Source organism: Sciurus vulgaris, assembly GCF_902686455.1.
Source record: "Sciurus vulgaris genome assembly, chromosome: 5".
NCBI classification, from domain to species: Eukaryota; Metazoa; Chordata; class Mammalia; order Rodentia; family Sciuridae; genus Sciurus; species Sciurus vulgaris.
The window spans coordinates 107,926,198-107,998,286 of NC_136465.1; the positions used below are offsets into that span (position 1 = coordinate 107,926,198).

A 72,089-nucleotide genomic window follows, 5' to 3' on the forward strand; every position below is an offset into this window, starting at 1 on the left:
ACCCACCCACTCTTATCCTGGTATTCTCCACTAGCTCCCAACTTGAAAAAAGGAAAGTATCTCACTTCATTGCATAAACTCCTCCAAGTTTCAGTCTGTCTCTGCGCTTCCTTTCAGACAAAAACTGCTTCAAATTTTTTTTTTCAATATTCAGTTCTATCATCCTTCACACTTTTAATCTTTCTTCAACACATTACAGTCTGGTTTTACTCCCTACCATTCCAGGTAAGACTGTTTGATATGGCAAAGTCATTGCTTTCCTCTCCATTGTTAAATTCAGAGAACTCTTCTTTGCTTTTATCTTATACCTCAGCAGTATTTTGTTTTGGGGGGGGGGGGTATCCTTCTTTCATGAAATAATCTATTGACTATGTTGACACAATAACATTTCTGCTTTTCTTTTTACCTAACTACTCTGTTTTGTTTTGTTTTGTTTTGTTTTATGTTTTGCAAACCATTGGTATTACTCAGAGTCGCTCCAAGATCCTCTTCTCTTTTTTATCTACATTTTTCCGAGAAAGAGCTCATCCAATAGTTTTAAATATGACCTGTATTTTAATGAGTCCCAAATTGGTAGCTCCAGTAATGTCTCCTCTCAAGCCCAGATACTGCTAACCAACTTTGACCAATATCTTCTTGAATTTCTCATCATCTTGAGTCCAAAATCCAATTTCCAATCAAAACTTGTTCCCATACCTTCACCATCTTATGAAATGCTTTCATTGTTCATCTTATTGCCCAACCTGAAAAACCTCAGAATCTTCGTGGTTCTTTAATTTTCCTCATCCTTTATATTTAATCCATCAGAAATCCCTACTGACTCTAGCTTCGAGATCTACCTCAACTATGCCAATTTTTTTCCCTTTATAATGCCATCAGCTTTGCCTAGGACACTATCATTTCCCATCTTAGCATCCTTTTTCTCTCTTACACATCCCTTCCCACTCCATTCTATACAGCAGGAATTTTAAAATTCCATACAGTAATTTTAAAAACAAGTTTATCCTAACACTCATCAACGGTTTCCCATTTCAGTTAGAGTAAAATCCAGACCCCCTACCTTATACAGTTGAGTTGGGTTCAGGCCCTGGACAACACTGTTCACTACTCCCCTTTGCTGATCAATGCTTACTCCCATAGACCTTGCTAGAGTTCCTTAGACAGAGAATGCTCTTCTGCTTCAAAGCATTTGAACATGATTTTTCCTCCACTGGTACATTATTTCCACCACTCATTGTGTATCTAGTTTCTTCTCATTCTTCATGAGGGATTTGAAATATTATCACTCAAAGTTTACCCCATCCTCACTTTGTTTCTTTTACAGAGGTTATTCTAATTCAAAGAAACCAGTTAGAAGGACATTTTAGGTGAGAGAGGATGATCTGGAATGGAATATGGAGAAAAATGGATAAATATTGAAGATGTATAGCTAACTGTACTTTGTGGATAAACTATATGAGGGAAGAGACAGAAAAGGTATGAGGTCCTATGGGTGGGGCCATAACCTGATAGGACTAGTATCCTTATAAAAGAAGAAGAGACACCAGAGATTGTTTTTCTCTCTTTCCACATACCTGCAGAGGAAAGGCCATGTGAGAACACAGTGAGAGGACTTCTACCTGCAAATCAGGAAGAGAGTCCTCACCAGAAACCAATCTGAACTGGGAGCTATACCATCAACTCCCCTGATTCTTGGTGTTTAAACCTGGTTTGAATCACATCACTTTCTTTCCTGGTTCCCCAGTGTGCAAATAGCATATGACACTTCTGGGCCTTCATAATCATGTGAGCGAGTTCCCATAATAAATCTCCTGAGAAGGAGAGAGAGAGAGAGAGAGAGAGAGAGAGAGAGAGAGATCCTATTGTTTCTGCTTCTCTGGAGACCTGGACTAATATAATCAGATTTGTGTACTAGAAGGATTCAATACAGCCCAGAGAAAGAGTTGGAAGGCAGCTACAAAGAATGCAAAGAGACTTCTAAGAAACAAGAAGCACAGGCAAGAGAGGATGGTGAGTGGGAATATATTAGTGGCTATAGGAGCAGACTGAACAGATGAGAAACAGACTGAAGAGTTGTTTAGAGAAATGCATAGGCAAGACTCAGTGATTAATTTATATGAGGGGAAGAAGGGAGGACAGAATCAAGTTGTCTCTCATGTTGCTAAATTCAACAACTGGTCTTCTATTTTGTCATTTGCTGGAAGAAAAAAATGGTGAAGATTTGAGGTGAAAGAAGAGCTTATGTGAACTTAAGATGTCTGGGATGTTTATCTGAGTCAAAACGTACATTTTCAGATTTAAGAAGTAATATATGTTATAGTAAATTATTTGGAAAATAGAGAACATAGAAAAGAAAAGCACTCGTCCTTAATCCCACTACCCAAAGACAGCCTACAGTTAATATGATTGTGTATAATCTTTTATCTAAACCTTCACAAACATAAGCAGATGCGTGAGCGCACACACACGATGGTAGTGTCATTAACCTATTATTGTGTAATCAATCCATTTTTCCCCTTAACAACAAAGCATGCTCATTTTTATAGGTATCATTCTTATACAATATTATTTTTAATGGGTGCCCAGGATTTTATTATATTTGTTAAAATTGATTTAATTACTCTCTTTTGTGACAAAAAATACATTATGAGAGGATTTTTCTAGGGCAGTAAAGCTATTCTGTATGTCATTATATATTTGTCAAAACCCGTATAATGTACAATACTAGAGTGAACTCTAATGTAAATTATGAACCTTGGATGACAATGATCTATCAATATGGGTGTGTCAATTTTAACATATAAAATATTTCACTCTGGTTTCAGATGTTGATAGTGGGGAACACTGTACATAAAGTTAAGATTGTATGATAAATCTCTGTACCTTCCACTGAGTTTTGCTGTGAACCTAAAACTACTCAGAAAATAAAATCTGATATATTTGAGAGAGAAAAATCCTTATATACAAATTTGTTATGATAAATTCCAGTAAGTGATCAAAGGACATGCTTATTTGAGAAGTTTTTTATGTTACCAAATTTCCCTCTAGAAAGTTTTTATAACTTATATTCCTACTTAGTTGACCTGATTCAATTTTCATTTCCTGACTCAACATTGCTCCACACCTCCATTTATCCTTTCCTAAAAATTGTACTATGAAAACATTATTAGATATTTGTCAACATCCCCATTTTCTAAACCACAATATAGCACAAAGTTCATCCTGTCTTTTTGATTACTAGCTAGTTGCATCTCTGAGTTGCCTTACTAGTTGTATGCCATGCAAATTTGTCTGTATTTAAAATTTCAAAGGAATTCCCACATGGACCCCAGATGTTGACCATTTAATACAAGAAGGTGTTTCCTCATTACACAAATACAGTATGTGTCCAAAGTATTGGCATTGTTTAGTTTATGAATTACTTAAAATAACTACATCACAAAAAAACAATGGCTCATGGGTGAGTCACAAATTAAACAATGCCAATTTTTTGATGTGTACCACATTTGTGTAATATGAAAACACCTTCTTGGATTAAATGGTCAACATCTGGAATCCATGTGAGAACTTTAAAAAAATTAGTGTTGCATTTTCTTAAAATTTTCCTGTGTAGAAAGAAATGCTAAATGGAGTCCATTTAAAAATAAAAAATTCCCAGCTCCAAATATTCTCACAAGTAGTGAATCCCTTGGTTGGTACAAAAGCTTAAATCAAAGCAATAAAAGTCAAATTCTATTACAGGGAATGCCAAGGGAATCAGTGTTTTGCTTTTGTTTATTCTGGACTTTTACTCTGATACTGTAGAATACAACCAAGAGGATTGAATCATGTTCACCCATCAGATATTTCATTTCCTAACTCCTGAAAGCTGTGAATGTGGTCTTGAGAAAAAAAGCAAAACACACACACACACACATTGCAGATGCAGTCAAGTTTAAGGATCTTGAGACATGACCACTCCGAATTTGGCTCTAATCTAATGACAGGTGTCCTTAAAAGAAAAGGGCAGAGGGAAATTTGGGAGTCAGACACATGTGGAGAATATGTAAGGAGACTTTCCACAGATAGAGGCAGAGATCAAGCCATGGAGCCACCAGGGAAGAGGCATTTCCTAGATCCGTCAGAGGGAGCAAGGCCCTGCTGACACCTTGATTTTGAATTTCTGGCCTCCACAATGTGAGAGAATAAATTTCTGTTGTTTTATACCTCCCAGTTTGTAATATTTGTCATGGCATCCCTAGAAACCACAACAGTTATTCATTGTGTAGTTGAAATGGAATTCAGAGCAATTGGAATATATATACACCCACACAGATATAATGTAATATACATATATATAATGAAATAATGACATTACTCTCTTAGATTTGACACGCTTGGTTTTTTAGCTTTCAATTAAGATCAAGGACTTGATGGTTCTGCTTTAGGTTTAAATAACATTAATTTTTTTCCTATAATTCCAGATGTGGAACACTTATGAAAACTTAAATTGGGCAATGAACATACCACTTATGATAACTATGAAATATTTACTGCTATTAGAGGTCTATTCTTTTGAGAAAAGCAGGTGCATGACTAATTTAAATATATATTCATATATATGAACATATATAAAGCATATATAAGTCCTAGATTATTATTTTCAACTTATTTTAATACACCTGTGACAATTTTGTTGAAATATTTGCAGAATTGAAAAATTGGAACTTAATGTAAATGTTCCCTACTTCTCTTTTGACTTTGGAATATTCTGATTCCAAAAGACGCTCCCTCAAATTTTTATTATTTAAGTAACTTTGAGAAAATATCCATAAAGTTGTAAGAATTCTACACTAACTGGGCAAACCAGCCTTATCATTTCAGTCTTCAAAGTGGTGATAGATGACCAGTCCCCAAGAGTTTGACTACTGCTTTCTTTGTAGACAAAAATACAGACTCAAAAAAAAAATGCTGAATAATGTATTAATCAGACTGGAAAGTAAAATTAGATAGAATGTTACACTACATTATTACGTTTTCTGTGGACTATGCACTAAAATCTGAGCATTTATGTCCTTCTACTTGGAGTGATGGGGTTCATTTTGATAAGTTTCATGCTGGCTTTCTGAAGAGACCCTTCCATTGGCATGTTTAATATTCCTTGATATCCAACCCCAGAGAAAGTATAATCCCAAGCTCCCTCACAAGCTTCATTCTGTTTTCTTTGCTGAGGCTTTATTTAGTTCAAAACATAAATTATTATTCTTAAGTACAGGATCCCATGACCATTATTTCTATGCCCTGTTATCTCTTGGCCCCATCCCTTGGTCCACCTCAAAAAGTAAAGGAGCTACAATGGAATATTATGCAGTCACTGTAAATAGTTTCAAGTAACTTTTAATGACATGGGGAAATATTTCTGTGTACAAAGTTGAGTAAAAAATCAGGAAAAATTGAATATACACTGTGATCCAAACCTGTTGAGGCACATGTATTTTACATTACCATACATTTAAAAATCACTAATTTTTTTCATAGAAGAGCTAAGTTGGCTATCTCCAGAATGTGGAATTACATATGAATTTTATTTTGTTAGGTGTGTTTTTGAGTCTATTTCTTTATAACCAAAAATAATAATGCTAAGAACCATATTTGTGACATACATACTATACATCATTAAGGTAGTTGCTTAATTCAGAAGTGGTTTGAAAAAGATACAGATTAATCTTGCAACATTTTCCTTACATATTCAAGAACACTTATCATTCTGAACTTCCCTGCTTTGATTATCTGCTTTTCTTCTCTCTTCCCAACAAAACTGAGAAGGCAAAAAGAATAAAGGAGACAGAGTGCACTTTGAACAAAAGGGAACTGCTGAATTCCTTTCTGTACTCTTTCTAACTCCATCTGGATCACTATGGTCTGGAGAGGGAGAGCATAGAAAACCAACACTGTTGAGCAGCTTGTATTTTTTTGAACAGTAGAGCACTTAAGAATTCTCCTCCTGCAAATAGAGAGTCAGGGGTTTTGGAGGATATCAAAAGTTTGTTTATTTTTGCTCCAAATTCAACAGATCCTATCAACAGCAGCAGGGAATACTTCAAAAGTTGCTTGGCAAGAAGACTAACTTATAGACTATGTGAGGGTAAGGATTATGCTCTTTCTCATATTTGTTGGCACAGAGGCTAGGACATGTTTCCCAGAGTGCCCAGTATGTGTTGAATCCCAGAAACCAAAATTACTGGGGGTATTTCAGATAGCTGATGCAGAGCTTAACAAGCTTCTGAGTGGAATGACCTTCATGAACTTCATGAAAGATCAGAGATTGAGGGAACCATTAGCAACCGAGGGATGGATGGGTCATGGGACACATTGGGGCATATGTACCTTTTAAAGGAAGTGTGTAAAATGCATCAGAAAAGGGAGTGAAGGGGACCAAGAGGAACACATGTGGGTTGAACAAGTATATTAGTTTATGATTTTATATTTGAAAAGTGAAAAAGAATATGTGTACTGATTCTCAGGGGTGAAGTGGAAGGAATGGATGTTGAATGAGTATGTATGGCCATATCTGTGTGTATATCTAAAATTCATTGGAAGGTATGGCATGATCATGTGTGTGGATTTTTAAATTCTGAGAACAACTGAATTATATAATTGGGGTCCCACGCAAACCATCTTACTACTAAGAAATATCCTTTAAACATTAATGATCATGATCTTCATTGTCTCCAGAGCCAGTGATAATCTCTGTTAATATATTTCCAATCCAAAATACTTATAAAAAATGGAGATAATGCTCACCATTAATTTCTTCTCATCTGCTAAAGAGCCACTTGATAATTTCTTTCGAAATGCTTCAACCTCCTTCTATAGCCCTGGTGCCAATTAGAGCAGCATTTGTCTGGAAAGCAGACAGCAAATATGCTATTGCATGATCACTTGCAGAAAAGGAACTATACTGAGATAACAGGAAAATGGACACACAAGTCCAAGTGTTGGACAGTTAGGAACATAAGCTAAGAGAGAAGGGAAACCCTGGTTGATGGAATAACAGGGCTCAATACTGCCCTCCAGCACTTCTGGCAACAGAAAGCAAAATAAACCACAAAGGGCACATGTATTCATATCGTGTACACGTCTGTGTGTATTTCCTAGGCACCACTAAAATAGCCATCCACAGGGAACTTTGCCTACATCTAATTGCATGCCAAAATGGACAATAATTAAAAGACTGATTTGTATATTCAAACATCAGGCCAGTCATACAAAGTGAAGCCTCTGCTGGCCTCAGACCTTCCTGTTGGAAGATATGTAAGAACCAATGAGCCCATTTCTACACTAAGTAATAAGGTAGCCTTGACAGATTTCTCTCTTTCAAAATTCAAGTTATTCTTAAGAAACTTTGATCACAGAAAAGCACTTCATGATTTTGAGCAGTGAGTGATTTAAAAAGAACAAAAAAGCATTACCATTGCACCCTAAAACACTCCCATGGCACTTACTTTCTCTAAACTTCAAAATCTGACAGAAAAGAGAATACTCAAGAGAAAACCATTCCAAAAGTAAGAGATTGTAAGACAGAACATGCTTCTGAATTTCTTTAATAAATCTCACCACAATCACCAAAATGTATCTCTTAAAGCATCCCACACCATGTGAATACATCCCACAGTGGTATGGACCCCTTGAGTCTGGTAAAGACCTCAAGATTTGAAATTTGACTGCTGCGTCCAAATCCCATTCATTCACTTCATGACCTTGTGTAAGCATTCTAACCATATTCTGCCTCAGCTCCCTTGTCTGACAACAGGAACCTGATAGTAATACTGTCTACATCGTAGAGTTATTGCTGTGAGGATTAAGTGCTTAGCATAGTGTCTAAAACCTAGAGAGCACCCTAAAAATGCAAATGAGGTTAACATCATATAAAAAACTATTTTAAATCACTTTAAAACAGCTCTTCAAATTTAAACTGTTGTTAGCAGATCCCTGCCCCCACTCCCAGCCATGAGGCATTGAGATGAGCTTCCAAGATGACTCAAGTGACAGTAAAAGATCATGCAATAAAGACATATACCAACAAAAACATGCCATTCATAAAAAATAATTTGCTAACATTGATTAAAAACCATTATCTTCTGAAATAGTGCTTTTTCTAAACACCAATCCTTCAAAGGCTATAGCTGAGAAGGTAAGCAAATTAGAAGCCGCCATCATTACGTAGCTTGTTCACTAACAAAATGCCACATAATGAACTTCTAGGAATGTTTCTTATCCACAGATTAATGACAGCTTGGTTCAAAACCACATCATTTCCTTTTTCTGCTTCATTTCCTTCAAAGTGAAACATAATTTTTTCTTGGACATGAAATTAAAATTGCTGGATTAACTAAGCAAATCGTTACCAGAAATGTAATTTTATAAAAACACTATTTCAGGGTTGTCAAAAACATAAAACATCTGTGTGGTGTTTGTTAATACATAAAATAACCCAATATACATAGTATAGGCCAACTAAGTGGAAAATTGAGCCTGTAACTAGAAGTGCAAACAGAAATCATCATAGATTCCATCAGCATTGTGTTTTTAAGTCCATTTGGGAACATTTCAAGAACTATAACATTATAACTTTCTTTATTTTGGGCCAGAGGTCACAAACTACTTGACACAGATGTTTTGTTTGGCCAACACAGTGTTGGAAAATTATTGAACTCAACTATCTTTAGGTAGGCCATGACCTTTATTTATCTGCCAAGTCCTCAAACATCCATTTTGTTTTGCAAACCCTGATCTAGGCCTATTGCTACAGAGAAAGAATCAAAAGATAATTATTGGTTAAATGGGTACCTCTCTCAGTGATGTCCTGATAAGATGTAGAGACTTGAAAATGAAGCATATATGTCATTATGTAAGTTAAGTTATATTCAGGAATTCTAATTTTCTTGTTGGGTTCATTTTAATGTGTATCTTCGGTGTATGTATCTAACCGTGGCTCATTTGATTAGCATTGCTGAGTTGCTAAAATTCACTTATAGTTGGATACCAAAAGAGGTCATGAAATAATATAATTTTCCTTTTCCTATATTTTCCTTTTTTAGTCATCCCGGGGATTGACCTAGGGTCTTATGCATGATAAGAAGCAATCTACTACTGAATTACAGCCCTAGCCCCTGAGAAATTTTTAAAACATATTCTTGTGATATCAAAGTTTGGACTAAAGTTTAAATTTTACATTATTTCCAAAAAATTTATAACATTCTGTTGATGAGTTATTTTTCTTCATAAAAAAGGAAATGAACTTGCTTCATGCAGTGTTTAAAGAGAAATGAGTTTCTACCAATGTATTTTTAATGAATATTTACATATATATACATACACATACAGACATATGAATATATACACATACTCAGAGCAGGGACCGAGCCAATGCTTGCTCTTATTCTTTTTAGTTTCATCATATTTCCTGGAAGATTCTATTCCACTTACAAGTTAAGTCTGAGTATAGGGCTAGATAAGAGAACACTGGAGTGAATTTCCTAAAGCATTAGTTTCTGCATCATTCTGAAGGTGTTAGGTTTTAGGTAATAATGAGGCACAAGTTAACTGGCTTTAGAGTTCAAATGTTGTTGGTTAAGTGTTCTTTTAACACGGAGGAATGCTTCCTTTCACATGGGCTTAGTAAGTGCACCCTTGTCTCCAGTGTCTTCCTCAGAAGACAAATACAAGGCACCTTGCAGTGAATTTGCTTCTGGGGGTGGTGCCCCTGAACTCTCCTGGATTAGTTTTTCTGAAGGTTCTGGAGAATTCTCCCTCCATCTTGGACTTGAGGGCTGTTGGGAGACTTCCCATATTGAAGCACATGGAGAAGAGAAACCCAGAGCAGACTGTGAGAGAGGATCCTCTTGAAGGTTTATATCTTGGATGCACCTGTTGGAAAGCACTTCCTTTTCTTTGGAATTCCGCCATTTCATCCTTCTGTTCTGAAACCAAATTTTCACCTATTGATAAAATAATTGGAAAAAGTAACAATTTATTCCAAGCTATTTTGCTGCAGCATTTTATTATTTATTTATTATTTATTTGCAGTGCCAGGGATGGAACCCAGGGCCTCAACCATGCTAGACAAGCACTCTGCCTCTCAGTTATGCCTCCATCCTCTTATTTTAGCATTTTATATTGTACTTGCTTCTAATATTCATTCTACAGAACACTTTATTACAAGGCCCAAACTGGAAAGTCCCTGTGGCTTTTCACATTGGCTTCTTCAAGAATATCTAAGAATTTGCTTTAACATAGCATCCCCATATATATTTTAAAACAACATAACTGTGGTAAATTGGTTACATTCTGTAAGTCTCATGTCTTTCAAAATCAACTTAACTTTCTCAGGTATTTAAGCACATCATTTAGTCTATGCTAAATTTTTTATTCAAAGGAAATTTATGAACTCATAAGAGTATATGAGTATGTATTTTGTACCAAGCATCAGGCCATGCACTCTAGGTGGATTTTATAATTTGATCATCACCATGGCTATAGGAAGTCTTCATTTCACATGTTAGACAATTGAGGTTTGGGAGATTAAAGAGCTCAAGATTAAACAGCTAGTATAAAGGAAGTGCTTAGGGTAGAATCCACGACTATCCAACTTCAGTATCCAGGTTCTTGTAAAAATGCAACCTCATCAGGAGTTTTTTTGAGACTAAATTGAGAATATATTTTATAATGCTTTGTTAAATTATAGGCTTTATATAATTTTCAAGTTTTGATTATGCCTAGGACTTACCAAACCATCATAATTAGGTTTAATAAATAACAGTTGATTGTAATTAAGCCCAAAGTTCTTATGATGGTGGTCCCTGATTGAGACACACCTTCCCCAATGCACCCAGCATAATGCCATCTATATTATTATTATTTTACTTATTTATTTTTGTTGGTGCATTATAATTATATATATATATATACACACACATGTACACATATTAATAGTAGGGTTTCTTGTTGCATTCTCATACATGCACACAATGTAACAATATAATCTGGCTAATTCCATTTCCCAGGACCACCCCACCCCCAGACTCCATTCTTCTACTCTATTCCTAACTGTATTATTAGCCACCCTCTTCATCCACTGTGTACTCAATGGTCCTAGAGCAGAAAATTTCTTAATTGGCTTTCCTGATATTCTGAAAGTCAATCACATTTTTTCCCCAGTCCCCAGTCCCCATTCTTTCCTTACACTAACAACTTATATTTTCATTTTTAAAACACAAACTGGAAACTTTTTACCTAGGTAAAGTATATCAACCAAATATTTTTTGCAATGAAGGAAAAAAATTCTGAGACGGTCCTTCTGGATTGACAAAATAATTTCTTTATTCCTTCAGCTGGATTGGCAATGTTCAGAATGGCTGCAAAAGAAAACTTCCCCAGACAACTAAGTACAAAATACTGCCATCCCAGTTACAACTGTGTGATTAAGACTTTTCATAAGAAAATAGCCCTGAAGCATACATACCAGAGCATTTGGTTCTATTCATGAACTCATTTTTTATTTGAAGTGGGCATTTACTCCTAGGAAGCAGGCCAAATATATCTAATGGGTTTTCACTGAGTTATTTGTTCCCATTAGTGATGCTTGTCTTTCTCATCGTATTAATTATTTTCTTCTTCCCTTAGTCATTCTGTATGTCTAGAAGTATTTAAGTGCTATCATAATAAAGAAAAAAAAAACACAAAAAGAGTTTTCTCCAGTCCATGATCTTGAGACAAATATATAGATTTGTGAAAAGATAGAAAAGTTCTACCTCTCTCAACAAATACAAAAGCATATTGCATGTAGAAATAGCACAACTTGAAAACAAAACTACCAAAGTCCTAGAAGAATATATAACAGATTGTCATTATAATCTTGGAGAGATGAACTTTTAACATGTCATAAAATAATGAGACTACAAAGGACTTATCCTAGGTAGAACTGATTATATAAAAATAAGAAATTTATCTACGACTAAAGATATCAGAAACACATAAAAAATTCAAAAGCAAAAGAATTAAAAGCAGGGACTCAAAGAAATATCTGTATACCTATTGTCATAGCAGCATTATGAACAATTACCTAAACATGAAAAAAAAAAAAAAAAGCAAGTCTGCAATGACAGATGAATGGTTAAACAAAATGTGGTATGTCCATATAATGGAATATTATTCAGCCTTAAAAAGAATATTCTGACACATGCTACAACACAGATGAACCTTGAAGACATTATGTTAAGTGAAACAAGCTAATCACAAAAAGGCAAACACTATATGATTTCACTTATATGAGATTCTTAGAGTAGGCATTCATAGCAAAATAAGTATAATGGTTATTGCCAGGGGCTGAGGAGAGAGAGAAACAAGGAATTGGTTTTGGACACATTTCCAGTTTAATAAGAACAAAAAGTTCTAGAGACAGATGATGCCAATGGTTGCACGATAATGTGAATGTACCTAATGCCACTGAGTGGTAAATCTCATATTTATTTTACCACAATTTAAAAAACCCACAAACTTGGACATAATTTTTACAACATCTCTAACAGGAAAATGTAAGTAACTGTAACATTCTAAATATGTTTATTAATATCCAAAATAATTGCTACATATCGACAACACACAATATAATAGAAAAAAAAAATTCAGCCATGGAAAGGCCAATGATTAAAAGACCTAAAATTCTATAAGTTAAAAAAATTCAAATTTAAAAATAATAAATATCATTGCCCATAAGGTTGGTGATATGTAAAATGATAAACGGTGAAGGGTTTGCAAAAAAGCATTTTTTGTTAATTATATAACTCAGTGTCTAATTTGATATAATATTGTTTTGGAAAGAAATTTTTAATCTATCATACTTTTAAAATACACATACACCTTAACAAATAATCCCTAATGTACCATACTATTTTTAAAGTACATATATAGATGCAATAGTGAAAACTGGGAGTAACTTAAAAGTTGATGGTGGTTAATTGAATTATGCTATATCCACACAATTCTGTAATGCGACACACACACAAAGAATGAATTGGTGGTTATGTACAGCCATGGAAGGAGGCATCCAGAACATTCAAACGGGGGTGAGGGGAGTAAAAAAATACAATTCTCAGTAGTGTCACTCACAACAGTTAAAACTGGGAATACATATGCCCCCTTCAGTAGAATGAATTAATCGTATTATACCACGTAATGGTAATACTACAGCATAAGTAGAAAATCTACTGCTACATGTAACAACACTAAGAATCTCATCATCATATTATTACGTGAAAGAAGCCATATACAAAAGAATATGCACTGAGTGCTTCTGTTAAAATACAAGAACGGGCTAACCTGATCTATGTTGTAGAAATAAGACTAGTAGATGTCCTTGGAAGAAGCAGGTAGTGACTGCGAGGGGATTTTTGGGGTCTCCCAGTTTCTACTGCCTGATCTGTGCACTGAGTTATGCAGGTGATTTAAACCGTTCTTTAGGAAAAGCCAAAATATATGCACAGTATGATCTCATTTATTGTTTTAAATAAATGCAACACATACAACTCGGAGTCTCAGTTTCTTCATTTGTAAAATAAGGGTAATAAAGGTAATTACTTCATGAGATCTTTGCAAGGATTAAATGTTACCAAGTATAAGGGCACTAGGTAAGCATAATGCTAGCTTTTGCCTTATTGTATGTTGGTACGTACATAACTCACATACACATTTCTTTTTAAAATAACACAATGCTTCAATAAATTCAAACAAGATACATTTTTAAATGATGGTAGTAATCAAGGCATTACACTGGAGAGAAGTAAGATGAGCTTGCATTTTTAACTTTACTGAATTTTAACTTTACTGAATTTTAACTTTATTGAAAAAAATGTTTTTAAGTTCACCATAATAAATACCACATTAACTATGTAATTGATATATATGGAAACAAGAAATGCTAAATTCCTTTGGAGATATTCCACCAAAATCAGCAAGACAAAAAGCATGAATTCTGAGGCACCTGAATTTTAAACCCAATATAATTAAGGGAAATGATGTGCCTGTAGATAAGCAAAAGACAGCATACAAATAAGGAACAGGTTTCTGGGGTGAGAGAGAATTATGTTCATGCCGCCATATATTTTTTTAATATGGTGGTTGAATTTGCTTTTCAAGAGTCTGTTTACAGGAACAAAACACATACACTAATAGATTATCACACTTGCTTAGAGCACTGTAGATGGAACACTGCTACTTTTCATCTTTCAACATCTATGTCCCCTTTATTATTATATGGTCTTATGTTGTTATCTAACTTTTCATGAGTTTCTACCAGGTGTGTAAGTTCCTAGGTACAAAAAAGTGTATCTTTCTCATTACCTACCATATTTCCTCTTCCTGCCTACCTCACGCAGTGCCTTGCACACAAGAGACGGACTGTCAAGATACAGCTACTAATTTATCTGTTATATACCCAGAATTGCTCTGAGACCTAGAGAGAATTCCCTAATTGTTCTTGTTCTTTAAAGTGAGAAACCAAGGCACAGGGCAATCAGTTGAGGTTGTAGACTCATTAGTACCACAGTGCAAGGGCACAGACTGAGGGATCTAGGTCAATTATCCTGTACCATACCATGTACTGCATCCTACCACTCCAAAAATTTGGGCATGGGAAGCAGGCTGTGGAGACAGAGCATATCCCTAGAGAAAGAAAGCAAGGTTGAGGAGAGTTTCACACAATAATAACTGGTCTTAGTAAGGTCTAAAGTGTAGCCAGGTCATCTGTAGTGAGCAAGAGGATGGCAAGATTAAGAAAGAGCCTCCACTAGCCCTTTATGCTAACTGGCAAAATGCAGGTGGGTGTAGGTCTGACCAAGAAACCCATTCCAGCTGCCATCCTCCCCCAGCCAGATGCCTCTGAACAGTAACACCCTGCACAACTGTATATAGGGGCTCTAGTTTAAGGAAAACACAAACCCCAGAGTCAAGTTTCCTAGGATGTAAGCCAGCTCCCAAACAGCTTTGCTACATGACACCAAACCTATATTCAGTTCTGTACATTTATTCATCTAGAAAAAAGGCTTATTACAGTGCATTGTGATGAGGAGGATTAAATAGGAAAATGCTAGTGCATTATGTTTTAATTATTTGTAAGTGGGCAAAATTTTAGAGTTGTCTTCACTTTCAAAAAGCCAGAAAGTCTCATTCACAATTATATGAAATGTTAATGAGCAAGAAGGGGTGGGGGGTAAGTGCTGCAAATGTAAAGTAGACTATACATGACATAAACCCAAAGTGAAAAATAATGAAACCCATTAACGACTATTCATGAGTCACTCATTCATGCTTTGATTTTGGATTGAAAATGAAGAGAAAGTTAGAAAATTGGTGTCTGCTTTTGAAGGAAATCATTTAGCCTGCTTCTCTGAATATGAAGCAAAAAAAATATGATATAAATGCTACATTCTTAGCATTTCACTTCATTTTGGAAGAATTAATCAGTCCAATGGAAAAACTTAGACCTCTCAGCCAATGGATCTATTTCCAAATAGGGATCATCTATTTCTACCCATTAAAAAATTATGAAAAGCATTTTGAGAACACCTCAGGGTTCTGCACCATGCCTACCACAAGAGATATTTGCCAAATGAATTGATTTCATTGTATGCCTTTAGAAAGGAGGAGCAGGAGACATCTTCCTGCTCATTAGTACCTGTGATTCCTTTAGTCCCAAATTGATGGCAAGTTTCTTTCGATCTGTTTTGCTGATGTATTTCTGCTTCTGAAACATTTTCTCCAGAGCCTTTCTCTGGTCCTCGGAAAATACAGCTCTTCTTAAAATGCCCCTCCGAGCTTTGGAATTAGAGTCCTGTGTCAGCAAAGGCAGCACACTCTCTTCTCCTGCAGAAGGTGGAGGAGAGATACAAAAGCCTAGTTAGCAATGGAGAAAAGTCAATCTGCCTTCCCCAAGACAACATAGCATCCTCCTACTCTGCCTTGGCCAACGGATCTCATCTAAATTCCATGCACTCAGAGCAGTGCTTCCTAACCTCTTTTGGGGGGTAGACTCCTTTGGGGATCTGATAAATACTCTTCCAATAGGAAGGAAAAGGGGCACATGCGCTTGCCCAAGATTATGTGTACCTGTCAGGAAAGCCTGTGGTTTCAGATTTCAAAGCCCCAAAGCAGAACAAGTCATAGGTGGTTTAAACACTTCATTTTCATCTAATTCTTTACTTATTTATTTTTTCATTCATTTTTTCAACAATTATTTCAATACTTACCATATGCCAGGCCTTCTGCCCAATACCACATATTGAGAAATAAACCATATCCATTTTCTCTTTACCAGTAAAATCTCATAGATGGGCATTTGTTCAACTAGCAATAAACAAGTGATTAAGCATTTTTTTTGTGGTGCAGGGGATTGAACCCAGGGTCTTGTGCTTGCAAGGCAAGCACTCTACTGACTGAGCTATCTCCCCAGCCCCAAGCATGTATTCTTTAAAAAGCCATTTTGGGAGCACAAACCAAGGTGTCTAATCCAAATTTGTGATGTCAGACAAAGTTTTCAAGAGTCAGAGATGCTTAATCTAAGAACCAAAGGGAGAGGTGAAGGATTCTAAGTAACCTTCCTCACTGCTTAATTCCACTGACAATCAACTTCTTGAAGACAGAGACATTTTCTGCTTTGTCTGCCTTTCTGTGGCTAGCATAACACTGGTTGCCACCCTCTGAGTGTTCGCATGCATTCATCACCCATTCTCTCATTCTTCTTGCCAGGTATGTCAGGCAGAGTAATACACCCTTCACCCCTTGTGCTTGCAAAGATGTCTGTGTCCTAAACAGAATCTGGCAAAGGGGAATTAAGGTTGTAAATGGAATTAGGGTTGCTAACAGTCGATCCTGAGCTGAAGAGAGTATCCTGGATCATTCAGGTGGGCTCAATGTAATTATAGGGGTCCTTATAAGTGGAAGAGACAGGCAAAATAGGTCAGAGTCAGAGATTTGAAGATTCTACACAACTCACTTGGAAGATGGAGACATAACTGTGAGCCTCAAGGAGCTAAAAAAAAAAAAAAAAAAGTAAGGAAATTGATTTTCTCCAGACGCTCTAGAAGGAACACAATTAACGCCTTTGTTTTAGTACAATGAGACTATTTGAGACTTCTGGTCTCTAGAACTGCATGATGGTTAAACATGTGTTGTTTTAAGACACAAAGGTTGTGACAATTTGTTATAGCATTAATAGAACACTAATGCACTTGGTATCAGGTCCACTGAACTAACTGCTAAGGAAACCAGACAAACAGCACCTAATCCCTGTCCTACAGACTATCACTGTCTCGTGGGCGTACTGACACATGATCATTCACTCCATAATTTAGGCACCAGGAGAACAAGGACTCTGGTTTATGATTGTAGTTGGTCTGCGTTTTGGTGTCTAATAATTATTTATTGAATAAACAGTGAATAAATTTATTAAGTGCTAGAATAGAAAGGTCTGCAAAATGTTCTGATATCACAATGGAGGAAATGTTGACTTCAGAAAAAACAAGATTGAGCTTCATCTAAAAGAACAATAGAGAGAAAAAGAACCAAGGCTTGTCCAGACACAGTGACCAGCATGTCTGAAAGCAGCAGGCACAGAGGAATCAAATCTATCCAGGGAGAAAGAGCAGTCTGTAATTGTGGGGAAGGGCATGAAGCAGAAGCTGCGAACTGCTGCCAACCATAACCACCTGCAGATGGGCTTTGGTCTTAGAGTGTTGTTTAACAATTCTGGTTTCATTGTCCAGATTTAATAACTGGGAGGTTTCACATGAAGTCCAGGTTTCTGACACCTCTTCAAGGTGATAAACTCACTACACCTTCCAATTATACAAATAGCTATGAGAGTGAGTGGCACATGACTCCTTTAGATGGAGCATGTGGTCCTCAGCTTGCCATAGTTTGATTTTTACCTGCCAGGATCTTGAAGACCTTTAGACCTTTGGCAAAAAGATTATGGAGTGGAATGGAGCCAGATCATAGAGAACTGCAAGAGTTTGGGGCAAGAAGGTAATGGAGATCAACAGAAGATGTATAAGCAGAACATGAAATGATAATACACGTACACTGAACTGAACTGTTACATTTACTCTGTGTTAAGCCACGGAAGCACAATATTCCATTTAATTCTCACAATGAATTTACGCCATGAATACTACTATTATTCTCACCATCTTACAGAAATAAAATGAAGTTTAAGAAAATCAAGTGACTTTGTTCAAGGTCACATAGCTAGGGTTTCAAACCCAGGAAGACTGACACCAAAACAAAATCTCTTAACTCTCCATAATACTGATATAATTTGGTTTGTAGTTTAAAAAAGAAGACAATAAATCTTATTACTCCTACTTCTGCAATATGATCACTTCCTTTTCTGTTTGTCTAAAAAGATTATAAACATCTCCTGGCTATTCTCTCTGCCCTCAGGTATACCTCATTCTACTTTATCCTCACACTGCAAGAACCACACTGACCCTTTCCTGCCAACTCTGTAACTTTGCATCTCCAGAGAAATGCTGTACCTCTGGGATGCAATCAAGTCCAACTCTCCATCAACGTTCACTCCCAGTGATGTTCCTCTCCATTCATCCAAACAGGGGGTCTGGGCTGTTTCCTCTACGATGGCACTAATTCTTTTTGCCTGTCTTGTGCCAAGATCATACCTTGAAGTCAGGTTTTGACAACTGGACTTGCTATTCTTTATCAGAGATGTAAGAAGTTTGTTGTTATTGCTTTTAGAAGTTTCATGAAATACTGGTCAATAATAAAAATAGTGTGAATATCTCAACATGCTCATCTTTTCATAAATGCTTTCTTCTCTGAATATTCTTTGGTATGGAGATCCTAGAATAGCTCTTCTGTATTATTTGAGATTATAGCTTCACCAGCAGAGTCTTTAGGAAGACTCAGGATAAATAACTATGGTGTTCAGAAGAACTGGGTTTAAATCTTGGCATTTACTGTGTGGCCTGAAGCAAGTTAAAGTCTTTTCCAGCCAATCTTATAAAGCCGATCCAAGGATTCAATGAAATAGCATAAGAACAGTACAGAACCCAGACCACATTAAGAATCCCACAAATCTGCTGGGTTTGGTGGTGCATGCCTGTAATCCCAGCAGCCCTGGAGGGTGAGACAGGAGGATGGAGAGTTCAAAGCAGCCTCAGCAATTTAGTGAGGCCCAAGGCAACTCAGGAAGACCGTGTATCTAAATAAAATATAAAAAGGAGCTGGGAATGTGGCTCAGTGGCAAAGTGCTCCTGGGTTCAATCCCTGGTACCAAAAAAATAAAGAATCCCACAAATTTATTTCACTTCCCCTTGTTGGATTTCATTACAAGAATCATAAAATACATTTATCAGTACAGATGAAGAAGTGCTCAGAGTAATCAAGATTCAAAGTCACACAAAGGACACAGCTCAGTTGCACTAAGGCCTTCTGAACTCAATTCTTGACACTTTCCTTTGCATTCTGGCATTCTTAATTTGTAAATGTATCCAATCTATCATTAGTACAGTCACACATTTTAACAAGTAGGAGACAAACAGTAAATATCCAAAGACAAACAAATGTATACACTATCCAATTGATGACCTTTTAAGGAACCATTAAAGATGAGGACTATGAAAGCTAAGCAGCAGCAAAGAAATACTTACACTATAATTTTTAAAACATGATACAAAAGATATATACTATGTTTACAACTAAGTAAAAGTGAAAGGAAAAGACTGAAAAGGCAAGAATAAACATTAAGGTAGGCTATTGCAGAATTATGGACAAATAATCCATATCCACTGTCTACATTTTTAATTTGGTTCTATTTTCAAATGGAACAATATCAGCAATCTTTTGGGGAATAACTTGGTAGAGTTATTAAGTGGATGCTGAGTGACAAGTGAAGAAGCATCCAATCCATCTTTAAGATACAGGTGATCAATCCATCTTTAAGACACAGAAGAGGTCCATGAAGGATACAGACAACCAAATATAGAGAGATGAGGACTGTAGACACAGCAGAGAATGCATTCAAGAGTGCTGGATAAAAAGCTGCTAAGTCTGAAAGTCCTAAGATAACAATGCTCAAAGCAATTCCTTAGCTGGCAATCTTGGAAAAGGCAGGCAGAAGCATGAAGCCAGGTGAGGACCCGAGTGAAGCAGGGTGGGATGAGCATACAGCCTGGCATTGCAGGCTGCAGGGTCTGACTAGAAAGGACACAGGAGATAAACTGGGAGAGTAGATAAGGGCCAACGGTGAATGAAACAAATGTGAGTTATGATGTGACAAGGGCAGCTTCTCAAGAAGACACAACCAGAGTAGTAGTTAGAAAGGCAAATATTTTCTGAATTAATAAAATATTTTACGTTTCTACATAGATTCCAAAGTAAATTTATAGACCTATAAAGGTAACAAAAAGAATCTACATTGTTTTTTTTCTAGGTAGAGTTTTAAGAAAGGCTCATAACTCCACTCAATTTAATCCCTTCTTCAACAAGACCTACAGGTTAAAATAAAACAAAGGGGAACAAAGTTCATTTAAGTGCCCCTAAAACTTTTAATAGAAATTGTAGGTTTTCCTAAAGAGTTATTTTTAAATAAAGAGAATCAAGTTCCCATCAAGGGAATTTACAAATACATTATTCTCACATGTGGTGAATACTAACATTTTGGAGGCATTTTAGATTTAACCAGATCTCAATCTTTAAAAGAAAAACCTGGTACAACTGTGAAGATTAAAGTATTAATTCCAGAGTCTGATTCTCTGCTTTTAGTGCCCTAAAATGAACAAGAATACAACCAGTAAATAAGCAAGAAATGCTACAAAGATAAAGAATATTGCATTCTTCCTTGCTTTGCTATTGCCTAGTCTCTCCTACTGTGGTTCTCAATACATAAATAATCCTGTTCTGCTAAAGCGGTGCACCCTGAGTTCCCAGAAGAATTATATTACGATGCTGCCATTACTACCCTTGGTGCTCCTCCCCATGTCTCACCCACGATTCTTTCACAGGCTATGTCTGAATCTAACCATAAAACCACAAAGATGAACCCACAAAATTTTCATACCTTGTACCCCTGCAAAAATCACTTCAAGAACTTCTTGGTGACCCAGAAATCACTCAGAAGCTACTGAAAAGCTGATAGTAACAAATGCTTCCAACTATTTCTAAATTCATGACAAACGTCTGACTCCTATGAAGACTTTCAAGTGACAAAAATTAAATAATACAAAAATGAAATAAACAGATATGGGGCATAAGGAATTTAGGCACCTCTATTTGATGATATCATTAGTATTCATGTTATCATTAATGTTATTTTTTACTGTATCTTCCATGCATTTCTGGGACTCAATATATGCCTATGTATGTGCCAACTACATGCATCATGTCATGTAATATTTACAACAATCCCCAGGGGTACATATTACTATCCCCATTTTCCATAGGGGGAAAAAAAAAACAAGATCTAGAAAGAAATTTTGTATTTGAGAGCACATATCAAAGCAAAATGAAGCGAATCAATGTTCTTCAAAATTACATTGAAAATTTTTTAAATTATAAATGAACAAGGCAAGAGGTAGAAAGATGGGGAGTATCACTAAAATGGCAGAACAACCTAAGGTAGAAAACATATCAGAGGTATGACTCTCTGGATCCTGGATGCTTCCCAACTGCCATCTTCCAGACAAGCGCTGTGGGAAGGACCTGGTGAAGGGCACACCTACGGAGGTCTGCCATGTGGGCTGCTACTGTTGGGAGTAGAGGTGAGAGAGACAGGAAAACCAGCACTAGATGATCTAGTGGTAACCACTGCCTTTCACTCTGGCCTTGACCACTAGAAAAGATGACAACTCTGAAGACAGGGCAGTGCTATTCATAGCAAATGGACAGCCCTACAGAACAAAGATGTCATTTTCTAGAACATCAGCCTATGAGAAAGTAGCTGCAGCCCTTGTCCTACCCTTCTACCCCTGAAATCCAGCAGAATCCTATCCCAAGAACAGTAGTATACCAGCAATTTGTGAGGCATTTAGACTCACCTGGGTTCATCTGAATCTCTACTACCCTTTCACTTATTGCTTCAGGAAGTCTTATAAAGGCTTCTGGGTTGTGCATGTTGCCCTTTGTCCCATCATAGCCTCTAGTCCCTGCTGTGGTCTAGGCCCTCATCTCTGTTCCCTGTTCTGTTCCAGCCTCTGTGCCCAATCTGTGCTATGGTGGGGTCAGAGCAGGCCAAGGAGTGCTATCTCTAGCCACTCCTAATATGTTGCATTACTTCAGGTTTGCTTTCTAGTTTCCCATATTAAAAACTAATTTATATCACAGCGACTCTCTGACTTTGTAAGGAAAGTGATAACACTAGTCTACAAAGCACCACCGAATCCAGATCTCTCCAGACTTTTAGTAAAAAAATTCATGGTTATTTCAGGATAACTGAAGCTGGGGACTATCAACACCCTTTCGGAAAGAGAATTCTTTCATCCTTTTAATGGATTCAATAACTTCTTAGAGCTGGAATAGACAAGAGGTCATTTGTTTAATTGAGGCCTCTGCCACAGGCCAGCGGAAATGCCTCCATTCACGATTTCCTCAAATGTACATCATTTCAAACCTCAGGTTGGTGGTCCTCCCTTCTGGGATCAGTGTCCCTCAAATGTGAGAGAGCTCTCCTTGGTGGGTGCATCTTTTCCTACAGAAGCATTCTAACAGCTGCAACTTCCTGTCTCCTACTTTCAATGTTCTTATCTAGGATTTTCTCTCCTATGAAAAGCTTCCTCACCCTTCTTTTCTTCCATCTTCAAATGTGTGCACACACATGCCCTTGGGTATGTGTCATATGTAATTTTGGTAGATTTGAAGTTTGGAAGGAGAGGACATAGTATTTACCTAACCCGTCTATTTAAATTAAAAGCTTGCCTCCAACCTCCACACAGTCTAGTGTTTGGAATGCTATACTACTTATCACACATCTTGAATGTCCCTTATATCAAGACCCAATTTAACTTCCTCTGAACTCTACTCATTGGTCCTATTCTAGCTGCACATCATTCTGCAGGCACATACTGAGCTCACAGTACATTCCCTTCTACTTTTGCTCTACACAGCAGTTCTTTCCCTCCCTTATCCTGGACTTGCATACTTGTTCTGGGGAACCTCAAATCAGTATAAGCAGCACTATTAGATTTCACGTTATGCTAGGAAGGGCTACAGACAAGATCAGGGACAAGCACTCGTACCTTCAAGCAGTTACTCCTGTCATCACCCTCTGGACTGAACATTTGGAGAGAAAAGGAACTCCATTCTAGGAACATAACTGCAACACTTTCACTGCTCTCTTGAACTGCTGAATAGAGTCATCAACTTGGAAAACCCATTGTCTCTGAGCCTCTGACTCCTCTAAACATTCTTCTTGGTTGACAGAATGTCATTTATCTATGGAGTACCCCTCCCTTCACTTTTGAGAAGACAATACCTATATTCAACTTACTGCACAAACTCAATTACATTTTAGACAATATAATTGGCTTCTTGCTTTATTAGAAAAAATGCTGCATCCCTTTTAAGATCCTACAGTGCTAAAGTTTAGCATTCTATATATTTAAAAAAAAACTTTTTGTGTGTACGCAGCCTTATGTGGGTTTCCATAGATCCTGGTTGGCTTCCACAGTCCACTCACCACTCCAGCTGAGACAGTAAAAGACTAACACCCAGGGCAGATGACAAGATCACTAATCAGAACACAGCCCATCATTGACAGTTAAACTCATAGAACCAATCTACATTTGCAACAATAAATATAGTGTCCCTTTCCTGTCACCTTCAATAAAAGTCTAAAATCAAACTTGGAGAGCATATTACGTTCTTATGTTTTAACAAGGAAGGTAAAATGGTAAAGTGATCTCAAAACATAGCATCTGAATTCCTATTCTAAGAAAAAGGCAGAGTGGTTTGTGTCTGAAACATATTTTCCTTGTTCTGACTTGTATATTGCTCAAAATTGAGGCTTTGTCTTTTAAGGTATAAAATCCTTCTTTTTTTTTTTTTTTTTTTTTTTGCCTTACTGGGGATCGAACTCAGGGCCTTGTGCTTGTGAGGCAAGCACTCTATCAGCTAAGCTCTCTTCCCAGTGCTGGTATAAAATTCTTGAAAGGACAAATTCAAGTTGGGTACTTGAAGACAAAATGGAATAATTATCTGATTTAACTCAATTAGCTAAGCTACATAATTAAGATTCCTATTTTTCTCGGGTAGTTTTTTAAAAGTCACTCTACATCATATCTGAAACTCACCCTTTCATTTTAGCTGAGAAATGTGTTATTTTGAAAAGAACCTTATGGATGTAATATCAAAGATTTTCCATGCACTGTTTTGGGGGAGGGGAGAACTATTACGACTGCCTTTTAATTTCCCCCCCTATAAAGGCTGTGCTTAAATAGCCTGTTAAACTATTTACTGCATGTGAGAAGGGCACTGGATGAATGACTGTTTCCACATTACAACAAGGAATCAATCGTAAACCGAAGAAGTTAATAATTAAATCAATATTAAACAAATGAATCATGTTCATAGTCAAAAGGATATTCCACTTGCACAGTTACAACTGTGTTGATCTGATCCTGTCCTTTTGGAAAGAATGAAGTCAACTTGTGAAACAATGATGAAGGCCATCAATGTCATCAGTTATTAAAATTTTTAGTATAAACCTAATTTTGGCTGTCTAAGCAAAACTTAATACAAGTTTACTAAGACAGTTCATTTTCCTTCCTTTGCACAGTGGAAAATAATTTAAAATTTTAGGCATAAACATTGTTCTTATTATTAAAAGAAGTAGGGGAAAAAAAAGAAAAATCCAGTAAATGCCTTCAGTAAAATGGATTGTACAGATGTATACCCCATTAACTGTTCCTTCGTATCTTGGTTATTTATGTAAAAGTCTTTATTGACAACATAATTACACCATTTCATTATTAGTTGCTGCCAATATGAGTGAACATTATAAACAAAATAAATTCATTTTGGTGTATAACTAATAATAAGAGACATCACTCTTTATTGAAAACACTTGTAGCACCTGTAAACCATCTTAAATGCCAACTTTAGAAAGGCAGACAAACTAAGTGCAGCATTTCCTATCCTGTATCTGAGGTGCACTGACTTTCAACTGTATGTTTATTAAAAAAAAAAAAAAAAAATGAATCACAGGACTTTAAACCTGCAGGAATAAACACCATAATTTAAGACAATTATGCAAAGGACACAAGATAGAGAAATAGGTAGAGGAAAATCCATCTTAACCTCTCAATTAGTCTAGAAGAGGAAGTTATCTAGAAAATGTCTTTAGCATCACTTTCATGTGTTCTGTTTATTAAATGGGCCCAAACTTCCGTGGCTTGGAGACTCTTAAAATGCCACTATAAAATGAATACATGTACACACACTAACATATACATATGTAAATGTCCCCCTGTTACACAGTGATTTTTTGCCCATTTCTACTTACCTCAACTGTACCACCAGAGATTTTTCTAAAGCAAAAGACAGTAGCATATCAGGGTGAAATAAATGAAGCGAAGTGTGAGACCTCTTTTAATCTCCTCTCCCCAAATCTAACAGTAAAGATTTAATTTCCCAGAGATGCTACTGTGGGCATGGTATCAGATATTTGGGTTTTAAATCTCCACTCCAGAATCGTGGTCTGCTACTCTAATATACGGTGATAAATGTCTTCTTAATTTGCACAACAGCTTTCAATCGTCCTCATAGCAGACCACCTTGAAGGAGCGAGTAAAAGGTTTAGTCATGGTTTCTATTTTGCTGTTTGAATTCAATACATTCTAGTTAAATGGACAATTAATAGGTCACTTCCAAAATAGTAGTGTATCAGTCCTGGTTAATAAACAATCCCCACAGTTGATAATAGGCCCTATGTATTCAGCAAGTCCCTGTATACACTCAGCTCATCCACTAAATCCCTTTTCAGGTGGACAGGGTTATATGGGAAGATGAGCTAGAATGAGTCTATAAAAGTCAGTTTCATTCACTGCTTTATTTTTCAGTCAAGTGCTTTAAATGGTGTCCAGAAATTCACTTGGAATGTGAGACAGGAGAAAAGACTGACACACAGGGCCTTGCTTTATGACCATACAAAAGGGCAACTGACCCTTGCCCCAGCCTTTTCCATGTGAAATGGTTCCTAAAGTTCATCTGCAGAGTGAAAAATCGTGGTGAGGTCGCGTGTGGATGAGTCAAGTAAAAGTGACGATTGGTCACGGGTCTGTCACCCATTGTGCTGGGTCCCAGCCATGTAAAGTGCTCTGTGGGAAAGTATCAGCCCCCTAAAGAGATGCTCAGAAGCCTGAAGCTCATTAAACGGCCAGCATTTGCTGCCTCACTTGTCAGGAATCATTCTGTTGAGGAACTGCTCTCCTGAAACATTCATAAAACACATGCACGGAGGCAGCAGGGAGCTGAATTCAGCAGTGGTAGAGCTCTGTACTTCAGTCTGACTCAACTCTAATTTCGCTTTTCACCTGACAGAGCTGTTAACTGAATAAATGTTTTCTCTTGGGCAGCTGAAATAAACACATCCCTCTACTGGACTTCTTTGTCATAAACACAAATTCTCTATCACCACTTCTTACCTTACCAAGACATCTCAAGATTCAGGTGAACTTTACTTTCATTTAGACATACTCCTTTGCAAGTGAGAGTATGTGTGTGCACGCACTATGAGTTCTGTCCTTCTCATTCCTGTCCCCAGCCCATGCTATTAAAATTCTGCTTGTATGATTTTTAATGTCCTCCTGAAAACATGTCCAACAGCTCTGGCTGGATTTCTTCAAGATGATGAAGAGGAGGTATTTATCTCCTCTCATGATCTTGACAATCTTTAATGATTTTCTACAGACACCTTGTGACTTTGTGTCACATTTTAAGCTGGATGGAATTTTATACAGCAGTTTCTTTGCCTCCCTTCCTTTCTTTTTTCTTCTTTAAAGGACTGTTGCTACACATTTCAGAAAGAGCCAAACTGGTCCCTCAGAGATCTTTTATATCAAATGGAAAACAAGTTGCTTTCCTTGGTATGTCAGCCCTAGGATTCAAAGCCATTAGAAACTGCTCACAATTGCTCACTGTGCTGAGGCTTGATAAATCTCTGGAAGCCTTCTGAATAGGATCGCTGTGATTTTTAGTGAGGAATTAGCTCCTTGCCATTGCATTACCAATTAGCTTCCCTGAGCGCATTAAATCCTGCTGCTCTGGTTTACAGAATAACTGAGGCATTGCTGATGAATCATTAAAAACTTACTTGGAAAAGCGGAGGGGGATGCAGGGCGCCGACAGGACCCACCACAGCACGCAGAGTAGAATGCTGGTGCACTCAGAAGAAAAGGTTTGGGAGGCCCTGCAGAGAAAGAATTGGTCTCATTGATTAGCCATTTCTTTTAGACAATATTTGAAATTCAACTTTCCTAAAAGTCATTGAATAAAAGCACTTCATTTTCTGAGTTATTCAGTTATATAACTTGTACTGAAATTAAAGTCACATTAAAGCAGACTTCATCGGTCAAAGTGCTTACTAAATAATTTCAGCAAGATTTGAAAGATGTAGTGGAAACATCAAAATTACTAGCTGATGTTCTGTGAGGTCATGTAATCACAAGTAGGGAATATCTAATATTCCTTTATTTAAGATATCTAGAGCAACACTGTCCAAGAAAACTGTCTGGAATGATGCAAACATCTATTTCTGCCCTGTTGCACATCGTAAAACTACTAGCAAATGAAGTTACTGAGCTCCTGAAATTTGGCTAATGTGACAAGGCCACTGAAATTTTAATCCAAAGGAATTTAAATTAAATAGACTGGTGTGGCAAGGGACTATGATATTAAATAACATAACTCTAAATATTCTACTTACCAAGAAACAATTTAAATATTATGTGTTTACATTTAATTTTGAAAGAGATTCTATCACTTTACCTCTTGTTTTTAGAATAAAGTTTATTTGAAATATATACATAGTTGAATTCCCAAGTTGGTGATAATTCATTTACTGAACAATTCCATAACAAAAAAATGATGTCTCTGATCACATTTTCATGTTTTTTAAGTACTTAAGAATAATCATATTTTATCTCCAGAGAAATTTAGTTAAATCAAAAGTATTTATAAGTGTTTACAGTGTAGTGATTTGCCAAATAATTCTGTTCTAATTTTATTTAACTTTCATAAAATTTTCCAGAGATATGTATGAAATAGTTATTATTCTTATAGCAAATGTATGTAAAGGAGACCCATTTTAGTGTCCAAAAATTCTATATTTTTGAAGTTTCACTATTTTCAGAGATTGTTCTAAAATTTTGAGTATGAATACCATCATAGAAATGATATATCAATTCAATTGAATTTAACATTTTAAATGAAATTTTTAACTCTATTCCTTAGTGGATGAAAAAAAAATAGTCATAAAGGATATTACAGAATGTGAACACCAATTCTTTATTGAGAACTTTCCAGATGCCAGGCTTTGGTTAAGTGTCTTACATATATATCCTTAATACAATGAGTTTAATACAGTATAAATGTGGTTGAGATTTCCTGAAGGTGGGCACTTGCTTTTACCATGGCATACCAAGCAGAGTGCCTAGCACATCATAAATAGTCAGCGTTTTAGTAACTAAACTAATGATGTTCAAGACTAAGAAATAAGACATTTCCATCATTTTCTTAGGGAAAAATCAAGGATCAAACTTTCCTACTCCCTCATACACACCTTCCTATATGCTATCTTCCAAAATTGATGATCTTGGAGCCTAAAACATGACTTTAAAATAAATATTTTTGTTATTCTCCTGTCATATTCAAGTGACAAATTCTTTTCTTTTTTGTACTCACACAAGGGAAATTTTTTTGTTTGTTTGTTTGTTTGTTTGTCTGTTTTTTTTTGTTTTTTTTTTGTTTTTTTTTTTTTTTTTTTTTTTTTTTTAGTGCTAGGGGTTGAACACAGGGCCTTGTGCTTGCAAGGCAAGCCCTCTACCAACTGAGTTATCTCCGCAGCCCAGGAAAATTGTTCTGCTATGACTACATAACCTTTTTGAAGAACACAGTACTTTCAGATTTGCATTTTAATAAATTGATAAATGTATGCTTATTTTTACCAATTCTTTAAAGCAGACGTCAACACAAACATATTGCCCAGTAAAAAAATTATAGTATTTCAGGGTCCTGAAGGCCCTAAAATTAGAAATTAGTCATTAATGCAGATTTCTTCCTATAATACAATGGAAAGTTGTCAATATTAATGTTTTTAGTTTTCAAATATCTGGATTTCCAGAGAATCGTGTTTGTTTTAACACTGTTTTGAAAATATGCAACTAAGGCAAAGGTATGAAAAGGAGAATATTTTGGTGTTCAAAAAGTCCAAAAACTGTTTTTTTAGTTTCATTGTTATCATAAATTGTTCTAATATCAACTAGAAAATCATCATAGAAATGAAAAATCATTTGAATTTTATATCTTTAATTATAAGAACATGGCATTATTTAGGCAGATTTATATTTCCATGATTACTATGGACATATGAAGTACTTTGAAAAATAGAATTATATTTCCAAGTATAAATATTGCCTCATTGTGTTTATTCTTAAGCATTTCTGCTAGCTCACTTGTTTCCCCTCCAAAATAAACATTCCATAGATAATTAAGTCATGTTTATTATGCTGTTAAGCTTTTCCTTCTTCCTTCCTTTTTCTTTTTTTCTTTTTATTAGGTAGAAGGAAAAAAGTCAGTAATGTTGTATTTACATACAAAAATTACACATTTATTGTGCTAGCTGGAAATACCAAAGAAAATTCGTTTACTTGATCTTTGTTGCTCAATATAGAACACAGAAAATAAGACTGTACCCTAGTGATACCAGTGAAATAATAATGCAAGGTATATATAAATCACACATTTCCTATTCTAGCCAAAATCAGTCTAACTCCTCAGCCCTAAAAATGAGAAAATAAAAGATTAAAACAAATAGATGGTTTCCTTAAGTAATCAATTAAATACATTTGTGATAAATGTGGTTTGAAGATGTCTGATTTTAACACTGGATTTAACAAGAAAGATTTTATTTGAACAGTCCCTTGTACTGCTATACATTACCTTACGTGAAAGTTGTAATCAAAATGACAGTATCAAAATCTGTAATTACAAAAATGTCAAAATCTACAGTAACAATTCTAGTTTGGGCTAAAAAAACTAGCTCTCACACTTTGTGACAAGACCAGTCTTGAAGTTCTATTGTATAGAAGTTCTTGGCCATCTTAAATCATCTCTTTGACACATATATTTACACAGGAGATTAGTCAATTCCTGACTGCTATACATAAATACACCTTGTTTAAGCTGGTTTATGTGGAAATCACTGTGAAATTCCAATTAAGTGCTCCCTTTTTTTTTTTCACAAGCTCCTACTCTGACATAAGTCAAATGCTAATCAATCTCTGGGCATGTGATTGCTCAGTGCTCAATGACAACAGGAAACAATCATTTAAAATAATGCAATGCATTTAAAATACATTTTAGACTTTTAACATTTGTAAACCACAGACTTTTTTAAAGAAAAGAGGAAAAAAGAAAACTCAAACTTCATGAAAACAAAATGATAAGTGAACAGATGTATGATAACTTTTGCAAGCCTTACAAACTACTTTGAAGATGTTCTGAAAAATGGAGGGGGGAAATGGCCATTTAATCATGGATGATAGGCATTCAAGCCCCATCCATGCAGTTTAGATGCAATTACATCATTATTCGCTGTGTTAGGAATGATTCATGGTAGGCTTACTGAACAATAGTCATAATGATAATATTTAAGGAGTGTTTACTATATAGTCAGGCACAGGACTGGATATGAATTTAACACAAGCCATCTCATTCATTCATTCATTAACATTCAACCTTAAATGGGACTGCATCTAGAATGTGATTATGATTGCTTTCAGCAAAGTAAAAAAAGTAGGCAAGAGAAACAATAGGATTTTAGGATAGTAATAAGTTATTACAGACTCTGACAGTTATTCAAAGCTGGAGTCTGGAAAATAGACACATCTCCCAAGATGTCTATGGGAGAAAAATAATGTCCTTTCCTATGAAAAGAACACCCATGGGACAGGTCCTAAATGAGCTCAGGTCCTCTTGGTACAGCATTTCAGGTTACTCCAAATTCCACATTCCACCAATAAATCAAATTTTCATTTTCTATGGGAAGTTGTTACAACTTAAAAACAAAAGGGCTTAAACTTTTGGGAACAAAACCAGGGCCTGTCTGAAACCAAATGACTAAATTTTATAGAAAACTTTATGAACTTTCCATACTTTCATCACAGATTCTAATTTATTTGAAGACCCAGATGCAAAACGTCTTTTAATTATTTTGAATATCTAGTTAAGATGGGAACTTAGAGCCAACTTACTGGTGAACTAGCCTTATTTTTTAAAAACTAGATCTAAATAGATCTAAATAGATGGCTATCTGATGTAAATATCCCAAGCAAAGGATAGTTACAAGCCTAACTGTAAAGAAATTATTTTCAAAATTCTGTTGTCTAGAAAACAATAATTTTAATTGGTTTTTGTTACTTTCATTCTTCTTTATTGACAGAAAAGGACAATGGAAATCAATTGGCATGAAACCAATTCTTTTTATTATCACTGCAAACTGTGGTACTGACTTGTGGTAACATTTCAAAGACTGAATACCAAAGATCACTGGTAAAACTTTCAAATAAATTTCAGGGGTCCACTGCAATGCAGTGCGGACTGGACAGCACATTTCAAAAAAGATGAGGAGAAATGAGACAAGATTCCAAGATATCTTACTAATGCAGAAGGTCAATAAAAATAAAAATAAAAACCTCTGGGAAAGAATAACAGGAAATTAAATAAATTTAAAAGGCACTCCTTTAATTGCCAGGTACACAGGCTCTGGCAATAAAGAAACCTAAACTTCTGATTTGAAAATAATACACAATTAAACAGACTACCTGGAGACAAAACCCCAAAGAATTGCAAAATGTTTGTTTTGAGTAGTTAGACCTAAGAAATATCAATTATGTAATAAGATTTGATTTATCTATCACATAGTGTAACTAAAAGTAATTCATTTAGTGATTCAATTGCCATCCTTCCCTTCAATCAGTAGGGAAAACAAGTTAGATAAATTTGTCCTTTCCCCTCTGTTAATTGGGAAACAATAGAAGTCAGCATTTTTTGCCTCAAGAGTATTTTTCAAACAGAAAAAAATAGGCCTTAATGTTTTAATACAGCTCTTTAAGAAGCCAAGTACAGTTTGATTCTTTCCTTTCAATTCAAGGCAAATAATATGTATCACCTATCATCTGTCAAGTGCAAAGTGTTGCACTGTGTGCTGGGACTAGTTTTCCTTCCTACAGGAATTTATGCTTCTAAAAGAAAGAAAAGTTCCTTAACTTAAATATCTGAACATGCTAATGAAAAATGAAATATAAATTTCTCAGTATTCTACATTAAATGTGTTCTGTCAAAGCTGATGCACTCCCCAAGGAAAAGATGAAATTTAAGAATTTCATACTATGTATTTTCCAAAACCAGAATTACCTGGGCTACTTTTCAAAGATACAGATGCCTGGGCCCATATCAACTGGGTTAAATCAGACTAGGTAGGAATGGGTAGCCTTGCACAGCATTAAAAAAAAAAAACAAAACAAAAAAAAAAAAAACTCTACAGGTGATTATAATGGCTAGCCAGTATGAGATCACTAAAAAGAACATAAAATAATGTCTGATATTTAACAGGCATTCAATAAATGTTAGCCTTTCTCCTGCCATTATTATGTAACTTGAGATCTATACTAAGATAACACATAAAGAGAAACAATAAGGTCCAAACTTTTACTGAAATAGAAACAAGTGAAAAGAAAAGAATATTGTTAGGAAGGTTTGGTCCAAGAAGGCTTTAAGCAGGACAAACATCTCAATTAGGACCTTTATCTATGTGAGAAGTACTTGGAATGACAAAAGAAAAAAAAGACAGCTTTGGGGGTAAGTCACATGAACAAAGGAAAGGAGGTAAGGATGGCTAGGATGCATAAAAAAGGTTAAGAAGAACAGTCTGGTACTGGGACAAGGTCAAAGGGACAACACTCTAGAAGAGATCAATGTGGCTGAGGAAATGAAAGTCTTGAAGGTCAGAGAGAATTTCATTTTATTTGTCTTCAACAGGGATAATTTATGTTTTCCTGAGTAGCTAGGTGATATAATGAAAGCTACATTTTAGAAAAATTCACCTGGTCATGGTGGCTGAGATGTAGTGGAACAAGGAAGGGCTATAGGGAAGGCTGGGACTGCAACAACACTGTGTGCAGCAAGAGGCAATGAGAAGCATTGTTGGGACACTTCCATCGACATCTCATGGATCCTCACAACAGCAACTACTGGATAGGATCTGGCTTCCTCTCCAGCTATGGGACATTAATCACTGTGACCACCATAGTTGTCTAGGGTCACCAGCACTGGTGCCTCACCCTTCTAGAAGCCAGGTTGAGCACCTGGTCAACAGCCAGTGTCAACAGCCAGTCAGGTGAGTAGCCCTGGACATCTGGCCAGTAGATTCTTCAGAGGACTGCAGCTCCAACTGGCAACCAACTGCAACTGCTGTATCAGATTCTGAGTGAGAATCTCCCAGCAGAACCCAGTCAATGAATGCACAAAACTGTGAGAAAAAATAATAAATGATTTCTTTAAGCCACCAAGTTTTGGGATGGGTTCTTGTATAGCAATACCCCTTTTACCAATAGTTCATTTATGGTGAAACAGTGGGAAGAAGTTTTTCACATTTTTTTTCCTGTTCCTTATCAATGGACTTCTGACTTACATGCTTGAAAGTCAAGTGCTGACCCTACCCTCTGTTCACATTTTGAAATTAAAAAAACAGGTTCAATGAAGTTACACAAATTGCTTATTTATTCAATCAGTACCATATGGAGCTTAGACTTGAATTTAGACCTTAAAATGATACAAATACTACTAAAATCAGATCAGAAAACCATATGGTTGTTAAAAATTTGCCAAATTTGTCATTTATGCTTTGGAGAAAGCATTGTCAACATTTATATTTATTATATTTTTATTATTATAAAGGACCTAAAAGTAAATTTGTTAGGTATTATGAGTTACAAAGTCTCTCAGGTTAATTGCAATGCAAAAGTACCTATAGAAAATTTGTAAATCAGTAAGTATGATCCTAATCTTAATTGAAGAAACAGATCATGTTTTTGTTTCAGATCCAATATAACTACAGAATTGGTATAACGCACTTAAACTCAATCCAGCCTCAGGTTAGTCTATTTAAAAACCCACCAAGCAGTCATGCTTCTATTATCTTGTGAATATACATAAATTTTTTCAAAGAATAACTAACTCCTTCCCATGTTTTAATTGAGAAAAGTATTAGAGATTTAAAGTTTTAAAGAACATGAAATTTGGAGTCTTCTCAAGCAGACTTGTAGAACTCTGTCATATATTCTATTTCTGATGGTCATTTAGAATTACTAAGATTAAGGTTGTTATTGAAAAGTGAAAAGCCTACTTCATCTTGTAATATTTATAAATAATAAGTCAATTAAATATCCCACAATATATTTTAAATAGGTTAATTTTTCCCCTCTTTCTTCTTTTTTTTTTTTTTTTTTCTCTTTACTTTTCCTAGATTCTTTGGTTCTGAAAGAAAAGTCTAAAAACTTCTAGAGGCTTTTTGATCTTTGACTTCAGAGAGAATTTTAGTGCCTCAAGTTTACTGTTCACATAACTCACAAAACTATGCCCCTGAAATATTCACAACTAATAACTGGTTGACAAAATGAATAATGCTATTAAAAATGAAATCAGTTATGGTAACTTTATATAAAGTGATGAATCATTTGGCATTGCCAAGTTAAGAACTGACTGGAGGCTAAAAAGAATGAAAGGGAGAGATTTCATTAAAAGTGGAAACATTACTGAGAGGAAAATAAAATATTTTGGAATAAAATATACAAGGGTCTGGTAAGCATATTATGTGTTAAGGCAAAAATCCAATTTCTTACTAACAGAGTATAAAATAGAAACATGATCTAATGAAGTCTTAAATGAGGATTCTAACAAGCATTTCTAGATAAAATCATATTGTTTCGTTTTGCAATTTGCCTTTTACTCCTGGCAGACTCCAGGTGCATTTGAATAAAAACTTAAGTTATTTAAACTGACTTAAAAGTATGAACATTACAAATATAAAGGAGCTTGTGTGGTAGTGCACCCCTGCAATTGCAGTGACTAGGGAGGCTAAGACAGTAGAACTGCAAGTTCAAGACCAGTCTCAGCAACTTAGTGAGGCCCTGTCTCAAAATAAAAAAATAAAATAGCTCTGGGTATAGCTCAATGTAAGGAAGCACCCTTGGGTTCAATACTCACTACCATAAAAAAATAAATAAATAAATAGAACAAAACAAAAACAAAACAAAACAAACCTATAAGAGAAAACTTTAAGGTTGGCAATAAAATTCCCTCAAAACAAAAAAGATGGATTCTGAAGTTATGAACATTGCCAACAGAACATTTTACTTTTGTAAAAAGCTTTCCTAGTCAAAGAATGTCAAAGCATTTTATGAACATAACTATTAAACAGAAATTTTGCATGGATGTTGGTCCTTTACTTTCAAGTTGTTATCATTTCTAACATCATTCAGCAGCAAACATAACCATGAAATGTCTACTTACAGCAAAGAGAAATGTTTCCTGGTGGGCACAAGAACAGGAATGAAGGGGCACACACAAAGAGGAAGTCCAAAGCACAGCTTAGGTTCCAGGATTTTAGCCACAATGATGACAAATGAACATGGATAAAGGGCTAGGGATATAACTCAGCGGTAGAGTGCTTGTCTAGGTTGTGCAAGGCCCTGGGTTCTGTCCCTAGTACCATACAAAAATATCTGGATAGGTAGGAAAATCAATAGAAAAAAGTCACCCTTCACAGCCCCTTTAAATAACCCATCACACTTGGCACCCTTATTTAGTATCTTATGTTTAAATGCTACATAAGCCTGTTTATAAATTTATGGGCATTCAAACTATTGTACCTCCTAAAATAACACCTCAAATATCTAAAGTGAGTAAGAGTTAAGTAAAAAACACACTAGATGTTCCTACTTGACTTTTGGCTTTACTCCTGCTTTATTATTAAACCTCAGTAGCAACAACACAAGTTACCATATTGACATTGACTTGGTTGAACAAAGTAGAGATGCGTTTGTTGGGGGTAGGAGATGGGGGTAGGAGATGAACAGATGCTAAAGTTGCAGGCAAATTAAATGCACATGAATTTTTGGCCCCCGGTAGCTCCAACTCAAATATTTTCTAAAGAGTGTGGCTTACTCAATCAGTACCAAACATAAATGGACTGTTAGTTCTGTTAGTACTATTGAGAGTAAGAATTTCTCAAACCTGAAAGTACTGATGAACTTAGGGGCCATATAAAAATTTGTTCATAGCTGTTTATTCAAAAACTATGTAAAAGTTATTGATATGTTAACTACAAAGATATAATAAACAGATTAAAAAATATATACAGACAGTAAAAATATGATTCTGATACTATCTACAAATTCTACCAAAGGATAACTGGGAAAATGTCCAGAGTAAAGAACATCATTGTCCTGTTCTGGTTGCCCACTCTCTTCCTAGTTCTGGGTCAGCATTAACATTTAAGATAGCAATGTTTCAATTTTCCAAAACAAATCTAGAGCTTAGTTTAGCAACAAAAATTACAGACTGATTTAAATTAGATCACAAAGTCTTCAGTTAGACTGGAATCCCCACTTTGAACACAGATTCATTTTATTCATGCCCCAAGTGCCTAAAATGTATGACAGGCTATGTTATTTCATACTCGGAGTGTATCTCAACAAAGGAGGTATATATTACCATTTTGAACACAACCCATAAGTGTAAGCAGTTTCAGACAAAGTCAAGGAATAATAGGTAAATAACCCTCACTGAATGACAGCAAAAATACTCAGGATCTTCCATTTCTGTACTATTGAGTACAACTCACTTGGCAAAATTACTTTTTAACAAAAAAGAACAAACTCACTTATCCAGAATAAATATTTGCTTTCCAATCATTTTGTATGCAGCACATTTAATACAAAATAGTTTTGTCAATTATTTTGAAACTGTTTTAAATAACAAATGTTACTAAAAAGCAAAACTATTTGTTCCACTTATTTTGAAAAATTCATGGCATTCTCAGAACCAAGAGAAATTTAAAATGTTCAGTTTTTCACTTTCCAAGACCTTCTTTTATACATAAACATACGCATATTTAAATCTATAACTGCACTCTCCAAATAATAACATTAGTGAACTTACAGGGGAGGATCTCTGATCATTAGGATTTTACTGAGAAAGTCTTCTGGTTTCCACTAACAAACTATAACAGGTCTGAGACATTTTTCCCTCAGATTAAAAAAAAAAAAAATGGAGGTGAATCTATTCATTACCCACTATTGCACTAAATGTGTCTCTCTCAAATCTTCAAGGATATTCTTTGATTTAAAACAAAAGTTTTTAAATTACTCTATATAAACAATTGGACAACATATAGTATGGCATGTTCCTTTTCTTGCTCTAAATATTCAAACCTGCCAGTTTTCTGGGATGAAGCACTGACAGCTATACTTTCATCTATGACCTGTAAAGCTGGGTTACCACTCACCTGTCAACACCTTTCAGATGTGTCTTATGACAAGAAAGCCAATTTCTTTCCTTAAAAGCTGAGGTATAAAATCATAATCTGATTTATTATGATTTGAATGCAATTAGTTGTACCATCCTTCATCAGTTTCTCATAGTCAATGAAGTTTACCAAAGTATCAATCTAAAGATTTTTTCTCCTTCACGAGTCCACAGATATTTCAAGTAGTATTTGGGACAAGAAACAAAATTAGCAAGTGAAATAATTTTTTCATTGTAGAAAGAGATATGAATCCCAATAGCTAACTGGCTGGCCCCTTATGAAGATTAAAAAGCTAATAATTGGTAACCTATAAAATAGTACAGACCAAGGAATGTAAGCCCCACAGGGCAGTTATTTCTTTTGTTCCATGATTATGCCAAGATCCTAAAACAGAAGTTGACACATGAGATACCCTCAGTAAGCATTTGCTGAATTAAATATATAGTATAATTAGAAGTAGGTAACCAAAGTAATTAAGCAAAAATACACAGAGTGGCATAAATTCTCTAAATTTTAAACAATGCTACATTTCATCACTGCACTTAAAAACTACTCTGAGTTTTCTTATTCAACATCTAGACAGATGCAATCAACATATTAAGGTTGAAATAAAGTGGATTGTCAATAAGCTCAAATTATTAAAATCACATTTTATAATTTTCTCCCTACTGTCTAAAACATCAGTACTAATCATTCACTGATATTTCAGAAAGAAATATTGTTACCTTTCATGCTCTCTACAGAATATCAATCACTAGTTCATATTACCTAATTTCCAGATAATAGATAAAATGGTTGGTACTCATTTCAACTTCATAATCTATACTATATAAAGAATTTCCATCACATTTAGTAAGTTAAGAATCTGTCACTTAAACTAGGACAATGTTCAGAAACTTATATTATTTGTTAAATTGTAAAAATAAATGTAAATTCCAGTTTTAAAGAGCATAATTGTGGGTACAAACTTATGGGGCTTTTTCTTCCTTCTTTAGATGTATTTCCACTTTCAAAAATTATATGCATTCTTTACAAAAATGCCTTTTGAAACAAAAGGTTGTTCAAGTGAAAATCATTAGAGGGACACATCAAGTCTTCATGAGGGTTGATAAAACATTTGACAATACATATGCTTCAACTTTCATTTGAAAGGAAATATAAATTCTTGTACCCTCTGTTTATTCCAAAAAATAATTTTTTGAGTTGTTACACTTTAATATGTGTACAAGAATGAATATGTTCCTGAAAATAAAAACAATGTAGTTAGGAAATCCTTTGCCCACTCATTGCAATATTTTGAATGAAATGAATATGTATATGAAATTATTTTAAGGGTTATTGAACAATCTACATTTGATGTGCATTTGATTTATTTAATCTGTAAAATCCTCACAGTTTAAAATTATGTAGTTTTTCATGGTTGAGAGACAATCATTAACAATTTAAGAATTCTTGAAAAGTAACTTCTCTGAACACAATGCCAAATCATCAAGATTTTCTTCATAATTTATTAAATTATTTACTAATTCTTTGTCTATGTAGACCTGCTTTACACTTTTCTAATCTTCCTCATACTTCAAAAACAAAGCGGTCCACACTTACAAGGCACATAAGCCTCGCCTTAACTTTATCTGTTCCTGTTCCTAAATGGATTTAGGTTTTACACTATGTGAAGGAGATCTGTGTTCATATAATTATATTTGTTCCATTCTGTTAGTAATCATTTCAAGCTGAAAGACTGGGACAGGTTCTAAACATGTTAAATTCTATAAAGCCATTAGTAATAAATTTGATCCGGCAGTTTGCTGGGACAATGGAAACTGCTGAAAAAGCGTCTATTAGTCATTCTGGACAAACCCATTGGGATTAAAAGAATGAGTTAAGATCGTCTAAGGACGCAGCCAAAAAATTAATTCAATTGGAGCCGAGTTTCCAAGTCTCTAAGAATCGTAGTCCTTTTATCATCGCTAATTTCGGCAGCCTCTCCATAAACTTTACCTAACAGTCCGCATCCTTCCTTTGTCCCAATCCCCCAGCTAGCTTTTATATGGTAATTAAAATAAACCCAAACTATCCTTCTCTTGGTAAATTCCTATTTATTAGTGAACTTCCTACTCCAGTTGCCAATTCAGCTGTTTTTCAGCTCAGCACGAAGAAAAAGTCGGCCTTGATTTCTTTGCGCCTTGAATGTTCCAAAGTGTTAAAGAGGCGAGAGAGCCAAAACTTTGCGCAACTCTTCTTCCAAAGACCTTCGCAAGCCTTCCTGAACAACCCGGACCGTCTCAAAGGTGAATGGCAACAGCCCGCACAGCAGGCCCCGCGAAGCTCTCCTAGCCAAGAACTTTCCGCAGGGCCGCCTCCGGGACAGGAGCGGCGGACTAGAAACGCTATACTTGGGAAACCCCGTGAAACTGGTCCAGCTCCACAAGCATCTAGGAACCGAGGAGCCCTTTCCAGTCAGAGGCGCCTTCGGAGTTTTCCCGTTAAGGTCAAAAAGTCCAAAGTAGCCCTACTACCTGTCCAAAGGAGGAGACAGGAAGGAAACTACGGGCCGGGATGGGGCAAAAAATAATCACAAAAGTGGTGGTTTCCTCCTCACTCCCCAAATGGCATCTCCACTAAATCTCGACATGCTCCAGGAAGGTCCCAGGCTGGCACTCCCTTGGCGCAGCGCGCAATACTGGCGAGCCCAGGTCCCGGGGCGCCCGCCGGGGCGTCAGCGCTGCTGGGAAGGGGAGAGCTGGCTCACCTGGGGCAGAAGGCTGGAAAGCACAGTCTCGGTCCTCCGGAGCCCGGCCCGGCAGCCTCGCGCCTTCCGCCGAGGGGCCGAGCACTTGAAATGCCCACCGCGTGCCGTAGGGTGCCCCGGCTGGGCTGACTTGCTCGGCCGCAGGGCACAGCTTGAGGGGAACGGGACTGGCGGGCAGGGGCCGGAGCTGCGCGCCCGCGGCTGTGGGTAGGGAGGCCGCCGGGCCGTGGGGCGGGGGTGGCTGCAGCCCGTGCGCCGGGGCTCCTCCGACCCGCAGCAAGTTCTCGATCAGGAAACTCTTGCCCAGGTTGCCAAAGCCCGGTGCTGCCGGGAGATTGAGGAGCGCGGAGGAAGCCACCACGTCCCAGTAGGCGCCCGCTGCCACGGCGCTGGGGAGCATAGTGCGGCGCCCGCGGGCCCGCTGCACCCGCCTCTAGCCCGCGCCCCGCCGGACCCGGCCACTGTCTCTCGCCGCCGCCTCCCCCGGGCTGGAGCGCTCTGAGCCCGGCGGGGAGGAGAGGGCACCCAGAACGTCGCAGGCTCGGAACGGTATTATTTATTTGCGTTGGTCGTTTCTCTCTCTCTCTCTCTCTCTTTTTTAAGGGATGGGAGGAGTGAGGGTGGGAGGGGGAAGCTGCGCGTCCCCCTGACCCGCGGCGTAGGCTCTGGGAGCGCCTGGGGGAATCTATACAGATCCGCATGGGGTTTTTTTCTAGAAGGACGGAAGGTGTGCCTAGCTCATCCATTCATGTCACAAGGCCCACAAAGTGACAGACAGACGCGGCCAACAATAAGGGCAACCCGAGAGTCCGTGCAGTGGCAATGGGAGGGGACTCTTGCAGGAGGAGGTGGGCGTGGAGGCGACGTGAATAGGGCGCTCTTGCAGTCTCCCAACAACTGGCCAAGTCGTGGCCCTAGCGCTGTAGCCCAGCATCCCTGGGCGTGAAGTCCGGAGGACACAGCGTGGAGCGCTTTGAAAGACACGCGGAGGAGTGCTCCACCAACCACCTGTCTGCTGACCCTTGGCATCCCTGTGTTTGTTGTCACCTCTGGAACCTATGGGCATCGGGGCCATAAAGGAAGCCTCTGAAGGGCTGTTGTCATCAGGGAAAGTGGAACATTTGATCTAGACTTGTGGTTGTACCACTGTAAAGTGACTTTTTAAAGAGTGCCTTGTTTGTGTGTTATAAGAGGCCCCTGTTATGCAAAGGGAAAGGAAATATATTTTTCTTGGAGATCTTTTGAGAAATTTCTTAGTTTTCAGCGGTTCGTGTTAAGATTTGTTTTAAGGATTTTGGAGAGAGCTGCCTACAGCTTCTTTGCACCAAAAGAGGATGATCTAATAAATTTTTATCTAGAGAAGATCAATCACTGTCAGTTGGTTATGCCAAATGATAGATGGTTAAGTCCAAACCCAGGGAAGAAATGGCCTGTTAGCCATTTGTTGGTTGGGTATTATTCTGCAGAGAGATGGGGATGAAAACACTGAATTATTTAAGATTATCACTGCTCTCTTTATTTCCTGAAAATTTAAGTATTTTTAATTTATTAACAGTTTGCTAAGTGGAGACAACAGGTGAAAAGTGTGTGTGTGAGTGTGTGTGTGTGTGTGTGTGTGTGTGTAATAGGTCTTTTAATTACAAGGCAACTTTAAAATTTTCTCATTTTGGAAAGTATATCAAAGGAGTGTTAAAACTGTGACTTCTTTGTCAGTTAACACTTAGAATTGCCACTCTTCTGCCCAAATTTAGATGAACTTATTTAGAATGATGTTGTATGAGGATGTTTTCAAAGTTTGGAGTCACATGTATAGTTTTCTTCTTTAACCTAAAAATAATTTGGTCCCTGACTTCTATTTCCTTAAAAGCTTAACTAGAGTTGCCAGGCTAAGGAAACAGATTTAAGGAAGTAGATTTCCTTTTTAAATTCTTTTTTCTTTTTCTTTTTCTGTTTTTCTTTTTTTTCTTTCTTTCTTTCTTTTTTTTTTTTTTTTGTGAATTGGTTGATTTTATTTCAATTTCACTAGCTCTGTCTCAAGTTTTGTTTAAAAGTCCACCTTTTCCAAAAATGACCATAGGTTGCTAAGTTAGTAAAATTGGAATTGGTTTTTACTCTGATAGAAGTTTTATCATCTGATTGTAAATGGGGGTAAAGTGAATTGCAACACCGTTCTATGCTACCAATATTCATTTGCTTATTGATTTAATACGTATTGAGCACTTGTGGTTGTCCTGGGGAGAAAGATCTGGTCCTTGCCTTGTAGGGATTCATAGCCTAGGAGCAGGAGAAAACTACGATCTGAGGAAGGGCTTCAAATTTGGAAAGGAACAGGTGAGAGAAAAATTTCTAGAGGAAGTATTCCCTGAACTGAGTCAAAAAGATAAATATTATAGTCATTGGGGGTAGGATTTGAGATGGGCAGAGAAAAGAGAGATTACATGACCACTGTCATCCTCATATCACAGCCACCATTTTTGCTGTGTTTGCAGCCATCCACAGTACTAAACTCTTTGTACCATGTTAACTCATTTACCTTCACAACAGTACTGCAAGGTTGACACTATTATTATCCCAGTCTTAGTGTGCAGCGCAGAGAATTTAAGTAACTTTGCTAAGGCTGCACAACTATCAGTGTGGTGAGGCCAAGCTGCAGCCCAAGATGAATGACTCCACAGTTTGGCTGTCATGCTGAATTGTGTCACCTGGCTATTCCTAGATGCAAGTGAGGCTGAAAAACAAGGATTTCTTTTTTTATATTTATTTTATTTATTTATTTATGGAAGGTAGCAAGGAAGATTTGACTCAAGACTGACTTTTGGGTCAGCTAGCTTGTCTTCCACAGCTTGCCTTCCACAGGAGGCAATTGGAGAAATCTAGACACAAATAAGTGGCAAGAAGAATGATAAGAGGGAACAAATGTTACACAGGTTAAATAGGTTACACAGGTTATAGGAGTAGGTTATGCTATAACGCAGCTTTTAACCAGAGGCAATTGCCCACTACCCAGGGAACATTTGGCAGTATATGGGGATTTGGGAGCTTGATACAACACTGGAGAGGAGTATTCTTCTGGCATCTATTAAATAGAGGTTAGGGATTTTGCAAAACATCCTACAATGCAAAAAACTCCCACAACATTGACCCAAAATGTCAATGCCTTGGTTATGGAAGAGATCAGATGTTATGTAGGATCACTTCCAGTTTTCTGGTTAGATGACTGGATAGATGCTCTCTTAACAACATGAGGACTTACAAGAAGAAATGTAGGTTTTATGTGCAGGAATGAACAAAAAGATGAACTCAGTTGCTGTGGCCATTTATGGAATCTTCCAGAGAGAATATGTAGTGAGACGAGAAAGGAATCAAGAACAAAATACTATGTGTATTTGTGGGAGGGCAGCATTTAAGGGGACAGATAAAAAAAAGAACTATGTAGGAGAGAAAATAAGTAACCAGAATCTGAAGACAGAAACTACCATGGTTTGAATAGCGACTAGGCCATGAACAGATTAATACCGATTATAAAAGGGGTTCAGGCTGTAAGCTCACTCTCTTGAAATCTTATCCTCTCTTTTCCCTTTTGACATGAAATGATAAAAGAAGAAGGTTCTCCCCAAATATAGATACTTTCACATTGGATTTTCTAGCCTCCAGAACTGTGGGAAATTTCCTGTTTTATTGTTATTATTATAATTATACGTGATAGTAGACCTCATTGTTTCATATCCATACATATACATATTATAATTTTTTCAATGTAATTCCCCAGTACCTCTCTTTTCCCTCCCCTCCTTCCCCCTGCTTCTTCTACTATATTTGTCTCTCTTCCGTTTCACAAGATCAACCCCCCACCCCTTTCTCCCACTTTTATCCCTCTGGCTTCCACATATGAGAGAAGATACACAACCCTTGACTTTCTGGGTCTAGCTTATTTTGCTTAACATGATGCTCTCAAGTTCCATTCATTTTCCTTTGAATGACATAATTTTATTCTTTATGGCTGAGTAGAAATCCATTGTATATACATGCTATATTTTCTTTATCTATTTGCCTATTGATGGACACCTAGGTTGTTTCCACATCTTGGCTATTGGAATTGTGCTTCTATAAACATGGGTATGTATATATTGCTATATTATACTAACTTTAATTCTTTTGGATACATAATGTAGCTCAATTTTTTTTTATGAATTACGTAGTCTATGTTGTTCTTTTATAGTAAAGAAAATGGGCTCTGTGTTAAAAGAGTTTTTAATTTTGAAACTTATTTATTCAACTTATTAGCTATGTATAGTAGATAAGTTTCATTTATAGTCCAAATTAATGGATTTTTTTTGCCCAACATTTTGTAGTCTCCTCTCATTTTGACTCTGGGCTCAGGAATGTGCTTTGCTTTGATTCAAATGATTGCAAATACAGGTTTGAAAAAGCAGTTAGGTGTTTCTCCTTCCTTTCTTGGACTCCTGTAATTTCTTTGAGAATAAACCTGGTAGAAGGAAATAAGAGGCCACATGAAGCAAAGGTAGATTATCCCCAAATCCCACTTAACAAGAGTTATCTGATTCATTCCCAGCTCAGAGCAGTGAGTGGATCCAGCCAGTGGACCCATAAGTCTTAAGAAATAGTAAGTATTATTTTAAGCCAGTAAATTAGGATAGTTTATTATTCAAAATGTACTCTACACTCATGGAACAATCATTTAACCTCTCATAGAAACTTTCCTTTTTTGTGAAAAGAGGATAGTTATCCTAAGTTACTGAGCTTTTGCCATGTGTGAGCGAAATAAAGCATTCAAAGCATCTTGCTTTACACTTGACACTTAGAAATCAAATTTGTCATTGTTAACATAAAATTAAAAACTAGGTTTCTGCTGAGGATGAAAGCAAGAGATTAGAGACAGCTTAAGTGAAGAGAGGAGCTAGGGTGAGTCTTGGGATAGCCATCGAGAAAGGGGAGAGAAAGACCTGTGTAATGACCCTTCAGGAAGCTCATACTGTTGTCTGATTTTATCCAAAAAGATCTAAGACTAGAAGGGAAAGAACAGACTGTTTTCATAATGATGTAGTTCCTCAGGTAGGCTATGAAAAAAAGGAACTGGGAGCAACTCATGCAGCTGAAGCTAGGAATCTTTGAGGATAGGCTAGAGAAGAAAATTAGGAGAGAATTAACAAACCCTGAGAAGTCAGGGTCCAGTGATCTCGTTAGGGTATAAAATTTGTATTTCAGAAATGACATAGTGCGAGTGCTGGTGAAAATGATTGTGATCACTGAGATAGCTGTAAGGGTCAAGATTTCAGAGGTAGAGCACTTTCAATTAACTCAATAGTCCAGGATATGGTCCTGGGAGTGAGAGGCTAAAGTGACAGAAAGCCCAAGCCAACAAGCTTGCCAAGGTTGGAGACAAGTGAGATCAAGGTATTAGAGGGAACATCCCCATAGACACTGAAGCCACCAAGGGTGTCAAACCACCTTCTTCATATGGTAGAAAAATATAACTGGTGACAGCACCAAAGCTTCAATCTCTGATTTTTTTCTTTTCTTTCCTTCCTTTCTTTTTTTAAATTTTTATTTTTTTTATAAATTAACATTATTTCCAGTTCAGATAGTGCTACAGGGGGCCTTGGTGACATGCCTGCACTTGGACCCAGCAGGACAGGGTGTGGTGGTTAGAAGAAAATGACTGGATTGAGAAAAACAGCACATTCCCAAATGATGGAATGCTGTTCCCAGAAAAATGAGATGGAGGTTGGTACACTGAACCAAGCAAACAAATAGCTTGTGTATGCAAGACTATGCTGTCTTTGCACAGAACCTGTGGTCTGAAGCTCTAGCTCTGGGACCCAGATTGTGGTCTCTAAATATTCCCCAGTAAAAGGAACCTGGACTCCTTAGCATACAGAGATATGTCCTAAAATAATTACAGAAATTCCGAGTATACCTCCATAATGCAATAAGCTTAGAAGATCTAGTCATACAAGAAACAAAGCAATCTGGAATCACGTCAAAAATGTTTTACACAGGGACTCCTGCTAGGAAAATACAGGACAACCTGTATATCAAAAGGAATAATGACTACAGTGAACGAAGACATATTAAATGGGTTAAAAATCCATGAGTTAATTGTGATATCTAATTTTAAGTCCTTTGGGTATAGACTGAGAAGTGGGATGACTGGGTCAAATGATGGGTCCATTCCAAGTTTTCTGAGGACTCTCCATACTGTTTTCCAGAGTGGCTGCACCAATTTGTAACTCCACCAGCAATGTACAAGTGTGCCTTTTCCCCCACATCCATGCCAACACTTATTATTGCTTGTGTTCTTGATAATAGCCACTCTAATTGGAGTTAGATGAAATCTTAGAGTTGTTTAACTTTGCATTTCTCTAATTACTAGAGATGTTGAACACTTTTTGAGATATTTGTTAATCGCCTGTATATCTTCTTCTGTAAAGTGTCTGTCCAGTTCCTTGGCCCATTTCAATGTTTATAGTAGCTCAATTCACAATAACTAGATTTTGGAATCAACCTATATGCCCTTCAACAGATGAATGGATAAAAAAACTGTGGTATATATACACAATGGAATATTATTCAGCCATAAAGAAGAATGAAATTATGGCATTTGCAGGTAAATGGATGGTACTAAAGAATATCATGTTAAGTGAAATAAGCCAATCACAGAAACCAAAGGCTGAATGTTTTCCCTGATAAATGGATGATGATACATAATGGAGGTGGGGGGTGGGAGGTAGAAAAGAAGGAAGAAACTTCAGATTACAAAGAGGGAAATGAGAGGGAGGAGGGACAGGGGTATGAAAGATGGTGGAATGAGACAGACATCATTACCCTATGTGCATGTATGAATGGTATGAACCTACATCATGCACAGCCATAGAAATGAAAAGTTGTACCCCATTTGTATACTATGAATATTAATGCAGTCTGTAAAATAAAAAATAAATTAACTAAAAAATAGTGATATCTAAAAATACAACAAAACTTACTGGCCCCCTTGGAATGCTTGAATGCTAAGGTAGTGACCACTGTTCTGAAATCTAGCAAGTACTTGGAAACAAGAATTTATCCTGTATTTCAACACAGTCAAATAATTGATGGGGAGTATGTACTCCTTTACAGAAAAATTTAAATGCAGGAAAATAAATGCAGAAGTAATGATAGAATTACTGTGGAATCATTAATAGAAAGATAGAGGTATTAGGCAGATAACAACTGAATCTATTGATCAATTTGATATCATAATACAACCCAATGTTGTATATTTCCTGATTAAGGCCAAATTACTGACTTCCCATTCTCTGAACTTGGTCATGTGACCTCTTTGGCCTGTGAATTAGACCAAGTGCTGAGAAAGCACTTGGGAGTTTTTCTTCCACCCGTGGGGCCCTGGAAATCTCTGAGAAGAAACCTGAAGTAACCTACTACAGGGAGACACCACATGGAGCAGTGAGAACTGATCCAGCTGAGGCCATCCTGGACCAGCCAGATCCCAGCCTCTGAAACAAAAACCGGAAATAAACATTGAATCTAATCAAACCTCTATAGGAAATTAGAATAGAAAAACATATTAAGTGATTCATCAGAAATGCAATTTCCAAAATCCAGAATATGGGACATTCTAGACAATGAATAACTGATTTCATTGGTAAGCAAATGACAAAAGAAAGAGGGAACCATTACAGATTAAAAAGAGATAAGAGGCAGATTTAAAACATGGGCATCGATAAATGAAACAGAACAAGAACAATAGGAATTATGTTCATTGGTTTCCAGATGTTGAATCAACCTTGCATCCCTGGGATAAACCCCACTTGATTGTGGTGCACTATCTTTTTAATATGTTTTCATATGCCATTTGCCAGAATTTCGTTAAGGATTTTTGCATCTATGTTCATCAGGGATATTGGTCTAAAGTTTTCTTTCCTTGATGTGTCTTTGTCTGGTTTGGTATCAGAGTGACACTAACTTCATAGAATGAGTTTGGAAGGGTTCCCTCCTTTTCTATTTCATGGAACACTTTGAGGAGTATTGGTGTTAGTTCTTTGAAGATTTTGTAGAACTTGGCTGCAAATTCATCTGGTCCTGGGCTTTTCATGATTGATAGGCTTTGTGATGGCTTCTTCTGTTTCATTGCTTGAAACTAATCTGTTTAAATTATGTATGTCCTCCTGATTCAGTTTGGGAGGATCATATGTCTCTAGAAATTTGTCAATATCTTTGAAATTTTTTCTATTTTATTGGAGTATAGATTTTCAACATAGTTTCTAATTATGTGTTTCAGTGATGTCTGTCATAATATTTCCTTTTTCATCACAAATTCTAGTCATTTGAATTTTCTCTCTCTATTCATTAGTGTGGCTAAAGGTTCATCAATTTTGTTTACTTTTTGAAAGAACCAACTTTTTGTCAATTTTTTGAATTGTTTCATTTGTTTCAATTTCATTCATTTCACTTCTGATGTTAATTATTTCCTGTCTTCTACTACTTTTGGTGTTGATCTGTTCTTCTTTTTCTAAAGCTTTAAGACATAATGTTAGGTCAATTAGTTGTTGGCTTTTTATTCTTTTAATGTATGATCTCAATGCAATGAACTTTCCTCTTAGTACTGGTTTCATAGTGTTCCAGAGATTTTAATATGTTGTATTGTCATTCTCATTTACCTCTAAGAATTTTTTTTATCTCCTCCCTGATGTCTTCTGTTATCATTTCATCATTCAGTAGCATATTGTTTAGTTGCCAGGTATTAGAGTAATTTCTGTTTTTTATTTTCTCTTTGATGTCTAACTTCATTCCATTATGATATGAAAGAATACAAGGTAGTATCTCTATTTCTTTTTGTATTTACTAATGGCTGCTTTGTGACATAACATATGGTCTATTTTAGAGAAGGATCCATGAGCTGCTGAGAAGAAAGTGTATTCACTCAATGATGGATGAAATACTCTATGTATGTCTATTAAATCTAAATAATTGATTGTATCATTTCATTCTGTAGTTTCTTTGGTCATTTTTTTTCTTTTTTTTCTTAATTTTATTTTATTGTAAACAAATGGGATACATGTTGTTTCTCTGTTTGTACATGGCGTAAAGGCATACCATTTGTGTAATCATAAATTTACATAGAGTAATGTTGTTTGATTCATTCTGTTATTTTTTCCCTTCCCCCCACCCCTCCCACCCCTCTTTTCCCTCTGTACAGTCCTTCCTTCCTCCATACATGCCCCTCTCCCTAACACTAACTCTAACCCTAACACTAACCCTTCCCTCCCCCCATTATGTGTCATCATCCACTTATTAGCAATATCATTCTTCCTTTGGCTTTTTGAGATTGGCTTATCTCACTTAGCATGATATTCTCCAATTTCATCAATTTGCCTGCAAATGCCATCATTTTATCATTCTTTATGGCTGAGTAATATTCCATTGTATATATATACCACAGCTTCCTTATCCACTCATCAATTGGAGGGCATCTAGGTTGGTTCCACAGTCTGGCTATTGTGAATTGAGCAGCTATGAACATTGATGTGGCTGTATCTCTGTAGTATGCTGATTTTAAGTCCTTTGGGTATAGGCCAAGGAGTGGGATAGCTGGGTCAAATGGTAGGTCCATTCCAAGTTTTCTAAGGAATCTCCACACTGCTTTCCAGAGTGGTTGCACTAATTTGCAGTCCCACCAGCAATGTATGAGTGTACCTTTCTCCCCACATCCTCGCCAACACCTGTTGTTGCTCGTATTCTTGATAATCGCCATTCTAATTGGGGTGAGATGGAATCTTAGGGTGGTTTTGATTTGCATTTCTCTTATTACTAGAGAAATTGAACATTTTTCCATATGTTTGTTGATTGCTTGTAGATCTTCTTCTGTGAAGTGTCTATTCATTTCCTTAGCCCATTTGTCGACTGGATTATTTGAATTCTTGGAGTAGAGTTTTTTGAGTTCTTTATAGATTCTGGAGATTAGTGCTCTATCTGAAGTATGATTGGCAAACATATTCTCCCACTCTGTAGTCTCTTTCTTCACATTGCTGATAGTTTCCTTTGCTGAGAGAAAGCTTTTTAGTTTGAATCTATCCCAGTTATTGATTCTTGCTTTTATTTCTTTTGCTATGGGAGTACTGTTAAGGAAGTCTGGTCCTAAGCCGACATGTTGAAGATCTGGACCTATTTTTCTTCTATAATCTGCAGGGTCTCTGGTCTGATTCCGAGGTCCTTAATCCATTTTGAGTTCAGTTTTGTGCATGGTGAGAGATATGGGTTTAGTTTCATTCTGTTGCATATGGATTTCCAATTCTCCCAGCACCATTTGTTGAAGAGGCTATCTTTTCTCCATTGCATATTTTTGGCACCTTTGTCTAGTATGAGAAAATTGTATTTATTTGGGTTTGTGTCCGTGTCCTCTATTCTGTACCATTGATCTACCTTTCTATTTTGGTACCAATACCATGCCGTTTTTGTTACTATTGCTTTGTAGTAGAGTTGAAGATCTGGTATTGCAATACCCCCTGTTTCACTCTTCCTGCTAAGGATTGCTTTAGCTATTCTGGGTTTCTTATTCTTCCAGATGAATTTCATAATTGCTTGCTCTATTTCCGTAAGGTACGTCATTGGGATTTTAATTGGAATTGCATTGAATTTGTATAGCACTTTAGGTAGTATGGCCATTTTGACAATATTAATTCTGCCTATCCAAGAACATGGAAGACCTTTCCATCTTCTAAGGTTTTCTTTAATTTCTTTCTTTAGTGTTGTATAGTGCTCATTGTAGAGGTCTTTCACCTCTTTTGTGAGATTGATTCCCAAGTATTTTATTTTTTTCGAGGCTATTGAGAATGGGGTAGATTTTCTAATTTCTCTTTCTGAAGATTCATCACTTATGTATAAAAATGCATTGGATTTATGAGCATTGATCTTGTAACCTGCTACTTTACTGAATTCACTTATGAGTTCTAAGAGTTTTCTGGTGGAATTTCCAGGTTCCTCTAAATATATAATCATGTCATCAGCGAACAGGGATAGTTTGAGTTCTTCTTTTCCAATTCGTATCCCTTTAATTTCTTTGGTTTGTCTAATTGCTCTGGCCAGAGTCTCAAGAACGATGTTGAATAGAAGTGGTGAAAGAGGGCATCCCTGCCTTGTTCCAGTTTTTAGGGGGAATGCTTTCAGTTTTTCACCATTTAGAATGATATTAGCCATGGGCTTAGCATAAATGGCCTTTACAATGTTAAGGAATGTTCCCACTATCCCTATTTTTTCTAGTGTTGTGAGCATGAAGGGGTGCTGTATTTTGTCAAATGCTTTTTCTGCATCTATTGAAATAATCATGTGATTCTTGACTTTAAGTCTATTGATATGGTGAATGACATTTATTGATTTCCTGATGTTGAACCAACCTTGCATTCCTGGGATGAAACCCACTTGATCATGGTGCACTATCTTTTTAATATGTTTTTGTATGTGATTTGCTAAAATTTTGTTGAGAATTTTTGCGTCGATGTTCATTAAGGATATTGGTCTGAAATTTTCTTTCCTTGATGAGTCTCTGTCTGGTTTAGGTATCAGTGTGATATTGGCTTCATAGAATGAGTTTGGGAGGGTTCCCTCCTCTTCTATTTTATGGAATACTTTGAGAAGTATTGGAATGAGCTCTTCTTTAAAGGTTTTGTAGAACTCGGCTGAGAACCCATCTGGTCCCGGATTTTTCTTTGTTGGTAGGCTTTTGATGACTTCTTCTATTTCAGTACTTGAAATTGGTCTATTCAAATTGTGTATGTCCTCCTCGTTCAGTATAGGCAATTCATATGTCTCTAGAAACCTGTTAATGTCTTCGAGGTTTTCTGTTTTGTTGGAGAATAGATTTTCAAAATAGCTTCTAATTATGTTTTGTATTTCAATCCTGTCTGTTGTGATATTTCCTTGTTCATTCCAAATTTTAGTGATTTGGGTTTTCTCTCGTCTTCTCTTTGTTAGTGTGGCTAAAGGTTTATCAATTTTGTTTATTTTTTCAAAGAACCAACTATTGATTTTGTCAATTTTTTGTAGTGTTTCTTTTGTTTCAATTTCATTGATTTCAGCTCTGAGTTTAACTATTTCCTGTCTTCTACTACTTTCGGTGCTGGTCTGTTCTTCTTTTTCTAGGGCTTTGAGCTGTAGTGTTAGGTCGTTTATTTTTTGAGTTTTACTTCTTTTATTAAATGTGCTCCATGAAATAAATTTCCTCTAAGTACTGCTTTCATAGTGTCCCAGAGATTTTGATATGATGTTTCTTGGTTCTCATTTACCTCTAAGAATTTTTTAATTTCCTTCCTAATATCTTCTGTTATCCATTCATCATATAATAGCATATTATTTAATCTCCAGATGTTGGAATAGTTTCTGTGTTTTACTCTTTCATTTATTTCTAACTTCAATCCATTATGATCTGATAGAACACATGGTAGTGTCTCTATCTTCTTGTATTTGCTAACATTAGCTTTGTGGCATAATATATGGTCTATTTTAGAGAAGGATCCATGTGCTGCTGAGAAGAAAGTGTATTCACTCTTGGTTGGATGGTATATTCTATAAATGTCCGTTAAGTCTAAATTATTGATTGTGTTATTGAGATCTATGGTTTCTTTGTTCAATTTTTGTCTGGACAATCTGTCCAGTGGTGAGAGAGGCGTGTTAAAATCACCTAGTATTATTGTGTTATGGTCTATTTGGTTTCTGAAATTGAGAAGGATTTGTTTGACATACATGGATGAGCCACTGTTTGGGGCATAGATGTTTATGATTGTTATATCTTGCTGATTTATGCTTCCCTTAAGCAGTATGAAATGACCTTCTTTATCCCTTCTGACTAACTTTGGCTTGAAGTCCACATTATCGGAAGTGAGGATGGATACTCCAGCTTTTTTGCTGAGTTCATGTGCATGGTATGTTTTTCCCCATCCTTTCACCTTTAGTCTATGGGTATCTTTTTCTATGAGGTGAGTCTCTTGCAGGCAACATATTGTTGGATCTTTCTTTTTAATCCAATCTGCCAGTCTATGTCTTTTGATTGATGAATTCAGGCCATTAACATTCAGGGTTATTATTGAGATATGATTTGGTTTCACAGTCATTTGGTTCATTTTTTAAATTTTGCTTCTTTGTTTGACACAACTTGGCTCCTCCTTTATTTGACAATTCCTTTAGAATAATTCCTCCCTTTGCTGATTTGCTTCTTTCTTTTTCATGTCTTCCTCATGGAATATTTTGCCTAGAATGTTCTGTAATGCTGGCTTTCTTTTTGTAAATTCTTTTAGCTTTTGTTTATCATGGAAGGATTTTATTTCATCATCAAATTTGAAGATATGTTTTGCTGGGTATAAGATTCTTGGTTGGCATCCATTTTCTTTCAGGGCTTGAAAAATGTTGTTCCAGGCCCTTCTAGCTTTTAGGGTCTGGATTGAAAAATCTGCTGATATCCGTATTGGTTTCCCCCTGAATGTAATTTGGTTCTTTTCTCTCACAGCCTTTAAAATTCTGTCTTTATTTTGTATGTTAGGTATTTTCATTATAATGTGCCTTGGTGTGGGTCTGTTGTAATTTTGTGTATTTGGAGTCCTATAAGCCTCTTGAACTTGATTTTCCATTTCATTCTGCAGATTTGGGAAATTTTCTGATATTATTTCATTGAATAGATTGTTCATTCCTTTGGTTTGTTTCTCTAAGCCTTCCTCAATCCCAATATTTCTTAAATTTGGCCTTTTCATGATATCCCATAGTTCTTGTAGATTCTGTTCATGATTTCTTACCATCTTCTCTGTTTGTTCAACTTTGTTTTCAAGGTTAAATATTTTGTCTTCAATGTCTGAAGTTCTGTCTTCCAGGTGTTCTATCCTACTGGATATGCTTTCTATGGAATTCTTAATTTGGTTTATTGTTTCCTTCATGTCAAGGATTTCTGTTTGTTTTTTTTTTCAATATCTCTAACTCTTTATTGAAATGATCTTTTGCTTCCTGTATTTGCTCTTTTAACTGTCGATTGGTGCGATCATTCAATGCTTGCATTTGCTCTTTCATCTCATCGTTTGCTTCTCTGATCATTTTAATTATGTACATTCTGAACTCCTTTTCTGTCATTTCTTCTGCCATGCTGTCATTGGGTTTTATTGATGTAACATCTAGATTTGTTTGCAGCATTTTCTTTCCTTGTTTCTCATATTGTTCAGGTATCAGTGGACCGCTGAGATATTGCAGATTTCCTCTATTGACTTACAATGTCCCTGAAGATTTCTATATATATCCCCTCTGAGCCTTCAGTAGGCTGAAGTCTTGGAGGAAGTTGATAATGCGGTGCTCCACAAGGAAGCTGCCTCTCTAGGAGTGGTGGCCTTCAGGTGGGGTGTATTCCCTGCTAGTGGGCAGAGGTGCCTCCACTTGTTGACCAATGGTCATCCAAAGGGGAACCAGGCTGTGGGCTGAGGCAAGGCCTGTTTGGGCCTGAGTCTCTGGTTTTACCGTCCTTGTGGGGAAACCTCACCCGGCAGGGAAGACTCACCCAGTGGGGAGGTCTCGCTGGTCAGTTCCCTCCTAGAGGTTCCCCTCAATTACAGCTACCGCCTGGGCTGGGCTGCCTTCCTCTGCAAAGTTCCCAGGGGCCCGGCCCTACCTCCTGGGCCTGGGAGCCTCACCCTTCGCAGATGACTCTCCTTAGGCTGCCCCTCCTCAGAGAATCTGCCCGCAGCCCTGGAACCTTCGCTCTGCCCTAAGCCTGTCTCTGTGCGGCTCTTCCACCAAGAAGCCTCCTAGATCCTGGGACCCTGCTGTGCACCTAATCGCCTGGCTATGCGGCCCCTCCTCTGAGCAGCCACCTGGGGCCCCCATACAATCGTTCTGAGTCCCAGAGACTCGCCACACGCCTCTTCCTCCAGACAGACACCCAGTATTCTGGTGCGGTCACTGGGAGTCCAAGGAAATCACTGCGTGCCTCCTCCCACCAACCACCCGTAGCCCGGGGCAATCAATCACTCCGAGTCGAAATGACCCTCCCTGTTCCTCCTCCTCCTCCTCCAGGTAACCCCCGGGTGTTCAGGAGCGATCACTCTGAGTGGCTCTGAATCCACGTGACCCGCTCCCGCGTCCTCTGGGCAACCCCCGGAGCTCTGGTGCGGCCACTCAAGACCAAGCAACCCACCGCGCTCCTCCTCCAGGCAGCCCCCCTGTGTTCAGGAGCGGTCGCTTTAAGTCCAAACAACTCACCACTCGCCTTCTCCTCTGAGCAGCCGCCTGGAGCTCTAATGCAGTCACTGCGAGTCCACACGACCCGCCGCGCTCCTCCTCTTCCTCCTACTCCTCAGGACAGGCCCCGGTGTTCAGAAGTGGTCTGAGTCCAAACAGCTCGCCACGCAGCCCCTCCTCTGGGAACCGCCTGTAGCTCTGGTATAGCCACTCTGAATCCAAGCGTCCGTGCTCCTCCTCCTCTTCATCTTCAGGGCAGGCCCCGGGGTTCAGCAGCGTCGCTCTAAGTCCAAACAGCTAGCCGCACGGCTTCTCCTCTGGCAACTCCCTGTAGCTCTGGTATAGTCACTCCGAATCCAAGCAGCCATGCTCCTCCTCCTCCTCCTCAGGGCAGGCCCCGGTGTCCTGAGTCCACACAGCTCTCCTCGCCGCTCCTCCCCTGGGCAGCCACCGGAGCCCCAGTGGTTGCTCCGAGTCCCAGGGCTGTGCTGAGCGGCCTCCTTTACGATGCTCCCAGTTGTCCGAGTTCACTGCTCCAGCGGTGGGAGGGGCGTCTCGCCGGCAGCTCTACTTCACAAAGTTCCCTGTGTTCCGGGACTACCGCCCCATCTGGGACGCCTCCTCAATGGGAGAGACTCACCCGGCTGCTTTGAGTTGGTCCCAAGTCTCTCAATTTCTCCTCTTTTGAATCCTGAGTCCTGGAACAACATGAAATGCAGCCACCCTCTAGGCTGCCATCTTGAAACTCTCATTTTTTTTCTTTATAAAGCATTTTTGTGCTTTACTTAAAGTGTCTGAAATAGTATGTACATATTTTATTTATTTATTTATTTATTATTTTTTAATTTATTTTTATTGTAAACAAATGGGATATATGTTGTTTCTGTTTGCACATGGAGTAACAGCATACCATTTGCATATTCATACATTTACATAGAGTAATGATGTTTGATTCATTCCCGTTAATTTTTTCCTTCCCCCACCCCTCCCACCTCTCTTTTCCCTCTATACATCCCTCCTTCCTCCATTCTTGCCCCCCTCCTACCCCACATTATGTGTCATCATCCGCTTATCAGTGAGATCATTCGTCTTTTGGATTTTTGAGATTGGCTTATCTCACTTAGCCTGATATTCTCCAATTTCATCCATTTGCCTGCAAATGCCATAATTTTATTATTCTTTATACCTGAGTAATATTCCATTGTATATATATACCACAGTTTCTTATTCCATTCATCAATTGAAGGGCATCTAGTTTGGTTCCACAGTTTGGCTATTGTGAATTGAGTAGCTATGAACATTGATGTGGCTGTATCTCTGTAGTATGCTGATTTTAAGTCCTTTGGGTATAGGCCAAGGAGTGGGATAGCTGGGTCAAATGGTAGGTACATTCCAAATTTTCTAAGGAATCTCCACACTGCTTTCCAGAGTGGCGGCACTAATTTGCAGCCCCATCAGCAATGTATGAGTGTACCTTTTTCCCCACATCCTCTCCAACACCTATTATTGCTTGTATTCTTGATAATTGCCATTCTAATTGGGGTGAGATGGAATCTTAGTGTAGTTTTGATTTGCATTTCTCTTATTACTAAAGATGGTGAACATTTTTTCAAATGTTTGTTAATTGCTTGTAGATCTTCTTCTGTGAAGTGTCTGTTCATATCCTTAGCCCACTTGTTGATTGGGTTATTTGTATTCTTTGTGTAGAGTTTTTTGAGTTCTTTATAGATTCTGGAAATTAGTGCTCTATCTGAAGTATGAGTGGCAAAGATATTCTCCCACTCTGTAGGCTCTCTCTTCACATTGCTGATAGTTTCCTTTGCTGAGAGAAAGCTTTTTAGGTTGAATCTATCCCAGTTATTGATTCTTGCTTTTATTTCTTGTGCTATGGGAGTCCTATTGAGAAAGTCTGATCCTAAGCCCACAAGGTGAAGATTTGGACCTACTTTTTCTTCTGTAAGATGCAGGGTCTCTGGTCTGATTTCAAGGTCCTTGATCATTGTGAGTCACCCTGCATTTTTGTGCAGGGTGAGAGATAGGGGTTTAGTTTCATTCTGTTGCATATGGATTTCCAGTTTTCCAGCACCATTTGTTGAAGAGGCTATCTTTTCTCCATTGCATATTTTTGGCACTTTTGTCTAGTATTAGAAAATTGTATTTATTTGGGTTTGTGTCCGTGTCATCTATTCTGTACCACTGATCTACCTGTCTATTTTGGTGCCAATACCATGCTGTTTTTGTTACTATTGCTTTGTAGTATAGTTGAAGTTCTGATATTGCCATACCCCCTGTTTCATCCTTTCTGCTAAGGATTGGATTGCTTGAGCTATTCTGGGTTTCTTGTTCTTCCAGATGAATTTCATGATTGCTTGCTCTATTTCCGTAAGGTATATCATTGGGATTTTAATTGGAATTGCATTGAATCTGTATAGCACTTTTGGTAGTATGGCCATTTTGACAATATTAATTCTGCCTATCCAAGAACATGGGAGATCTTTCCATCTTCTAAGATCTTCCTCAATCTTTCTTCAAAGTTTTGAAGTTTTCATTGTAGAGATCTTTTACCTCTTTGGTTAGACTGATACCCAAGATTTTATTTTTTTTGAGGCTATTGCAAATGAGGTTGTTTTCCTCATTTCCCTTCAACTATTCCGTCCCTTGCGTATAAAAATTCTTTTGATTTATGTGTGTTGATTTTATAGCCTGCTATTTTGCTGAATTCATTGATAAGGTCTAGAAGTTTTCTGGAGGAGGTTTTAGGATCCTCTAAATATAGAATCATGTCATCAGCAAATAGTGACAGCTTAAGTTCCTCTTTTCCTATTCGTATCCCTTTAATTTCTTTAGTCTGACTAATTGCTCTGGCTATAGTTTCGAGGACAATGTTGAATAGAAGTGGTGAAAGAGAACATCCCTGTCTTGTTCCCATTTTTAAAGGGAATGGTTTCAGTTTTTCTCCATTAAGAATGATGTTGGCCATGGGCTTAGCATAAATAGCCTTTACAATGTTCAGGTATGTTCCTACTATCCCTATTTTTTCTAGTGTTTTGAGCATGAAGGGGTTGCATTTTGTCACATGCTTTTTCTGTGTCAATTGAAATAACCATATGATTCTTATCCTTAAGTCTATTGACATGATGGATTACATTTATTGATTTACAAATGTTGAACTATACTTGCATTCTAGGGATGAACCCCACTTGATCGTGGTGCACAATTTTCTTAATATGTTTTTGGATACAGTTTGCCAATATTTTGTTAAGGATCTTTGCATCTATATTCATCAAGGATATTGGTCTAAAATTTTCTTTTCTTGATGTGTCTTTTCCTGGTTTGGGTATGAGGGTGATATTAGCTTCATAGAATGAGTTCAGTAGGGTACCCTCCTTTTCTATTTCCTGGAATACTTTGAGAAGTATTGGAATGAGTTCTTCTTTGAAGGTCTTGTAGAACTCGGCTGAGAATCTGTCTGGTCCTGGGCTTTTCTTGGATGGTAGGTTTTTAATGGCTTCTTCTATTTCATTGCTTGATATTGATCTGTTTAAATTGTGTATGTCCTCCTGGTTCAGTTTAGGAGGAGCATATGTCTCTAGAAATTTGTCAATGTCTTCGGTACTTTCTGATTTTCTGGAATACAGATTTTCAAAGTAGCTTCTCATTATGTTCAGTATCTCAGTGGTGTCTGTCGTGATATTTCCTTTTGCATCATGTATTTTAGTAATTTGAGTCTTCTCTCTCCTTCTCTTTGTTAGTGTGGCTAAGGGTTTGTCTATTTTGTTTACTTTCTCAAAGAACCAACTTTTTGTTTTGTCAATTTTTTGAACAGTTTCTTTTGTTTCAATTTCATTGTTTTCAGCTCTGATTTTAATATTTCCTATCTTCTACTACTTTTGTTGTTTTTCTGTTCTTCTTTTCCTAGGGCTTTGAGCTATAATGTTAGGTCATTTAATTGTTGACTTTTCATTCTTTACTGGAACGCGCTCCATGCAATGAATTTTCCTCCTAGTACTGCTTTCATAGTGTCCCAGAGATTTTGATATGTTGTATCATCATTCTCATTGACCTCTAAGAATTTTTTAATCTCCTCCCTGATGTTTTTTGTTATCAATGTTTCATTCAGTAGCATATTATTGAGTCTCCAGGTGTTGGAGTAATTTCTCTTTTTTATTTTTGTCATTGATTTCTACTCTCAGTCCATTATGATCTGATAGAACACAAGGCAGTATCCATTTTTTTGCATTTCCTAAGGACTGCTTTGTGGTATAACATATGGTCTATTTTCGGGAAGGTTCCATGTGCTGCTGAGAAGAAAGTTAATCCGTTCGTTGATGGATGGAATATTCTATATATGTCTATAAGTCTAGGTTATTGATTGTGTTATTGAGTTCTATGGTTTCTTTGGTTGGATTTTGTTTGGAAGATCTATCTAGTGGTGACAGCGGTGCGTTAAAGTCGCCCAGAATTATTGTGTTGTGGTCTATGTGATTCCTGAAATTGAGAAGGATTTGTTTGATGTGCAGGGATGCACCATTGTTTGGGGCATAAATATTTACTATCATTATGTCTTCCTGATTTATGGTTCCCTTAAGCAGTATGAAATGTCCTTCTTTATCCCTTCTGACTAACTTTGCCTTGAAGTCCACTTTATCTGATATAAGGATGGAAACCTGTGGTTTTTTACTGAGTCCATGTGCATGGTAGGATTTTTCCCATATTTTCACCTTTAGTCTGTGGATGTCTTTTTCTATGAGATGAGTCTCTTGCAGGCAGCATATTGTTGGGTCTTTCTTTTTAATCCATTCTTCCAGTCTATGTCTTTTGATTGATGAGTTTAGGCCATTAACGTTCAGGGTTATTATTGAGATATGATTTGTATTCCCAGTCATTTGGCTTATTTTTGGTTTTTAAGTTGGCTTGCTTTCTCCTTTGAGTGTTTTTTCTCTAAGGTAGTTCCTCCCTTTGCTGACCTCCATTGTTGTTTTTCATTTCCTCCTCATGGAATATTTTGTTGAGAACATTCTGTAGTGCAGGCTTTCTATTTGTAAATTCTTTTAACTTTTGTTCATCATGGAAGCGTTTTATTTCATCTTCAAATCTGAAGGTTAGTTTTGCTGGGTATAAGATTCTTGGTTGACAACCATGTTTTTTCAGAGCTTCAAATATGTTGTTTCAGGGCCTTCTAGCTTTTATGGTCTGGGCTGAGAAATATGTTGATATCTGTATGGATTTCTCCATGTATGTATTATGATGCTTTTCTCTCTCAGCCTTCAAAATCCTATCTTTATTTTGTATGTTAGGCATTTTCATTATACTGTGCCTTGATGTGAATCTATTTTAATTTTGTGCATTTGGTGCTCTGTAAGCCTCTTGTAGTTGATTTTCCATTTCATTCTTTAGGTTTGAGAAAATTTCTGATACTATTTCATTGAACATTTTGTTCAATCATATGATTATTTCAATAGATGCTGAGAAAGCATTTGATAAAATGCAGCTCCCCTTCATGCTCAAAACACTTGGAAAAATAGGGATAATAAGAACATACCTCAACATTGTTAAGGTTATTTATGCTAAACCCATGGCCAACATGATTCCAAATGGAGAAAAACTGAAAGCATTCCCTCTAAAAACTGGAACAAGACAGAGATGCCCTCTTTTACCACTTCTATTCAACATTGTCCTTGAAACACTAGCCAGAGCGATTAGATCAACCAAAGAAATTAAAGGAATACAACTAGGAAAAGAAGAACTCAAGCTATCTCATGATAACATGATTCTATATTTAGGGGATCCAAAAAAAATTCACTATATAACTTATAGAACTAATAAATTAATTCAGCAAAGTAGCAAAATATAAAATCAATATGCATAAATCTAATGCCTTTCTATTCATAAGTGATGAATCCTCTGAAAGAGAGATTAGGAAAATCACTCCATTCACAATAGCCTCAAAAAAAAAAAAAAAAAAAAACTTGGGAATCAATCTAAGAAAAAAAGTGAAAGACCTCTACAATGAAAACTACAGAACACTAAAGAAAGAAATTAATGAAATCCTTAGAAGATGGAAAGATCTCCCATGTTCTTGGATAGGTAGAATTAATATTGTCAAAATGTCCATACTACCAAAGGTGCTATACAAATTCAGTGCAATTCCAATTAAAAATCCCAATGACATTACTCATAAAAATAGAGAAAGCAATCATGAACTTCATTTGGAAGAATAAGAGACCCAAAATAGCCAAAGCAATCCCGAGCAGAAAAAGTGAATCAGGAGGTATCACAATACAAGATCTTCAATTGTATTACAGAGCAATAGTAACAAAAATGGCATGTTATTGGCACTAAAACAAACAGGTAGGCCAATGATACAGAATAGAGGACACAAAGACAAATCCATGTAAGTACAGTTATCTCATACTAGACAAAGGTGCCGTAAACATACAAGGGAGAAAAGATAGCATCTTCAACAAATGGTGCTGGCAAATCTGGAAATCTATATGCAGTAAAATGAAATTAAACAAAGGAAACAATCAATAATGTGAAAAGAGAGCCTGCAGTGGGGTAGAAAATCTTTTCCACATGCACTGCAGACAGAACACTAAACTCCAAAGTTTATTAAGAACTTACAAAACTTTTCACCAAAAATACAAAGAACTCAATCAATAAATGGGCTAAGGAACTAGGCAGACACTTCACAGGAGAAGATATACAGGTGATTAACAAATATGTCAAAAAGTGTTCAACATCTCTAGTAATTAGAGAAATGTAAATTAAAACCACCCTAAGATTTCATCTCACTCCAATTAGAATGGCTATTATCAAGAACACAAGAAATAAGAGATGTTGGTTTGGATGTGGGGAAAAAGGCACACTTGTACATTGCTGGTGGAGTTGCAAATTGGTGCAGCCACTCTGGAAAACAGTATGGAGATTCCTCAGAAAACTTAGAATGGACCCACCATTTGACCCAGTTATCCCACTCCTCGGTCCATACACAAATGACTTAAAATCAGTATACTACAGTATATCAGCTACATCAATGTTTATAACAGCTCAGTTCACAATAGCTAGATTGTGGATGCCCTTCAGTAGATTAATAGATAAAGAAATTGTGAAATATATACACAATGGAATATTATTTATCCATAAGGAAGAATAAAATTATGGTATTTGCAGGTAAATGGATGGAATTGGAGAATATCATGCTAGATTAAATAAGCCAATCCCAAAAAAAAACCAAAGGCCAAATGTTTTCTCTGCTAAGTGGATGATGATACATGATGGGGGTGGGGGGGGTGTAAGAGAAGAATGGAGGAACTTTGGATTATGTAGAGGGTAATGAAAGGGGAGAAGGGATGGTGGTATAAAAGATGGTAGAATGAGACAGACATCATTACCCTATGTACATATATGATTGCACAAAGGGTGTTAATCTATATCATGTACAACCATAGAAATGAATTTTTACCCCATTTGTATACAATGAATCAAAATGCAGTCATTAAAAATAAAAAATTAAAATTAATGCATATTAATAGGGAAAAAGAAAAATAGGAAATTTATGATTTTTAAAATGAGATGATGGCATGTTGGTCCATTAAACTATTTCATTTTTGCATATTTTTAAATTTCCATTATAAAATAATGAAGGTCCTTTATCTCCCATCATATTTCCCCAAACTCCTATTAATATTAATAGTTTCCTGTGTATTTTTCCAGATATCTTCCATGTGCATACAGGCAAATTCATGTTTATGTATTATTGATCAATCAGTTTACATAAGTTTTAGAACAATGGAATCATACTGTACAAGACAAAATCAAATGAAATAAATCCCATAGGTATTGTTCTATGTATATAAGCAAACATCTGAATATCTGCATAAATAATAGGTATAATAGTTTGAAGGGAAATTTTGACATTTATAAAACTAGTCGGTCAGATTTGACTATTTTTTACTTTGATGTTAAAAGTATAATATAAATATTTTTACATTAATAATAGTCCTCTCCATAAATACAAATACATTTTGATGTGTGTGCAAAAATAATACATATTTTTGAAACATGGGTAGACAGGCCTTGTATACACTCTCCCTCTTCACCAAATGGCTATTTAATAGAGATTGTTGAAGACTTATGAAATATTTTCTTTAAGGAAATAAAACTTACACATACTTTTACTTAAAAAAAACCTCAAAGTCTATGTGTTTGGCATGTTCTGTGAACCCCTATGTAAACCTTATACATAGCCTTACACTTAGGAATAATTCAATAAATATTGCATTGCATGTGATACGTGGTTCATGACAATGGTGTTAATGATGATGATAATGGAAACTGTAGCAAATTTCTTTTCTCATCAAGACCAAGCAAGAACATTTACCCTTAAATAACCCAGGTCGCAACTGTCTTCAGAACCTCATTACTCAGATCTCACTGCTGCCTGGTGTCTCGTACAGCCCTTGAACAGTATCAACTGCTGCTCTAGAAGAATATCACCCCTTTACAATTTGCCACCTGATCAAATGCACAAATACTTCTGATTTTTAGTTAAATCAATTTTGCCAGCAAAATAAAGCAAACCAATCATTTTTCAACATGCATAGGAAAATTTCTGCCTGAAAATTCAAATTGATGTGTGTGCAAATTCTATCAAAATATAGGTAAGAAAAAAATATATTTGATTACATATCTAAGAAATATGTTCATCTATCTCTCATCCAAATTCTATTTTAGTTATCTTTCAGTAGTATTTTAGCTTTCTGGAATTCTGCATGTCTATAATGTGGTCAGTAATTTACTCTAAAATTCTTTAGCCTAAGAAACTGCATCTATAAAAGTGTGTTTTTATTTTTAGGTTACACATACTTCAGTGCTGGTTGTTTGGCATTTAATAAAACAGAGAGGCTACCATGGCACACAGATGCCTTTATCTACAGTTAACACCAGAAGACATTTTTGTTACCACAATGGACATTATTAATGATATTTCACTAAATGAATAAGAAGCTTTTAGGATGTGGAGAAATGCACTCCTACCTTTACACCATGGCCTCTCCTGTCCACAATAGAGCCGGTGACAGTTCTAGATTGATCCCTTTGTTCAGCTGCTGACTTAGCAAACTCGTGTTGCCTAAACCAAACATGATATATGGCAGCATTCTTGTTTTTATACCTCTTGTCAGGATCATGAAAATGGCTCATAATCAGTCATTGGCTAATAACTAATTAGCTTCATAAGTTCTTAGAAGCTACTGATATTCAAGGAAAATAATAATCAAAAGAATCTAATAATAATTTAATGATAGGTTCAGGCCCTTTTACTGCAGATTCTTTAAGAACCACTTTGGGTTGTGCTGAAATCTGGTTCCCAAAAGGACATCATTGAAAAGTAAAATGCCGTCAGATCAGATGGCAAAATCTATGGGGCATCCAGGGGTAAAACAATAGGGAGTGTGAATTAGCTATTAAAGGAGAGGAAAGAGTGCCCTCCAAGCAAAGCCTATGCCTGGACTCATTCTATCATTATGCTAGAGAAGTGGGCTAGGACCAGATCATGCCAGGCTTTGGGCACAGCACTGAGGATTTTAGACTCTGTCCTTCAAACAATGAGATGTGATTATATTTGCATTTTAACAGAACACTTGGTGAGCCTGGAGAATGTGCTGGAAACTGAAGACACTAATTGGAGACTGTTAAAGTAATCCGAATGAGAGTTTCTGGTGGTTTGGACTAGACTAGGTTTGAGGCAGTGATGACAGAGAGAAGCAGGAGAGTTTGAGAGTTATCTAGGTGATAGAATTCATTCTTCTATGAATTTAGAGTCTGAGGAAATTTTCACTCCTGAGAACTAGTATGCTCAATTTTATCAGACTATGAGAACTATATAGCCGATTGTGTTTCCTGGTGTGTTTTGGCTGCCAAGAAATTAATTGCAGTAATGCTCTTAGTCTGTATTTTTCTCATTTTTATCCTCTCTATTTGACTTTAGATCTTTTGCTCATTTTGATTTCTTTATGTATATCTATGTAGTCATCCCCTGCCAAGTCCTGTAAACAATAAATACAACAGACAGGTATGTCTTTTGTTGTTTTCTGCAAGAATTGGACTTAACATAAAGAAGTAAGTTCTTCCCTGTTCTCCCTGGTTAAGTGAATTCTTGCCTTTGGGCAGAAATGTCTCGGTGTATAGTGTAGAGAGACTCCTGCTCATGACCCTTGTCAGATGAATTCTGGATAGTGAGTTCAGTAATGGATTGCTTACCTCTCACTGAGAACCTCTGAGCACCCGCTCCAACAATCAGACCCCCTTTAATAGAAGATGAAATTGTGAAGAGCTAGGTTCTTTTCTCAACTGGAAAATTCCAGAAAATCATTGTAGCGCCTTTTAGTAACTCACTGGAATCTCACTGATGCACAGTTACTCAGAGAGAGACATTTCCCAGTGACTGCTAGCTGTGTGAATCCCCTTCCCAGCCCCAACACTTGCTGCAGCTTAGGGCTGTGGGCAGATGATATCTTAGGCCTTGAGTTTTTTCAAAGACGAAGGAAAAAAACACTTGTATTTTTAAAAAAAGTATAGTAGCAGGTTAAGAAGTAAACTCAAGTATATCATTACTTGATTAAATACATATAACTGTATACTTTCTTAAATATTGTCCTGTTCCCTCCACTCCATCCTGTCCCCCAAATACTATTCTGTCTTTGAAATTCATTCTGAGAGCCTGGCTCACCTGAAAGGCATTTCTAAGCATGTTCCCCATCTCACCCTAGCAGGACGGTGCTCTCACCCTCCTTTCCCTGCACCTGTCTTCACTGGCAGGCCCCATTTGCCGCCTTGTACCCTGTTTGCCATGCCTCAGGCCTTGTTCATCTCCGTGCCCTGCATTCTACCTCAACCTCTATTTTACTGACTTTCTTCTGTGACTGGGAGACTTCCCAGTTTCTTTCCAGGCCATTCAGTTTCTCTGGCATTACTTGCTCATTGATCATTTCTAACCACTTTTCCATGTCTGCTGCTTGGCCCAAAGTGAAATGTGAGACTACTGAAAGATTTTGAGGAAATTACTCTGATGCTGCTGAGCAGCATTCTTTCCAACCACTTTTTGTTATTTCAGTGTCCTCAGAGTCACAGGTACCTCTCATTCATATTGAAATCCTACCAAATTTTCCAGTTCGACCTGAATTAGTGCCCTGACAAAAGCAAGAACTACATTATGAATTTTGTCATGTCCCCCAATATTTACACCAAAATATTCTTTGCAGATGAACATGAAATTAAGTGCTTTCTAGTTGCTGCTAAAATTACCAAGTGTACACAGAAAAGTTAATCCCACATGAACTTCTGCTCTAAAGCAGAGACTCTGAACCAAATTTAGATGTGTTCATATCTCTACTCCCTTTGCTGTAGAGTGTAAATTCTCTGGTAAGAATTTGTCTCAAGTACAAAATAATAGCCATTTTAGGAAGATTAAAAGAATTAATCCCCCTGGGCACTGTCTACCCAGGAAGCTGAGGTGAGAAGTTGTGAGTTCAAGGTCAGCCTGGACAACATAGAGAGACCCCATCTCAAAACTAAACAAAATTAGTTAATTAATTAATCCCCTTTTATGGTGTGGATATGAGAAGCCCCCAAAACTCCTGTGTTAATAAAGAAATGTTCAGAGGTGAAATGCAGGTGAAGCGTGTCTGGAGGAGGTGAGTCACTGGGGATGGGCCCTGGAAGGGTTCATATCCCTGCACACACACCTTTCTGCTAAGCTCTCATTCATTTTCATTCCGTCTCTCTCTCTCTCTTTCTCTCTCTCTCCCCTCCCCTTTTCCTGTCCATCCTGAGCTGAACAGCTTTCCTCCACCAAACCTTCCTTCTTGCTGCTCTGCATCATTTTGCACAACCATTTCAGCATTAAAGGCCCCTTTATCATTTGACTCTATGAATTTTATATATTATTTATAACTGTGGTTCTAAAATCCCTATAATTTAAGATCCACTCATTGAGTCCAAGAGGTCAAATAATACTAAATGTTGTTATTTTAACTTATTCTCATATAAGTGCACAGTGTAGTTTTTCAAATACGTGATGTGTCTTGATGTTATGACTCTAGTAATTCTTGGGGTGCAGTTCTAATGGTTATTGGTACATATGACTATGCATGCTTGCATGTTAAATATTTCATATTTAGTTTCTAATATAGTAAAAATCAATAAATACAGCCTATTTAAACAAAAGCTCTTCAGAATATTAATTGGTGCATTTTAGTGAGGATTCATTATGCCATACTGGTATATGCATAGCAATGTATATAGTAGCAAAATTCACAATAGTCAAGTTATGGAAACAGACTGACTATTCATCAGTAGATAAGTAGATAAAGAAAATCTCTCTCTCTCTCTCTCACACACACACACACACACACACACACACACACACAATGAAGTTTTACTCAGCAATTAAAAAAATGAAATATAATTTTCTGAAAAATGGATGAATGGAACATCATGCTAAGTGAAATAAACCAGACTTAGAAAGTCAAGGGTTGAATATTTTCTCTCTCATGTGGAAGTTGATTTGAATGTGTGTGCATCATTCATTTCTGGTGTTTTATTCATTTAAAAAAAAAAAAAACTTTGCATTGTAGGAGTTCTTGCAGCCTCTAGTTTAGCCACTGGAAAGGTTCTTGACCTACACGTCAAGACCACATCTTCCACTTGTCCATATACTAGATTTTTCCTCTTCACTCTGAAATTTCTTATAAATGACAAACACACTTCTGTGGAAGATTCTCAGAGATACTCTTAGCCTGGCACAGTAGTACACACCTGTAAACCTAACAACATGGGAGACTGAGGCAGGGGGATTACAAATACAAGGCCAACCTCAGCAATTCAGCAAGACCCTGACACCCATATATCAGGTAATGAAAAGGAAGAAGAGAAGTCTGGATTTTGGTGGTTTAGGAAGAGTTTCAACCATTTCTTTAACTATCGTGATTTCTGTCATTATATAAGGTTCTATTTTCTGGTTTCCCAGTGTCAGATTTTGCTTCTTTGCAGAACAACAGAGGCAGCCCTGTAGTGCCTGAAGTCACCCTCATGGCAGCAGCACAGGGGTCAGGCTGAGTCTCAGAGGTGGAGTTCCCTGCTGAGCAGCCTAGGGTGCTAAGATGTGGTGGATGCTGAGCGTTCTGGCACATGGGCTAGGACTCCAAAGGTCTCTGAACACTTTTGCGGTAGGCTCCACCTGCAAGGCTGAAGTGAGACAGCTGCATCAGATTTTTATACATTTTGTAAATTATTCTTTTTTACTTCTATTTATTTATTTATTTATTTTGTGTGCTGGGGATTGAACCCAGAGCCCTGTGTTTGCCAGGCAAGCACTCTACCAACTGAGCTATATCCCCAACCCCATTTTGTAAATTATTCTATATAAACTACAGTCTTCATTTCTTTTTCTTTTCTTTTTTTTTTTTTTTTTTGGGGGGGGGGTGAACACTGAAAATTGAACCCAGGAGTGCTTTGACACTGAGCTATATCTCCAGTACTTTTTATTTTTTATTTTTATGTGGAATCTCCCGAAGTTGCTGAGACTGGTCTCCAACTTGAGCTCCTCCTGCTTCAGCCTCTAAGTTGTTGGGTTTACGGGCAGGCACCACTGTGCCTGGCTACTGTTTTCATTTCTTCAATCTTCATAACAACTACTTATTCCCTAAGAATATGTAGTTTAATAAAATACTCTAGTTAAAAATAGAGGAGTTAACCACCCCCAGCATCCACTTTTTTAAGAGTTAAAGATATTTACTTATATTAAATGTAGCTTAATTATGCAAAAGATAAATATGTTGTTTTTCTGGCCTTAGAGATTGAACCCAGGTCTCAATGCCTGCTAGGCAAGCACTCTACCACTGAACTACATCTCCAGTTCAAAAAATACACATTTTACAAGTTAAAGCCATCTGAGCTAAAGTTACTACTTAGCAAGCATTTGCCTGGTGTACTTATTTGTAAACAATTATCAACTGCCCAATCTGTACTTACAGCGGACATGGCAAAGAGGGGACTGTGGCAAATAAGACATAATGAACCCTGTCCTCATGGAGTTTAAATCATAACTAAGGATATAGAAAACACACTGTTAATTAAATAACTGAAATAATAATAATTTGTGAAAAGTGATACAGATATGTGAAATGGATGCCATGTTTAGGAAACAAATTGAGATGGATTGAATATATTCCACAGTATATTTTGGAAATAAAATATATACTTGTTGATAGCTCATATATATAGGATGAGGAATAGGGAGAAATTGAGGCTCACTCAATATCTAGCTAGATTAACAGGGTAGAATATGGAAAATAAAAGAAAATCTGGTTTTGGAGAGAGTGGGAAGCATAGGTCTTTTATTTTTGATATGTTAAACTTGAGGAGTTTATTAGACATTGAAGTGCAAACATCAAATAACAAGTAATGCATAATGTATGATATTTAAAATATGTAATATATTGTATGACGTAATTAATGTTTATGATATATATCATAAACATATAAATGATATCTATAAATACATAAATAGAGGGGGTAGAAAGAGTCAAACCAGTACCATGTATTACGATAACCATCTATATGTACACACACACACACGTACAAAGACATTAACAACTTAGAACAAAACTCTGAAAAGTACGGTGTTTAAATTTAATATACATAATGGAATATTAACCTTAAAGAAGAATGAATTATGGAAAATACAGGTAAAAAAACCAAAGGCTGAATGTGTTCTCTGATATGCAGATGCAAATTCACATTAGTTGGGGGCCCTAGAGAAGAGTAGAGTTACTTTGAATAAGGCAGAGGGGAGTGAAGGAAGGGGAGGTAGATATGGGAGTAGAAAGGATTATAGAATGCATTGTACATATATGATTGCATGACATGTCTGATTCTACATCATGCACAACCAGAAGAATGAGAAGTTACACTCCATTTATGTATGATGTGTCCAAATGCACACTGTCATGTATAACTAATTAGAACAAACAAAAAAAAATTTTTTTTTAAAAACCACAGTAAGTGAAGCCAGACAAGTATGCAGAGGAAAAGGTACACTTGTACATTGTTGGTGGAACTACAAATTAGTACAAGCACTTTGGAAATCAGTATGGAGATTCCTCAAAAGACTAGGAATGGAAGCACATATGACCCAGCTATTTCACTCCTTGATATTTATCCAAAAGAACTAAAATCAGCATACTACAGTGAGACAGGCTTGTCAGTGTTAATAGCAGTGCAATTCACAATCCTCAAGTTCTAGAACTAGGTGTCTGTCATCAAATGAATGAATAAAGAAAATGTGGTATATACTGCAATAAAGAAAATGTGGTATATTCTCCAATAAAGAAGAATGAAATGATGCCATTTGCTGGTAAATTGATGGACTTGGAGAACATGATGCTAAGTGAAATAAGCCGGACTCAAAAAGTGAAGGGTCAAATGTTTTCTGTCTTATGTGGGAGCTTAAGAGGAAAAAAGAGGAATAAAAAAGGGATCTCATGAAAATATAAGGGAGACGAGAAAAGAAGGGGCTTGAGAGGGGCAGAAGGGGACGTACTGGGGAATAAAATTGACCAAATTATGCTATATCCATGTATGAATGCATTATAATGAATCCTATCTTCATAATTATAATACACTATTTAAACAATAATAATAGAAGGAAGACCAGTAGATTATAGGAAGAGGTTTGGGGAGGGAGGAAGAGAGAGAAAGGGGAGAGAATGGGAAATGAGATTGAACAAATTATGTGAATGTATAGACAAGTCACAATGAATCCCACTAATATGTACAATTATAATGCACCAATAAAAACCATAACAAAGGAAAGTGGAACTAGCAAAGAAGATGGACAAGAAGTGAAAAACTTTTCTGGTAGAGATAGTTTAGGCTTTCCAAATCATAAGAGGTCTCTGTTAACAACTACTTCTCTCTGCAGTAATGGTATAAAGCAGCTCTAGACAATACATAACAGAATGTACTTAACTATGTTCCAACAAAGCCTCCTTTATGAACACAATATAAATTTCACATAAATTTTGACACTTCATGAAGTAGTATTATTCTTTATACTCATTTTCTACCATTTAAAAATATAAAAACCTTTCTGTGACCACAAGCAGTACAAAACCAGGAAGTGGGCCAGATTTATTCCATGAGCTGTAATTTGGCAACTTCTGAGGTTAACCCCATGTATTAGTTATCTGTGACTGCATA

General features: G+C 36.8%; 1 protein-coding gene across 1 annotated transcript; it reads right to left on the bottom strand.

Annotated features, from left to right (window-relative positions):
* Window positions 1-5,250: 5,250 nt before the first annotated feature.
* DBX2 (developing brain homeobox 2) lies at window positions 5,251-41,287 on the bottom strand. The gene is made up of 4 exons (XM_079139639.1): window positions 40,602-41,287; window positions 27,359-27,454; window positions 15,713-15,900; window positions 5,251-9,980 (listed from the first exon to the last, which is right to left on the bottom strand). Exons 1-4 carry the CDS (start codon window positions 40,999-41,001, stop codon window positions 9,648-9,650), a joined length of 1,017 nt encoding a protein of 338 aa, XP_078995765.1. The 5' UTR covers window positions 41,002-41,287; the 3' UTR covers window positions 5,251-9,647.
* Window positions 41,288-72,089: the final 30,802 nt, after the last annotated feature.

What these genes read in the sequence shown, in the direction of transcription:
- DBX2 (XM_079139639.1), bottom strand. Translation starts at nt 41,001, where the DNA reads ATGCTCCCCAGCGCCGTGGCAGCGGGCGCCTACTGGGACGTGGTGGCT. An exon ending in TTTCCAGCCTTCTGCCCCAG is followed by an intron (nt 27,455 to 40,601) that starts GTGAGCCAGCTC and finishes CTTTCTCTGCAG; the next exon opens with GGCCTCCCAAACCTTTTCTT. An exon ending in ATCCCCCTCCGCTTTTCCAA is followed by an intron (nt 15,901 to 27,358) that starts GTAAGTTTTTAA and finishes CACCTTCTGCAG; the next exon opens with GAGAAGAGAGTGTGCTGCCT.